The 68325-nt window shown below is 40.0% G+C and overlaps 4 protein-coding genes across 4 annotated transcripts; 2 read left to right on the forward strand and 2 right to left on the reverse strand.

Annotated features, from left to right (window-relative positions):
* Positions 1–5603: 5603 nt before the first annotated feature.
* On the reverse strand, positions 5604–11334 carry LOC140573659 (ADP-ribosylation factor-like protein 3). Its single transcript, XM_072693135.1, has 6 exons — positions 10927–11334; positions 9303–9446; positions 8608–8724; positions 8034–8084; positions 7759–7944; positions 5604–6014 (listed from the first exon to the last, which is right to left on the reverse strand). The coding sequence occupies exons 1-6, from the start codon at positions 10927–10929 to the stop codon at positions 5967–5969; spliced, it is 549 nt and encodes a 182-aa protein (XP_072549236.1). The 5' UTR covers positions 10930–11334; the 3' UTR covers positions 5604–5966.
* Positions 11335–12952: 1618 nt separating this feature from the next.
* On the forward strand, positions 12953–21149 carry wbp1 (WW domain binding protein 1). The gene is made up of 4 exons (XM_072673403.1): positions 12953–13219; positions 14606–14708; positions 15037–15204; positions 15769–21149. The coding sequence occupies exons 1-4, from the start codon at positions 13157–13159 to the stop codon at positions 16260–16262; spliced, it is 828 nt and encodes a 275-aa protein (XP_072529504.1). The 5' UTR covers positions 12953–13156; the 3' UTR covers positions 16263–21149.
* A 697-nt stretch (positions 21150–21846) lies between these two features.
* lman2la (lectin, mannose-binding 2-like a) lies at positions 21847–31904 on the reverse strand. The gene is made up of 9 exons (XM_072673392.1): positions 31568–31904; positions 30831–30949; positions 28784–28901; positions 28572–28654; positions 26676–26708; positions 25685–25846; positions 24606–24720; positions 24338–24457; positions 21847–23738 (listed from the first exon to the last, which is right to left on the reverse strand). The coding sequence occupies exons 1-9, from the start codon at positions 31692–31694 to the stop codon at positions 23596–23598; spliced, it is 1020 nt and encodes a 339-aa protein (XP_072529493.1). The 5' UTR covers positions 31695–31904; the 3' UTR covers positions 21847–23595.
* mtfp1 (mitochondrial fission process 1) lies at positions 30892–43529 on the forward strand. Its single transcript, XM_072673411.1, has 5 exons — positions 30892–31098; positions 33424–33661; positions 38736–38863; positions 40497–40729; positions 41511–43529. Exons 2-5 carry the CDS (start codon positions 33592–33594, stop codon positions 41575–41577), a joined length of 498 nt encoding a protein of 165 aa, XP_072529512.1. The 5' UTR covers positions 30892–31098; positions 33424–33591; the 3' UTR covers positions 41578–43529.
* The last annotated feature ends 24796 nt before the right edge of the window (positions 43530–68325 follow it).

The raw sequence follows: 68325 nt of genomic DNA on the forward strand, positions 1-68325 counted from the left end.
GGTAAATGAATCAGTTACACCTCTTGAACAAAATGACAGCAATATAAAAACACAGGTTTTTATTGCTATTACCTTTCATTGGTATGCCTTGATTAGGGGTGGAGATAATGACTGGTGGGTGGGTGTGGGAGGAATGGGGGAGGGACTGCTTGGGAGTTCTGGCACAATTACACACAAGTAATGACCTTTATTGTGTTTAAAGCAGCTTTATGATGGAGAGGCTTGTTTTCTTTACTTCTTTTTGAAAATGAAATAGTTAGCATGTAAATCCTGTTACACTACCCTGCCCTGCAGTCCATGCGGCTCACCTATAAAAACAGCCTGTTTTGTATTCAATATGTTTGTGATGTCACAAAAAAACAACACATTAAATGTATCCATATTCAGTCTAGCCCCCTACCATTCACACTAAAGCTATAAGGACACCATTCAGTGCCATAGTAACACTGCAAGGACAACACTATTAACACTCTCCGTCTGACGGTACACTCCTAAAAATAAAGGTGCAACAAAAAGTTCTGTGAGAGATGCCATTAAAGAACTGTGAAGAACATTTCAATTGCTCGTTTTCAAAAATGGTTCTTTATAGAACCAAAAGTGGTTCTTCAATGGAAAGAACCACGTTCGGTTCCAAAAAGAACATTTTTTGTAAAAGAGCTGTGAGTATGAAGAACCTTTAAATTAGTAAAGAATGTCTCTTGAAAGAATGTCTTCTTTATGGAGCCCACAGGGGTTCTTTTATGCCATTGCTTGCAAAAAGAACCATTTTTGTAAATGAGTTGTGAGTGTAAAGACTGACTGAATTTTAAAAGGTTCTTCACACATATATCTCTTTTGCAAAAATGGTTCCTTATGAAACCAAAAATGGTTATTCTATGGCATAGATCCGTTATTTTCAAGATGTCAAAATGAACACTCTAGGTGTTCTTGGAGTGACTTCACAGAAGAACCACTGTTGGCCTGCATGGGTTCTTTGACTCATCACTATAGTGAAATCCTTTTTGGTGCTATATGGAACTATTTTTAGATTCAATGGAAAACCGGCTACAAGAAGTTTTCCCACCATAGAGATAAACCATTTAACCAGGCAACGAAGCATATAATCGTTCGAATGGTTCTTTGAGTGATGCCATAAGAGAACCACCTTTGACTCCATACAGAACCACTTTTGTAAAAGAGCTGCGAGTAAGAAGACCCATTAAAAATTTACATCTTAGATTTCAAAGTGCTTTTAGATCATGTGAAGGTTCGGTTAACGTTAAAAATGGTCCTTCGCCCAAAAACACAACTTGCACATGGTGCAAAAAGGGATGCGTGTGAACAGGAGGCATGACACATCGATTATGGTGGGGGACAGAGGATATCTCTTTTTGGTTCCCTCCCAGGCCATCAGCCTCCACTTGCCCTGTGGAGGAGGGCTGGCAAGTGAGCCAGCAAGGGCCGCGAAACTCTGGTGATTTATGGAGCTCTGCAGGCCTCGCTGCCTCTCTCCTCGACAGTCGTTTGCACAAGTGGAGCCTCCTTGATTGCTTGGCCCCCCTCTTTTATTTGGTAATCATAGATTGTTCATTAGGATTGATCACGGCTGGAGTTATCCAACCTCTTCGCCCACCCCCACTTTGGGAAGCTGGAACATCCTCTACAGGGGGTTATGAGGCCGTAACCTGAACTGTATGGAAAATCTGAGGTGTTTTTTTTTTTTGTAACATTTGCAGTGGAAGTGGGGTGAAGACTGTACTTTCTGATAATACAAAGTAAATGTGCTTTACAGTCCAGTTCTCCACAAAGACATTCAACTGCTACTGTAAACAAAAGGAACAATGCACATCAAGGAAGCTCGGGAAACCATTTGTGATTCAAAAAGGGGCAGGGAGAATGATTTCGTCTTAACGAGTGGATCAAATTGCACAGGAGGCCTTATTGTTAGCAAGGAACATTTTCAGTCAAGTTGTGCTGTCTGGGATGTAGCCTGGGGGAGTCAGGTAGGACCTACTTCCTCAAAAAAAAAAAAAAAAAAACTTGAAAAGTTCCAAAATAATGTCAAAAATCACTTTGAATGAAAGAAAACTTTAATTTTAACATAAGCGCATAGTCACTGCCAAAAATAGCCTGTTGATATCTAAATAAAATATATAAACAATAGTGTTGTTGTTAAAGTAGTTACACTGTCTGCAACAATGTTATTACCAGGTTCTGAAATTAACATTTGCCAAATATCAGAAATCAGAAAATAGTTATAAATAAAAGAAGTTTTTTTTGTGTTTTTTTTTACACATTTGCATATCACTAATGTCCAATGAGAAACATGTATCTCCATTTTTGTCCGTTTTAGGTTTCTCAATCCTTTAAACCCTGTAGATGCTCTGTACCCTGTGTAAATTATTCTGGATAAATAGACCAATAGAAATGCTCCATATTTACTTAATAAATAAAAAAATAGATTTATTTATTCTAATAAAATATTTGTACATTGATTTCCAATAAAAGTTCCTTTTTTTGGAGATACATAATGATATCAGATTTTAAAACACAGATACAACAAGAGGGTTCTGCGGTTATTTAAATAAAAGTATGGACATTTCAGTGAAAGTATTCTATGGTTAGACTGTCTGTGTAAAAACTGCTGTTGTTAATAATGTAACAGTAGTTTTAGGTCAAAGGCTGACCTATGTAAGATACATTTAAGTCTAATTGGTGTAAAAAGACACTCTCCTTCTGGTAGGCTGGCTGCACCCCTGATTATAGCAGAAAAAAAAAAAGCTTCACTAAATTTGGGGAAATCAAATCAGTTTACTTACTTTTGGCAAAAGCTATGCTGTTAAAATACATTTGACTATGCAGCAGTTATGTGCCCATAATGACATGGTCCAAGTAAATATTTAAAAAAATTAATAAATTCACTAACTGTTAATCAACTTTTTTCAGCACACAGTGTTCAACTCTGTAGTGTCCACATGGCATTATGACTAAAGATGATGCTGTAGCAGGCATGTGCTAACCTTTTAAACCTTAAAGGTCTGAATGAGGGCCCACAGTTCCTCGACCTCAAATGGCTTTAGTTGCATATTAGTTTCATATCACTTATTGAATAATTTATGGTATTCAATGGATAATTAGTAAGTACTCAACAATAGGTCTTCAAATTAAAACTCAAACATAAGCCCAGGGATCAAGGGGTTAACTGCTTAAACCCTAAGGATCTCTAAATGCACAATGCACTGCATTGTCATGCAAAGAGGTGACTGCCTTTCAAAAGGCAACAAGAAAGTGAGCAGTCTGACAGAGAACAGCAGAATTTAATTCACTCAATTTTGAACAGTTCTCATGTGAATAAAACAAATATTACAGGACATTGTTGACGCAATAAAGCATATTTTATTCCTTGGAAATGATGGACACATTTAAATCAAGTGAATTCGATGCGTTCTTGAAGGGCTACTGTTCAGTTCCTCACTGTCCGTAAAATAACTTACATTTGTATTGGTTTCATTATAATTATTTAGTAGTTACTAAATAATAAGACTTACTATTAATGTTAATAAGCCTTTTTAATGGGATAACCTCTCAAGGCTGACATCATGAGAAGCATGTCAGTTGGGTCTGCACCCATACGGCCATTTTCTCCCATTGTACTAAGCAATGCTATTTTCTTGCCTATGCAAATAAACAATTTTCTCCTACTGACCATCTGTCTTTCTGGACGCTGAGTGCAGACTGCTGATTCACCTTGAGGGGGTCTCGCTGTGTTGCCCTCTCTCTCTCAATCAGACTGGGCCGTTATTAAATCGGAACCAGGGGGCCTGCTGCATATGGAGAGAAGGGCACGGCGGCGGCCTGGCCCTTGCGAGTCAAGGCCAGGCCCAGGTTTGTTTTCATCACGGCAAAGCACCCAAATCGTGTCGCTATGAAGTGGGCTATATAAATGCAAATGCTATTGGGCATCTATTAGGGGGGCTTGGGAGAAGGGGCTGTATGTAAATGTCCTATAAGAGGCTGGTGGGGCACTCATCCCAAGCCGATTACTATAGCCCTCGGTGAAAGGCGGCGCAGCATAGGGGGGTGCCCGCACCTCGTGGTAAATCATGGCGAACAAGGTGAGAACTCTGGTAATTGAATAGTTGTGGAGTCTGCGTTTGATTTATCGTATATGCAAGAGGGACGCACGGGCAAGAAATTGCTGTACACACACGTATGGGCGAAGGTTTGTTCAGATTGTGCGCTTTGCTCGATAAACTGTTTTGGACTGTGATGTATGTACGGCGTGCGAGAGGTGGCAACAAGCTCAATATGAAGTATTATAGCAAGTGACTTTTATTATAATTTGATTTGGAGAAAGAAAATCATTGCAGTGTTATGGTTCAGAGTCCAGAGACAATTGTATATGAAATGAATTTACTGAGTGCTAATACTGAGCTCGTGCATTACAGCAACACACGTCCACTGCACTGAATAACTTTTATTTGTCTATTTCTGAACTCTCTTGGTAATATTCCCTATACTGTAAGAAGTACAAGTTACCTGACTTTTCTCTGCCTTTGTCTAAGTCACTTCAGCAACACAGCAACAGCTGTGAGAGTACCTTCACGAGCAAACGCTGGAGAGATGCCGCTCTCTAGTGCTGAAACAGAAGAAGTACAGCTATCTATGAGAAGGTCTGAGGGCAGCACTGGTCAAATAACATGTTTTTTTTTTTTTTGAAGTTCTGAGTGAAAATAAGCACAAGTCCTGCACAGTTAACATGTAACTGCACATTTATAAGCACAAGTAGGGTTTATTTGCTTAATTTAAAGTATTAGTAAGAAACAATCACACTTTTATGTTATTTCCCAATATGTTAAATAAACAGACACTGTGCTCTAAAATCTGATGAAAATGACATATTTTTACTTAGATCACCAATTATGTCATTGCATATGGACAAATAACTTAGGGGTGACCCTAATTTTTAAATAAGTATCCTTTGACTTGTACCAACAGCTGAACTTTTTGTTGCCGTGTTGAAGCATTTAGAGGTGGCTAAACCTTTAAATAAGGGTTCTTTAATTTGTAACAACAGAGGAACCTTATTTTGTGCTATATAGAACCATTTGTTTTATGTTTAAACTTTTAAAAAAGGGTTCTTCAACTTGCACCAATATTGTAGCCTTTCTATGTGCTATATAGAACCATTTAGGGGTGTTTAAACGTATAAGTAAGTATTTTTAACAACCTTTTTTGCTGATACACTGAATCATGTAGGGGTTTCTAAACCTTTCTCATAAGAGTTTATTCACTTGTATCAACAGTAGAACCATTTAGGGGTGTCCAGACTTTTGGATCCACATATAGCACTATATCAGGAACAAAAAACCCTTTCTTTATTCTAATGATTCATTTTCAAAATACAAGAAGTTCTTAATCATAAAGGATAACCAACAACAAAGAACCAATTTGTTTTAGTTATCATGGTTTTCCACATGAGCATGTCTTTTACTGAAAACTCTTAAAGAAGCCATTTTTTTAGGATGTTAATCATTTGACAACCGGCCTCAAAATCTTGCACAGTCCCCCCAACCTTCAATCTGAAGACAAATATGCAGAATTAATTATTAATAGCCATTTATTTGTCAACAGCATGTAGAGCAGCTTACAATATTGCAGTGTTAACATAACTATAAAATGAAAGGACATACATGACAAATTAATATTACATTCAAGCACACCATGAATAAAAAGTCATGTCATGTCAGTTCCATGTCAACATTCTGTGATATTCTGGGTTTAGGTCATTTCCTTTCAAAACCCATGCCGGATTTTTAACAGTTAGTTTTTTAGGAACTGTAGATCTTGCAAAGAATCCCATGTCGTCTTTACGCTGATCAGACTGTGTCACGACTGAATCATCATTTGTTCAATTAAACTAAATGAATGTACTGTTTGTTCAACTGCAGAGTAGAAAGGATCAACAGCCTACTTGTGACGTTGAATCATTTGGTCCTGGTTGGAATATTTTTGCATAACCACGTCATGCCGTCCTACAGGGAGAGAAGAAACAGCACAGGAAAACCAAATGAGTGTTCAGTCACCATCCGCTTACACTCTAATCCGCTCCCTAATATTTTATAGGTCCGCTATACTGGCGTACAATTACACCGAGTTCTGTTGTCCTGCACTATTTGACAGCTGCTGTTATTGGTCACTTTATGAACACAGGGCCGCTGGTGATCAGACGTTCTCAGCAAAGCAGTGACACTGACATTATATTGTGTGTGTGAGTGGCGCTGGTACGAGTGCTGTTGCTGAGGTTTATTAGTGGGCCACTAACCACAAACATCCAGTCAAGAGAAGATTGCAGAAGAAACAACCATTAATGAAGGACTTTTAATAAAACTTTTAATACAATTAATAAACTCATCCATCCATTCATTAGTCTCTAAAGTTACAGCTACACTAAAACTAAAAGACCATGAAGCTTTTTTTTTTTTTGCTCATATTTGTTGGTGGTTGGTTAGGCAGGCAAGTAGCGTAGTGGGTAACAACCCTGTGTCCCTGTGGCAGACTAGGGTTTGATCCCTTTGCTGGAAAATCTATGCTACACCACGCTACAACAAAAAGAGCCATTGAGAAAGATACCTAACACTACATCCTTCTACCTGGATTACTATGGATATGAGCATCAGCCAGCTACCATGAATGTAAATGTAAATGTATGTTATTCCTAAAAATGATCACTGCTCACACTGCTCAGCGAAATATTAAGCTTGCTACACAGATCCTGAGTGATAGCCTAAGTGAGTGAGAGATGTCAACATTGTATAACTTGCTGAGGTCTTAATCTCCTGATGATGTTTGTAGTTTTAGGATGGAAATATGATTCATTTCTGATAACTTTAATGTTAACACTGAAGTACAGTATAAACAGCATTATGAAATGCCCAAACATTTAGCCTGTATAAACATAATCTGGCGCTCCCTACGTAGATGAACACATTTGGGCACTTAAACGTCATTGTTTTTGCCTAATAACTTTAAAAGCCCATTAATATGTTTTAAAAGGTGAAACCACTATAAGGTGCACTTTTTAAAAATAATGCCTTTCTATAAGAGAAATGTGTGAGTCTGAAGAACATTTTAAAGGTCTAAAGAGCCTTCACTTGATTCCTTATCAATTAAAAAATTCATAACATCTTTATTACAAATATAGTTCCTTATGGAACCAAAATTGGTTCTTCTATAGCATCTCTCAATGAACCATCTGAAGCACCTTTATTTTTAAGAGTGCATTTCTTTTTAGGAGATAATGAACAAGTGACTGACTGAAAGCCTTTCCTAAACACTTGAGCTTACCTTTGCCACCTCACTACAACCATCTACTGGCAACTACTAGCCGTTCGGAGTCCTCTCCATCACTCTTCTTTATCCCCTGAGATCTGACTGTTTTTATGTCTTAGGGATGCTGATGATAAAGCTTTATTAGTAATGCTAAAAGTACAATCAGAACTGTGCCACTCTTAGAACTCTTGGTCCGTTAGGACAGATCTATACTCCAGCAGTAAACTAGCATTGTACACTAGTCAGGGACCCAATCCTACCAGATTCTACCAACAGCTGATGAAAACGGTAAGCATGAAAAATCAAATATAGTAAGAAAACATAAGAAAAATGTCTGGTATTTATGTGTATATCAGAGGTATTGATCCCTAATATTTCAGTTGGCAAAAAGATACTTGGAAAAGGTACTCAGAAAGTGTGAGTGGGTGAGTGTATGTCTGTGGTTACCTGTACTCCTTCAGTACTGACAGCAGAGCAGGGCTGGATCTGCCATATCCGGTCTCTAATAGTGTGCAGGCTGAGCCCCTCCGCCAGCTCAGAAGCAGACGCTGCAGTCATCAAATCTTGTTTGTTGGCAAAAATTAACAATGGCACCATACTTAACTTCTCCTCTTCAAGTAGTTCGGCCAGCTCCTGTTCAAACGTGGGAGAGAGGAAGACTAGAAGAATCATTTCTGAACATCTTCATTAGCGTAGAAGTACTCCTGTTCCTCAGAACCTACCTGGCCTGTCTCCTCAAACCGCTTCCTGTCTGCGCTGTCGATCACATAAATCTGTGGGAAGTATATCATCATCAAGTTTAAAGTAGTATGGGAACATACCATTCACCATCTATTCTATTCAATCCGTATGTGGAATCTAAACTCAAAACATATTTACATATATAATTAGCCTACAGCTGATAGTCCCACCCATTCACGCTGAAGTTATAAAGTGCATTTCAGTCAGCCAGCCCAGGGTACTTTTTGAATAAAGAACAATACAGGGTGGCCAATCAGAACAGATATCGGTATCACTTTACTTAGATGGTCCATTATAGATGCCTCATCTGACATCAAACTTAACATTCAATGAATGTCTCTTAATTACAACTGAACTCCAAGCCGAATGTAACCCTACACCTAACCCTAACTCCAACCTTAACCTTACCCTTTAAGGATTAGGTTTAGGGTTAGATTTAAGGTTTAGGTTCAGGTTAGCATAAGGGCTGATTCAATTGGTTTTGGTCTGTAAACCCCACACAACTGTCATGAGTAAAACAAATAGGCTCTTTAAAACCCAGTGCTAATAAGGTACCAGGAGATCAGTATTCTCAAAGTAATTCCTCCAGTAAGGTCGGATCTTCCTCTGACCCCCGATGTCCCAGACATTCAGTTTAAATCCCTGAGACTGAACACTCTTTATGTTGAAGCCCTGGAAAAACACAGGAACACAGCAATATTGCAATAAGTTATAGATATGAATCAGAGAACATTCTGTACTAATATGCTGATTGGTATGCTGTGGGTACTCCATGTGCCACCAAAACAGGTCACTCTACAAGACTTCTGAAGATGGTATCTGTGGTATCCAGCATTAAATGGTAGATGCTTTAAGTCAGGAGTGGGGAACTGAAGGCCAGTTTGGGGCTTTCTCTGCTCTAATACACCCACTACATCTGACAAGCGTCTACAGGCAAGCACTGAATTTGGGATCATTTTGCATACTTATGAACTTAATATGAACACATGTTCATTATTGTGTCCCTAGCAGTGCTTCCACATAGAGCATATTAATGCGGCTACACACAATTCATCAGACAGAAATTAGGTTATGGTGCTACCAGCTTTTATCAGCTGTTTTTTATTTAGTCTTTCCCCAAATTATTAAAACTAAAATCGCTAAAAAGTGTTCAGTGTGACCCTTGCTTGACTATTTAAGAATCATCTTTGGTTTGTGTGTGTGTGTCTGTGTGTGTGTGTGTGTGTGTTTCTGCAAGCCCATATCCATACCTGTGTAGGCGTGATGTGACTGATGTCTTCTGCTGCCAGCTGTTTAAGCAGAGTGGTTTTGCCTGCATTGTCCAGTCCCAGCAGCAGGATGCGCACCTCCTGGTCTGGAGAGTTTTTCAGTTTCCTCAGAACGGACAGCAAGCCCTGAGACACAAAGCATATGTGTTAAGATGATGTCAACAGCTTTCCAACATCAGTTCTTGAATTCCACGACACAGCAGAGTTCCACGTTCTGCCTCAACACATGCAAATACAAAGAGGGATGGCAAACTGCAGACCTTGTTCTTTACTGGCACCAAGACCAATACTCTGCTCTATGCTCTGAAGCTTAATATGTCTACTAAACCTGGCAAGAATATAGAGTATATCTACAACAGCATACACATTATTCATGCACAACATTTAGTATTGTATTTAAGGGGCCAAGCACTGAATTTGGGATCACTGTGCATACATATGAACACATGTGAGCAGTGCTACACTAAAATTAATTTATTTAAGGTAGTTATGAAGTTGTGAAGCCTAAACGCCTGGTGTTGAGATCATCCTAACTGGTAGAGAGAGCGTTGATCCTCAACCATTTAAGAATCATCTTTTTGTTAAGATTGTTTGGGAAACCCAGATTTTTGGGGTAAAAAGTGGACCCTCTTGCTTCTCTCCTTAAATCAAGCCCCTCTTTTAAACACTCCAACATTCACAGACGTTCTTTACAGAAAACCTCCACTGAATGTGGAACTATTTGGATAACAGAGGGAAGCACAACACACGTAAACATAAGCAGGACATCTGCAGATACGAGGAGTTAATGTGTTAGAAGGCCCCCCTGGCCAATAGCAAAGCTTCTTGAGAGGCCTTCCACCAACCAGGCCCAGCTTTACTCTGATGAAGATTGACACAGATTTAGCCAGGCGTGCTGGGGACATACATGTGCAGCTAAGGATACAAGGATAACCTGGCGACACATGAACAGTCCTTAGCCTAGTTACCACAACCTATGGGCTGTTTTACTTTAAAGATACTGTGACATTGAATATCTTTACTGTCAGTGTAATTTAGTCAATAGTGTAATGTAGTACACGTAGACTATGTATGGCATGAACAGCAGCAGTTAGGTTAGTTATGAAATCCTGCCAAGTGATTTAACCCATTCATGGCCCAAAAACTTACATTTGTATGATATGATAAGTAAAATTTGTCTGAAAGTTTTACAGTTACAGTTGTACAGTTATAACAGGATGAACATTTAACCAGTGCCCATTTGAATTGTATATATATATATATATATATATATATATATATATATATATATATATATATATATGTTGAAATAACATTTTTAATACAATATTTAACCATAAGGTTTGTCTCTATGTAAAAAGTTCATTAAACCCTAAAGGTGATCTTACAGAAGAACTCCAACTGCTACTAACCGATGCGGTGCAACAGATGATCCTGGCACACGTTCAAAAGACAACAACGTGGCGGCTAGCTAACTAACCAACATGGCCGCATTTCTGCCTTCCTCTGCTGCTAACCTGCTAACAAAACTGCTAGTGTGTGACAAAGCATTGTTGGCCCTAATGTTAAGTTTGCCTCTTCGTTATCAGTCAGGCACGCTACTCACCATGTTGTGGTCCGCCTGTCGCTGTGTCCTGCAGATCCAGGATTTGACATCAGCCTGGCCTGGGCAAGCTGTCAGCCTCTATCTGTGCCACATGTGACGTCCCACTAAGCCTGAACAACGTTCATTTGTCTGCTACTTCACTACAGCCATACATGCAGTCCTCTTCAGCCAGAAAAGCTTGAATAATGTGTGACAATCTTGAAATCTTTTAAGGGTGATTAAAAGGAGGACTAATTCATTTAAACTGAGTTTAGGGGAATTCTCTGAAATCCTTAATAATGAACTGCTTCTTTAGGCATGGCCTTCTGGTGTAATCAGTTTTGTGAAGTGTTAGTAGCTAACATCCCCTCAGCATGGAGCAGAATGTAGCAATGCATTAACAGAGGTGACCATAGAATAGAATACAACAAAATAGGACAAGACAGAGCACAGCGAACAGAACAAAAGAGAATAAAATATAAAAAAAATAGAATAAGAATAGAAAACATAATGTAGATCAGAAGCAACAGAAGCAGAAATAACACAACAAAGTAGAATAGAACAGAGCTGAATAAAGTAAAATAGAACAAAATAGAATCGAACAGAACAGAATAGAACAAAATAGAATAGGACAGAATAGAATAGAAAATAAGAGTAGAATCGAATGTAACATAATATAATATATCAGAATAGAACATAACAGAAAAGAATGGAATTGAACAGGACAAAACATAATATAATAGAATTAAACAGAATTAATTACAACAGAATAGAACAGAACAGCTCTGAATACAGTCTATTACATACATACATCCTATCCAGATGTTCTCTCACTCTTCTTTCTCTGTACTACACTTTTATTTATCTGATAGTGTCTCAGAACAATCTGTACTACCGTCTCAACCAGTGACTCCTCTGTTCTCCATATTTATATCTATTGAATCCAGTCTGCACTGTTCTTTACTTTAAATATACAACTCTGCACATGTTAAGTTTACAGGTGTGTCTGTGCATGTATGTCACTGTGTGTGTGTCTGTGTGTGTAGGTTGGGTGTGTTTGTTACTTCTGTAATGTCAGTTATCGTGTACTGTGAGCTACTGTAACCAAAAACAAATTCCTTGTATGTGTAAGCATACTTGGCCAATAAAGTCCGATTCTGATTCTGATTCAAGTAGAAAAGAATAGGATAGAAGAGAATAGAAAGTAACAAACTGATAAATAGAACAGAATAGATCAGAGTAGAATAGTACAGAATATAATGGAATGGAACATAATATAGTAAAATAGAATAGAATAGAACAAAATACAATAGAATTGAACAAAATAGAACAATAAATTAGAAGAGAATAGGACAACACAGAACAATAGAACAGAACTGTACAAAGTAGAACAGATTATACTAGAATATGGCAGAATATAATAGAAAATAATAAAGTAGAATAGAATATAAAATATATGAAATATATAATAATATGAAATGAAAATGAAATTGAATAGGGCAGACCATAATATAATATAATTGAACAGAATAAATTCCAATAGAATAGAACAGCTCAAAGAGAATAGAGGATAGAATAGAAAAAAACAAACTGATAAATAGAACAGATCAGAATAGATCAGTAAAATAGTACAAAATAAAATACAACTGAACAGAATAGAATTGAACAATAAGTCAGAAGAGAAAAGGACAGCACAGAATAGAATTGAACAGAGCAGAACACAATAGAATCAAAGGCAATAAGAGAGTAGAAGAGATCAGAACCGAGTAGAGCTTCTCGATCCACTGGAGAAACCTGCTCTCAGGTGTGAAGGTGGATTGATTACTGAGATCGTGGTAGGACGTCTGCTGAACCCTCACTGCTGTTTATTTATAATGCAGGCCACGTGACCCCGCTGTGTACGGCTCACACACACCTCTGGCAGATCAACAGGACCGCTTGTTGGGATGAAAGAATTCCTGACTGGAAAGAGGATATGTTTGGATCTCTGCTCTGGAATGAAAATGTCGCCAGTCGTGCGGACTCCCATTATGTGAGGCGACGCCGCCCCCTACAGCCAAGAGAGCGAACTCGCTGGGCTGCCGCTGCCGTCCTCCCCGAGCCTGCCTTTTTCCTCGGTGCAGTGCGAATGTGAACAAAAAGAAAAACATGTCGCTCGACTCTTCGGTCGGTGATTCCGCCTTTACTGTCTCTCAGTTTTAACGCGGAGCTGTATGGTTTTCGTCGCTTTTGCGGCGAAGAACCCGGAAAGATGGTGCAGAAAACGCTGGGATCCATTGTAGGTCTGCTTTGCACGGGGACCTGTTTGGCCCAGGTAAGCGGATGTGAGTGCGTTTGATGCGGGGCCGCCTGTAAATCAAGCCCCAGGACCACAGCTGGAAGTAGGCCCTCTATTGTGCGGTTTTGTTTAGTTTTCTTCTTGTTTTCCTCACAAAGAAACTTGAACACCACGACTTAATTAAGACAGTTCAGCGGGGAATAAACCCGGGCGCTTACTGTTCATTCCCTCGTCGTATTTTCTTTCTGCGTTATAACGATTAAACGTTGTTTTTCTTTGTTAGAAATTCTCGCTTTATTGGCTTGAGCTCAACAGATTGCTAACGTAGGCTAGCCGGGCTAACAGACTCGACTGGCTGGCTGGCTAACGGTGATAGCATCAAGGTGAACAATAGTGGGGCTGTTGGGAATAGTTGACCCTGACAGCCGTCTACGTTTAGCTAGTTAAAATGTTTTAATAAAGATATGATTATTGAAGTTGTCGAGAGATGATCCTAATCTGTCAGTTGGCTGTTAGCTAGCTATTTAGTTTCGGTCTCTAGAACAATAACATGAACCGCTAGCCGGCTGTGATCAAGACGAGCTGCGTTACGATCGCCACTGACTTAGGAAATGCGAAGATCAGTTCATACAAGATCACGAACAGGTTTATTAACACCACAATGTCACAAAAAGTACACGGCTTTTTGTTTCCGCTCCTGTGTGTGCACCGTACAGGTTGTTGAGGAACCTGCTCTGCTGTCTGGTTTGTGTTCAGATGTAATCCATATCATTTCAAGTGAATTTGTCTCTCTTCCGGATGTTTAGGGGCAGTCCCAGGACTTGGGTCAACACAGCCTTACATCTTCTAGCCTAAATGTCCGTGCTGGATCATTAAAATCTACTGTTTTAGACGTTTTAAACGTTCCCTGGCTTTAATAAGGCATTCCCTAAGTTTAGGGTCCCGTTAGACCCTGCGATTAAGCCCACTCTTATAATATCATTGGTCCAAATGGATTTCACTTTCATAGGCCCCAGAATAGAGCCCTATTTTATATTTAAGTCACATACCAAATAATTCACAATTTTCAGTTTCTGTGTTGAGATGTTGAGGGTTCGAGGGATTTGTAGTTTTGTTCCTTTTAGTTTAACTAAAGCATCTCCTCTAAAGGAATGACTTATTAAATCGAGGGGACAGTTTATGTCTCTAAATTGTATTTTTCTACTTTGATACTGTATGAACTCAGACTACGCACTCGAATTTACATGGCACTTTATATTTCCAGATCTGTCTCTTTCATAACAGTATGATCCTGGTTGTTCATCAGATGGGCTAGATTGTTGTGTGTGTGTGTGAGAGGGGGAAATATTTTTTTTCTAGTAATGGAAAATGAAATTATTATTTTTGTGTGTCAAAATCCTCTTCCAACACCTTTTTTCGCAGGGGAAGGAGTTTTGTTTTGGTGTGAACAATGAGAAATATCGGTGCGAGATGGGCTACTGTTGTGGGGAGACAGAGTGCTGCACATACTACTATGAACTGTGGTGTAAGTATTTTTTCGCTGACCTATTTTACACATCACCCTTCGCTGTCTTCTTACAGTTGGCTTGCAGACATGTTTTCTTTATCTGAATTTAAAGTTCATTGTTCTAAACAGAGATCTTTGGATCCTTAAATCTGAAAGCTATTGTGTGGTCTTTCTGTGTTGTAGCCGTATCGCATCTGTTAGCTGTAAGCTGAGAGTTGTATTTCTTTCCCATTTTTGTTCTCATTTTCTGACATGTTCATTAAGCTTTTCCTCCTCTCTGTGTTATGTAGGCTGTAGGTAGATTACTATGAAACCTGTGTGAGTTTATATTTGTGTGTGTGTCTAGGGTTCTGGCTAGTGTGGACTCTCATCATCATGCTGAGCTGCTGCTGTGCATACCGACACCGGCGTGTGAAGATGCGCCTGCAGCAAGAGCAAAGGCAGAGAGAGATCAGCCTCATGGCCTACCAAGGAGCCTCCAGTTCCTTCATCTCCCCACCGCCCCTTAACCTGCGTGAGTGTGCCTATACGAGCAATAGAGTAATGCGTTATCGCCTTGCAAAACATCATTCCTGGAGCACCGTTTGTTTTTCTTTGGGGAAATGTTTGTTAGAAGGAAACTTGATCGTCTGCTTGGTTTCACGTCTTGCTTTGCAGACTCTGCTCTGAAATGAATAAACCAGCTGTGTATTTTGGTGGTCTATTTTGATAGGTGCTGATTGCGTCTGGGCATGTATCAGTTGTGGGAACATGGCCCATGCTGCAAAGGGTGTATATGTTGCCACCTCACTGCTCAGCTTGAGCCAAATCCCAGTGTAGTATTATGTTGTCTCTCACTTCCCTTCACCTCTCCTTGGTGCAGAGGAGTAGCCTTTTTTAGTTTGCCATTTGTAAAGGTTTGATGTGTGTATTAAGCTATGATTTAAGAAAAAAAAGGGGGGGGGGCAGGGTAAAAGTAGATTTGGTTTCTTATCAAAATAATTAATGCAGGCTCTTAATGAATGTAATTGTTACAAATCTTAAGTACTTTCCTATCATGTTGTGCTTGAACTTAACTTTTCCTTTTGTTTAATTTCAGGCTTCTGGACAGACTGCAAGCTACCTGATTATGAGGAAGTCGTAGGCCACCCCCCGACACCCCCTCCACCTTACTCTGAGATGCCTCCGGAAATCTCGCCCTCCATCCACCCCCCTGCCAATCACTCGGAGTCAGCTGTGGTTTTGGAGCCCCCAGTAGAAGCGGCACAAGCAGAAAACCAAGCTTCTGGTTCACTGGAACAGGACCTTGCAGAAGTTGCAGCTCAGTCCAGGCGCGAGGATGACGAGGGACCGGATGTCCACTTAGAGGAGGAGTTGAATACACGACGGAGACATGTGACTGGCGACTCAGGTATCGAAGTGTGTGTGTGCCAATTGGATGTGGACGAATGCTCTGGCCCGGAGGAGGATGAGGGAAGGCTGTGTCAGGTGGCTGGTGGAGGCTGCTGCTCCGAGCGCGATGGCCTGAGACCCAAAGAGCACTCTCACTCACCCGAACCCTCCTGCACACCCAGCGGAGACCGTCTGGTCTGACTCGCATACAAAAGCTTCCAGCAATAAGGCGTGGAAAAGGGGGACGGCAATGGCTTAGTCAACATTATGATGTCATCGATTAAGTTTTTTTTTTTGTTTGTTTGTTTGTCCACTCTTTTTCTTTTTTTGCCAATGGGTAGGGATGACCTTCAAGTGCACATGGTATGGCATTGAGTGATGTCTTTTGCCATTCAAGTAACGACTGAACGAGTGACTTTCTTCCTATGTCAACAATGATGACACATGCTCCCTTTCTTTTTTTTCCTTGGAGTGGATTTTTTTATTTAGTGTGGCTAAGGTTTTGTTTTCCATAATTCACCATTTGCTCATGTTTTGCAGTGGGTTTGAGTGAAGTGCTGCAATTTGGAGTGGGAAGAAAAAGAGCAGCACTTTGAAGTAGAGCTTTTTTACCCCAACGCAGTCAGCCACATTTCAGCACAAATGAGCATTCCCACCCACTCTGTACTTTATCTGTGTGGCCTGGATTTGGACTTCTCCGCTCATGACATTTTGGTTCAGCCATGGCGTCATAGACTGGCAGTCTCTGACTCCTCACAAGGGGGGGGCTGAAATGCAGGGAAAGGTCCGGGGAAATGCTCCAGGAAGAGCGTCACTCCAGCGCAGTGGTGTCAAGGCCTGACTGCGCGCTTTGTTCTTTTCTTTTCTTTTCTTTTTTTTTCTCAAGCTTCTGTTAACGAGAGCACAGCTGCGAGCCTGACCTCAGCCGAGCTCCATCCCCCAGGACCAAAGCGCCTCTCAGTCTAAGACAAAGAGGAGGGACTGGACAGCACAGCTAAACCACAAACCAGTTCCTTTAAGATGAGACGGTTGTGACGTGCCCCCTCGCACATCCACACCCGCGCGCACACCCCTTTCCCTTGGCTCAGAGACATGCTGTGGTCAACAGTGGGTCAGAAGCCAGCAGACAAGATGTGCTTTGACCGCTGCTCTGGTTTCAGGGGTGTCACTGCCATTCGCTAGCTTTCACTTCAGCTCTCCGTTGACACTCTGTCTGCAATGTTAACATCTATAAAAAGACGGCAGTTGGCAATCTTCTCTCCAGACTGATAGCGATATAATGTGTCTAGCAAAGTCATCCCTCCTTGGGGGTGTGGGAGGGGGGCTTAAGCTCTTCTAACAGTTTTGGTCTTTTAGCTGTGAGAGAAGAAACTGCACATGTTTGCAGTGTGAGGAATTGCAGTGTGACTGAATACTTCAGTGATGTGCGTAACCTCTGTCTGTTCCCGTCAGCTCTAGTTAACGAGAACTGTTTTGTACTTGACGTTTTCCAAAACAAAGCTATCTCTGTAAGGTTCTCTGATCCCTCAAGTTTTTAGACCACTGTTGTGACCACAAATTGCATTGAGACCATGCATGTGTGTTTATGCGTGCGACTGCGAGGGCATCTCTTCCCTTCTCACTATGATGTGATATATTGAAAAAAGTTTTTCCACAGAAAAGTGGCCAGACCCAGCCTTGACCGGTGCTGCTGCTGCTGCTACTGCTGTTGATGCTGCTGCTGCTATTTTGACCTTTGCTCTAGAGCTCTGTGTGTGGGTATGTTTTGGTTTGCCCTGACCGTAATCTCTCCGCCCCCAGCCCATTTAAATGTGGTGTTCTGAGCTAGTTTTCTGCGCTCTGAATGCATTGAGTGCACCTTTTTTTTTTTTTTAGCTGACCATCCACCACCACCAGCACACCGCATACACAGAGGTGCTGTGAACCATGTGTGACTTTTTCCGTTCACATGGGTCAGCCCAGCTGTGTCCTTGCATATATTCATGTGCGTGGAGTGTCTCTAGTATCACATGCTTGCTTTCTCTGTGGAAAGGCACCCAGATGAAAACAACTGTCCCATAGAAGGTGTGACACCTGCCAGCCCAAATAAAGGGAGCAGAACTTTTCTCTGCTCTTATGATGTCCTTGAAGTCCACTTTCAGCTCCACAACTCTGCACTGATTGCATTCGGTGGCTATTATTAACACTTGCACTCGTTGCAGATTTAATCCGATATGGATGAACTGACGAGATGCAGAAATCAAGTGGCTTGCTTCGGGTGATGTAACTTCATGCTATTCATTTGTGTGGATTGTGTGGAACCTGGGAAGAGGTTGGAGTCAGTTGCCAGGTGCTCTGGTGTGGAGTCACCTGCTTGGTTTGCAGCAGGTGTTTCGAGGCACTGCAAGCTGCCTTTCTAGGTTAGCGCAGCGCTGACGAGCAGGGAGGCACCCACATTTAAACCATTTAACGGACGGGGTAGTCCTGCTGTGCTGGTGGTATTGCCTTTTTGCGGTCATTGTGGTGGTGATGAGAGATGTACGAGCATCTTTAGTCCTGGAGTTTAAGTTAATCTGTATGTGGTCTGTTCGTTTTGAGCTTGTGCTCTGTAATCATTCTTAGAACCTTCAGCTTTAAGTTAAGAGTTGTGGAGGGTTGGTTGATAGTGTGTTTCTTCTGACGTTCTGGATGTGGTTCAGGCATTTTAAACAGCTGAAGGCATGATGTGTTCATTCAGTAGTAGAGTAGGTAGTGGTTATTCCTCCCTTGTGGCAAAGCCTGTTTAGAAAAAATGATGATTGAACCAAGATTTTTGGGGGGAGAAAAAAAATGAACGTCATTTCTGGAATGACCAGAGTGAGTGGTCTAGCTTTCTGAGAAGTTTGAGGTTGATACCCAGTTGATATGTAGATGTTGAGTTGCATGTCTTCTGCTATAGCAGTGTGATCTATAACATGAGAATTGGTAAACTTTAACCTTCCTGTTTTGTTTTGTGATTCGGTTGGAAATTAGGGAATTGGGCTGATGGCAGTCAGCCTCTGTATGAGCCCACCCTCATGTGGGAGAATATTGCCAAACCGATATGGCGCTATGTGTTTACCTGCGTAAAAAAGGGCTAGTCAATTACAAACTTTAGGTATAAGGTTCATGTGATTTTCTTGTTTGTATGTGGAGGAATAAACGATTGTTCTTTTACAGGGCCTGTTTCCTAAGAGCACTAAAGTAGACTGAAGGATTTTGCTAGATTGGCAGAGTCAGAATCCCTTTACACGATGCTGTTGGGAAAGTGGCCCTCAGGTCTTTCTGCCTTTTGTGTGATACTGTCCTTTTCGTGTGTACTTGGAGACATGCAGTGCGTCTCTTTTTCTCGCCGTCTTCTTCTACTTGTGGGACTGTCCCTCAAGAGAGTGAGTGCGAGTGTGTGTATGTGTAGAGCTGTGCGCAACAGCGATGAGAGCTAAATTCGTGCCTCTCGTGGTCTCATTTGGCCAAACGGCTTGAGCGTGGCAACAGAATCCGTGGCGACAGATCCGAAAAAACTACTTTTATTTCCCTCCCTCCTTTAAACCGAGGTCTTGTGAGGGGAGTCGAGCATTGTGCAGGCGCATCGCTTCGGGGAAAATGACGGTTCCGTTTCAGAAATTGCCACATCGCCCTCGGCGCTCTCCTTTTCTCTCTCACCAAGAATTTGGTCTGGATTTTGACCCTGTCCAGTTTCCACAACACATCCAACCGGGATGTTTACACTTTCTGTGCCTTGCTCTTCACGACGAAGCTTTCTCAACGGAAAATTCCCACCCCACCCTCCTCTTCCCTCCCTTCTTTTGTTTTCTGTGTGACTTCACACCTATGTACTGTACTGTATCTAACTAGGCTATGCAAAAAAGAAAAATTAAAAAAAAAAAGAGGAGGAGGAGGGTGGTTACAAGGCTCACCCACTCTCATAGGCTGTGCTAGTGCGCTATGGTTGTCAGTACAAGCAATACTATTTTCAATACACATTGCACTGTACCTTGGTAGGCATACATCCTAATCTATTTAAAGAGATTTGGGGAGGAAGGGGGATAAAAAAAAAAAATGGTTGCTACTATGACCGTTTTCCGTGTGTGGATGCTTTTGTGAGGCTTTGTCTTTTGCCATGTAAAAGGTAGAAGGGAAGGAAAATGAAAAAGTCATGACGGTTTGTGTTTGCATCCTCATGTCTTGTCTTATAATGTGATCTGATCTAAATGGCTCAGTTTGCAGTTGCTCCAATGCGTTGTCTGTAACGGTTTTCTCAATGCCTACCATGGGGGAGACTTTTTCCTCCCATGACACGGGTCTGTTTTTCTTGTTTTGGTCATTTTGTGCAGTTCAGGACATTTAAGGTGACACCACTCAGCTTTCACATGGTTGTACCGGTAATGGTAAATCTAGCTTATTCACAAGTGAGTGGTCTTCTGTTGTACTTTAGCTTACTAATAGGTTTTTCGCGACTTTTGAAATCTGAACTGTTTGTTTTTTGTTTTTTTTTTCTTCTCTTTTGGGAGGATCTGCCCAAGTGGACATTAAACGACGAAGCCTGTGTTAAGAGGGCTGTATGATTTGAACAGTGTGATTACAGTGTAGAGCTTTTAGCCCTTTCTGCATGCCATATGATGGCCTTCGTCACAAGGTTGGGGGCAGTTATTTCCATCACATACCAAGGCAACCTACTATTTTAACTCCATAACCTTTACTGATCATTAACGTTCAGTTAAAAACATGTATCTCATGTATGTTAATTACGTTTCTTTGACACTTATTCGACAGGTGGCACCTAGCAGGTCTTCTTGTTGTTGGTTTTGTGCACAGAATGATTTTTGCCAAAACGATGACAAAAAAAAGAGAGAAAGAGAAAAGAAAAATGTTGTTGCATGAAGTGGTCATTGGAGAGCACAGACCCCGTTTTCTTTGTTCTTATCACCTAGATCAAGCCAAAAAAAAAAAAAAAGGTTAAAATGTGGAAACTGAAATACAAGCACTGAAACGTGTGGTATATTGTAATGCTAGGGTTAGTAAGAGGTTGGCTGTGTACTCTTTAGTTATTTGTATTTTATTTTTGTAATAAAATAAATAATATGGCACTCATCTGTCTACCTGTGTTCCTTATTTGCTCTTTGCAAAGCAAAAATTTGAGGCAGATATCACTGACCTCCGTATGGCACTGCGGGCATCATGTAATTACTGACATTACGTGGCTGTTCTTAGGCAAGTCCAAAAACGTATGCGTTATGGAATCTTAAAAAAACAAAAACTGTTGAATGCTGAATGGAAGCGTTGCCTAAACATGTCACTGTAATTCCTTGTAGGTTCTCCCCCGAGAACAGTAACTCAGAAGCACTTCAAAGAAATAATGGCCACGAGCTGGAACTGTACTCAAGGACATTGATTCAAGTGACCTTTTTTTTTTCTTTCCTCTCTCGCAGCACTCCCACAACAACTCGCTTTGTTTGGTACATGCATGGAAACAAACACACACACACCCTGAGAACAAAACCAGTGCTTCTCGGATGTGTGCGCTTGATGTTTCCTAAGTATTTTCATTGTGTAGTGTATTCCAGGACAGCCGATTCCTGGATTGAGCTTGAAGAGAGACGTGACTGCAAGCTCGATCATTTGCGACCAAAGTTTAAGTTTAAGTGTGTTTCAAACTGAATCATCCAAGAAAGAAAGTTAGTTGGCGGACAGAAGAAAAACAGCAGTGACTTTTTAGAATTTCATAATATTCACCCTTTATACAGTAGCTGTGCAACACTGGTGGTTTTGGACGGGGGGGGGGGGGGGGGGGGGGGGGGGCTGAATTCCAAAGCTGCCATCATCCAAATTAGATTAAAGGAAGGCAATTCAGTACATTTCCTAGATGCATATCTAGGGCCGGATTCACAGAAGATTTCCAAAGGAAACAAACATACAAAGAAGCTTAAGCTAAAAATGCATAAGAAGGGTCTTTTCCACCAGCTGTTCTTTAGAAGAAATTCCTTCTTACAGCCCACTTATGCAATTTCCACAAAGATTCTGACATTCACCAGTGTTTTCCTGTTTGGGATTTGTTCAGTTCATGAGGACAATGGGATCAATCATTATAAAAGCAGAGCTATGAACAGTTTCTTTAGTTTAAAAACTTTGTTAAGAAAATGCTTTAGGAAGATATTGGTGAATGAGGCCCGCTGTTCAGAAATGCAGTTCTCAAATATTCTCTTACAAAAGTCTTGCATCTTTTCTTGTGACACTCTTTGTGGTTTTCCTATGTAGTTGTCTGTAACGTAACCATTTAAATTTTCGTTATTCTGACACATCCCTCCACAATGGAGGAAAAACAGAATCACGCAAAAACTTTCAAGATTTGTTGTAACTAAAATGTAGTTACTGTAGAGGGGGGAAAAAAACAGAAAACATAGACAGAAAAATATGATGACTGTGCCATGACTGTAGAAACCATTACTTTTCTTTTGTAGTAACTAACAGTTCTTTAAAAACAAACTCCACTTTTTAATCTGGTTAAATGTAATTAGAAATTAATAAATTAAGTAATTCAATCATTTAAACTGGATTTTAGAGGATAAGCCTCTAAACACTTAGTCTATGACCAGTGTGAGCCTACAGTAAGGTTAGGAACACATTAGGACAGAGGGGAAATGGCTGAAGTTTCTAAACTTTAGACTTTTGTGAATCTGGCCCCTTCATGTTTTCTTGTTGACAGTTTCTCAAGCAGGCAGAAAAACAAGCAGGTAAGGGCAGCTAAGAGTAATGAGGCCTTTTACCAGACAGTGATAACTAAGACAACAGCTCCACCTACTGTCAGTAAAGTTCCTTCAAAACATGCAAGTATGAAATGGGAACTAAAATGCTGAATACTCCAATTAGTGTTCAGCCAGCAGACCAAGACTTTAGTGCTTCATGCATGTGCGCCGTACGACAATAAAAGCTATGAATTGTTTTAAAAACACAACAGCAATACTAACTTCTTATGAGCAGTAAGGAGACGTTCAACCTCAATAGATATAATGTTATGGCTGCAGTTCTGTAGTGTTCCGCAGAGTTGGAGAACCCAGTGTTTGGTACCTATAGTAAACGCAGAGGTGTTGCATGGACATTTCATGGACAATCGGGAATGCTGTTGCTGGGACAGGTTTGGGTAGACTGGCAGGAGGAAAAGACACATTCGGCAGTCTTATCAAAGGCAGTGCACCGAACTGGCTCTTGATCATCACGGCTCAGAGTAGAAGTAGTTGAAATACTCTCAGACTGATAAGGCCCTGCTGGTTTGGGGTCGAGCACGCAGAATGTACTGTTGCATCATCTGTTGCTTTGATTTTAGTGTTTAAAGGTTCTTCATAGTTGTTTCTCTATGGCCTTTTTCTTGTAGTGTCTCTACATTATTCTTGTACCGTTACAACCCATCGGTTCAGTGAGCACTGAAAGGGCCTGCGGGGTCCGCCAGTACAAGCCACATAGGTCCAAGTCATTTATCTCAGAACATTGTCACAGGCCTTCAGTAGCTGCAGTAGTGGCGAGAGAGGGAGCTGCTATGTGCTTAGTAAAAGCGCTTGCGTCTGCTCTCGTTCCAGTGGCTGTAGACCACGAGTCCTACGACGATTAGGAGGAAAAGGCCAAGCATAGAGAAGAGCACGGTGAAGAAGATGGCGATGCCGCTCATCCCTTCCCCGTCATAGTAGTCTGAAGGAGAAAAGGAAAAGGTGTCATTTCACAAAGTAGCACATCAAGGGACCATTATACTAGATAACAGCAAATAGTTACTTACAAGGAAAATAACTGCATAGGTCAGATTTGACCAATATTTCAAACTGATATTTTGATGGATATTTTGTAGGGCAGGATGGTAAAGTGATGCATTTTATGAACCACGGGACTAAATATTACGTTTCTTTGTAAAACTGATTCAGGTGCATGTCAATTTTGTAATTTCAACATTTTAGAAATGTCTATGTATTGGTAATGGCATCAGCAGATACACTATATGTCCGAACATATCGTTTCTGGACACCGCTTCTAATGAATGCTTTCAGCTATTTTAAGTTGCTTACAAATGTGCAAATGCACACACAGCTTGTCTACATTTTGTAGAGAAGTACTACCAATAGAATAAGACACTCTGGAGCAGATGGCACCATGCCTAATGCCAGGTATAGGCTAGAGACCCCCCACTACTGAGCCACAGTAGAGACAGTTACCCCAACAAAAGCAGGGTATGCTATTTCATAATACCCTTGATTTCAGTAGACAGCTCTTCTCAGTAGGAATGAATAATCCCTTACTTATGAGTAGCTCCATATTGTCCACACTTGGAATTGTGACCTCTTCCTCCTCGTCTTCCTCTTGCTTACTCCGTAGTACAGTCAGCTGATACAGCTTCATAGAAATGAGGTCATGGTTGTCTGCCAAAACAAAAAAAAGTGCAGATGAAGTGCAGAGTTGTTTCTAAATGAAGTGAATGAAGTGTTGCACAGTACGCCACAGATGTGCAGTATCAATGTTTTCTAGCTAAAGAAAAAGCAAAACAGATGTTTCGGCTGCCGCAATTACCTGAAAGGTCTCCAGTAATAGCAGACGCACCAAAATAGTAGCCCTGAGGCAGCCGCACACCTGGAATGTCCAAGCAGTCCCTCCATTCATGCTGACCATCAATATCAATCATGACCTGCAGACGGGAAGTAATGTAGTCAACTATACACTCACACTGTAAACAAAGCCAATGCAGTAATGTGAAGTAGCTGTATTACATCCTGTGACCACTGATGAAGGACTAGAGGATGACCAACACAAACTGTGCAGCTACAGACGAGCTCCCGTCTCTGACTTTACAGCTACAAAGTGGACAAACTAAAGCAGTAATGTCTAACAGAGTGGTCAGTGAGTGGACTCTTTCAGACTCCAGCAGCACTGCTGTGTCTGATTTGCTCATACCAGCGCAACACACACTAACACACCACCACCAACATTCAGTATCACTGCAGTGCTGAGAATGACCCACCACCCAAATAATACCTGCTGTGTGGTGGTGGTCCTGTGCGGTCCTGAGCATTGAAGAACTGGTTGGAAAGAGGCTAACAAAGCAGCAGACAAACAGATGGACTACAGTCTGTAATTTATGGAAGTACAAAATGCTCCTATATGGTTATAGAGATGATACATATTTTTCACCACTCTGAAGAACCCTGTAAACAGGCAAAGAACCATTTACCAATCCAGCAGATATGTATTCCCTGTATTTTATGTACAACCTTTTTTTTCTCAGCATTAATCTCCAACATGAATCTGAAGAACCCTTAAACCTCCAAAAGCTGTTTAAATGATGTTATTGGACGGTGGACTATTCTACTATAACCCAGTAGTGACACTGATGTAAAAACTCCAGCAACACACAATGCAAAGCCACTGTAGTGTTGCTGTCACTCCTGCATGTTTGGGCCGACCACCCAAAAAATATCTGGCCAGCATTTGTTTTTTCACTAGTGGTACTGGAAGGCTGACAAAGGTAGAGCTGCAAAGTGCACCTATATGGCACTATAGAGGCACCTAATAAAATGACCAGGATGTTCATGGTAGGCCTTGTCTGTCGATGTATCATAATGTATTCTGCAAGTGTCTCCAGCGCTCCTCACCGTTAGTCTGCGGCGGACGTATCTGATGAAGAGGAAGGTGTCATGCTTCAGGTTTCGCACCATTGCGTTGCAGCCTCCCAGTTCTGTGGGTCTGCCGTCTCGCTCGTGGTTGTAGCCGACTGTGCCGTTCCCCACCATTGCCAGCACGTAAGGAAAGATCCTCTGAGACACAACAACGCAAAGCAAAAATGTGTTGCTTAGTGTGAATTGAATTCAGACTGCTCGTGTAACAAATACCTAAAGAAAGTGTTTTTATTGAATATAAACAATACAACCATGATCTTGAGTGCAACAGTTACTTTTAGTTAGGCCACTAAATGCATTCACAGATGCGCAGTTGCACACACACAGCTTCTCTAGGCCCTGTAGAAAAGTATTGCCAATATAGTAGGACTCTCTAAACATGAACCTATTGGCACCATGTCTAATGCCAGGCATGGGATAGAGGGGTGTAAAGTCCCCCCAGCATTGAGCTGTGGGGCAGTGGAACTGCGTTCTCTGGAATGATGGTGCTCCATCCATTTGGGAGTAGAAAGCTTCCCTTAGACTGTAGAGACAGTTACTCCAATATAAGCAGGATAAGCTACTTTTTAATACTCTTGATTTAGGAAAGAACCATAAATGAGCAAATATCCCTATATTGGATTATGTATTTAGGTATGACTCAAATTGTCACTGCCCAAAAACTAAAATCTATTACATACAACAGTGGAAGCATTCAACATTTAATGGTGAATAGACCAACAGCAACGGTTGTGTTTTTGCCCTCTCCTATAAAATGACCATTTCGGAGATCCGTGTTTTTTTTTTTGGAAAGCTACAACATGCAACACAACATATCACTGTGACGCCGTAGTGTAGTGTAGTCATCTATTTCTAACCCGTAAACAGCACATTCAAGAATTATAACTGACAATTACTGTAATTGTATACACTTTAACAACAAATGAAGGCAACATGCAATTCAGGACAGACATAGGTGGTTGGGTACCTGTGTGCGAGGGGTGTACCTTTTCTTCTGGGCCTGGTTCCATAAAGAAAACAATTAAAAAAGCACAAGACATCACCCATTAAACTTCATTTCCAGTGACAACTTTGCAATTTACTCAATATTTCAAACTGTGCTATAATTAATTAAGAAGAAAATCCACTCAGTTCAATGACTGTATGATACTGAATCTAGGGAAATTAGTATTCCTGTATGCTAATGAGAAGAACAGAAATAAACCCCAAGCTTAATGATTAAGCATATCTTGCAATTAAGAAAACATTTGGTGTGTATATGAAGGTCTGGCCCACACTGTAGAACAATCAGGTAAATAATGAGACAATCGTTTGGGACCAGCCTGTGGTGTAGAGGGTGTAAAGTCCAGTCTTCACTTCACCTCACAATCTCACAGTCCAAACAGTCAAGAATGAGCATGGTCCATCATCATTAAACATCCTCTACCACAAAGGACCGAGCTGAATGGATGGGGTAAACTTTATCTAATCATCCCTGTTATGATAATGCTCATTTTCCTTAGCCCCTCTATGGGACTTGCAGTATTACCTTAGCAGCAAGCAGTAGCTTGCCCTCAATGGGCTTTCTATTACAAATTCGAGACAACAAAGTAATCAGAGCCTTGTGTTTTTCTGCCATGTTCGTTTAGCTTTAAAGTCATATTAGTTTATGGCCAAGGTTTTGAGAGCCGGGACCACTTTGGGGGCACAGTCTAAAGGTGTGTGTTGTTTTGCTCTGTGAAATTTGTCATAATTTTTTTAGTTTTCTGTTCTGGTTAGGACAGTGGTCACCAACCCTTGTCCTGCTGATCTACCCTCCTGTGGAATCGTGTTCCAACCACAATCTGCCACACCTGTTCCAGCCTGGCTGGATCAAATGCATTAGGATTCTACTGCTGGGGGTGCGGGCAGTTGTGAAGAATGAAATGCATTGTTCGAGGGCTCATCGGAAGGTTGTGTATACCAGATGGTCACACTGCTCGGGTGCTTGTTGAACAACATGAACACCACACAGAAAAAGAAAGCATGAAAAGAACACATGCCCTGCTTTTACTTTGGTATATTACAAACGTAATAGATCACACAGCCAGTGACATCTGTCAAGGGGGGATATATTAGGCTGTAGGAAGTTCTTGAAGGTGATTTGTTGTTAAAAGCAGGAAAAATGGGCAAGCATAAGGATCTAGGCCAATGTTGACAATTGCCAGATTGTGATGGCTAGACAACTGGGTCAGAACTCCTCCAAAACATCTGGCAGGTGGAGTGCTGCCGGTATTCAGTGGTCAGTACCTACCAAAAATAAAATTCTTCAAGAAAGGACAACCGGTGAACTGGCAACAGGGTCAACAGCACCTAAGGCTCATTGATGTGATCTATAGAGGCCCCACCTCACAGCTTACAGGACTTCTAGAATCTGCTGCTAAGGTCTTAGTGCCAGATACCACAGGACACCGCCAAGAGGTCTTGTGGATTCTATGCCTTGAATGAACAGACATGTTGTGGCGGCATAAGGGGGATCTACTTAGCATTAGGCATTATCATTAGTGGTGTTAATGTTATGACTGAGTATTTTTCCAATTTACTGCCAAGTGTACTATTCACCCTTTTATGTTTACCAAAGTCACATTATACAAAGCATCTGGTAAACATCAGGTATCATCTGGAATCCAACATTTCCCCACTAAATATGATTTTAGAAACCATTCGATTGCCATTTACAATACTCGTAAAATTAGTACTCTCCAGATTCAGACACCACTGGAACACAAAAAAACAAAATATTGCAAGTAAGTCAATCTCCAGAAGGAGGTGTGGGTGACCACTGGGTTAGAATTGTATAAATCCTACAGTGAGGGCCAGACAAAAGACATTAAAAGAGTCATACCTCTATATGCTTTTCCTCATTAGGGTAGGTGTCTACAAACACGCCTAACCCAGTGAAGAAATCCTTATTCCCAAACACCGGACCTGTAACAATACCAGTGCAATAGGTCATTATGCTTCTATAATTTCATTTAGAATTTGTGTACAGCAGAATCCCACTATCCAAGCAAAATGGGTTCCATTTGGTAATGGGAACAACTTCTTGTATTTTACCTTTCTGCATGCGTTCTTTTGTGTACCACACTGCCAGGCCATCCCCATTCAGGTTTTTCTTTCCTCGACCATGGATCTTAAAGTGCACCTGCAGCTCCCAGTCTTTTAGGTGACATGGCTATAGAAACACACACACACTAACATTACCTTACTTTCAACAACTGCCAAACTGACACTGAGCTTTGTGATCCATCACAGCAAGGAACTCTACACCTGAACACCTTTCAGCAGTCTCCTGATTCAGACTGTTGTTCTAATGATCATGGTTTACATTTCAAATGCAGTGGTTCAGCTTACCACCACCTCTATCGCATCTGACTGAACTCCTCAGAAGTAGTACGCGGTCGGAAACTTCCAGACATAAAATTGGACTGCATTTACATTTTTGGCAGTTACATATTTGGCTCACAAGAGGCATGACGCTTTCTCCTAGGATTTAAATATGCTTTATAGAATCCCTTAGCTCTCCACACACTGCAGATTTAAAGTGCAAGAGGAAGCAAAGCAGTCCCACTGAGTGGTCAGCATCACAAAGCCACCACCACGCTTCAATGTAGGCAGGATGTTCTTTTCAGAATATGCTTTCTTTTTTCCTCCAGACATACTGCAGTTCCACTTCTGCTTCATCGCTCCATAGACGTTTTTGGGATTCAGTTTGAAACAAAACTGGACCTAGGGCTGCACTGCTTCCTGCTGCGTGTGGAGGGCAACATAGATTCAATGTATCAGGAAAATACAATGCCTTGGGTGTCATTGGACCATCCTACAGGACAGTTATCCCAAGCATACCTCAAAGCCCCCAAAGGCTGGAACCCCATAGAAAATTTTGGTGGAATTTGAAGAAAGTGGTTGATGCAAGAAAACCCAACAACATTAGTAAACTGGAGGCCATCTGCTCATGAGGAATGGGCTAAGGTAACAAACTTTCAGCTGTTTTTAATGAATGACTGCAGTCTCAAAATTATTCAACCCCTTCATGACAAGTTTCTCTGGTACTTCACCCTCCTGGTGTTGACCCTCTACAAATGTGATGCATTGACACTTCTGCCAGTGTTCCTGAAAAAAGTGTCAATGCATCACATTTGTAGAGGGTCAACACCAGGAGGGTGAAGTACCAGAGAAACTTGTCATGAAGGGGTTGAATAACTCTGAGACTGCAGTCATTCATTAAAAACAGCTGAAAGTTTGTACGTTTTGCAATGAAGGTTAAATAGAATAATTTTGATTGTAACTGTGTTTTAGAATCAACCATAAACAAAAAAAATCATCATCAGTGCACCCTATTCATCAGTTCATTTTCACTGGGCATGAGTGATATTGATACTGATAAATGATTATGATCAAATTTATCATAATCATTTTTTTTTAAATGTTGTTGTTGTTTTTGTCCTCAGGAAACCACCCCTAACAGAACCGTACATAATATTGTGAATACTTCTAGAATGGAAACCTACTTAGATACTAATACCCACTGTACTGTACTAGTACTGATGAGATACACAATCCTGCTTAAACTCTTATTTTACATGTCATTAAAATGTTAATGTTACACTACCTTTTCAAACCAAACACACAGTAAATAACAAATGCTACAGTAAACAGTCAGGTCCTGGATACTGTGAGAATTAAAAAAGCAAAAATTGGCAACAGGAACACTGATATTTTATGTGCATACTGGTATAGATAGGCAGGTCATTATTTGTCAAATATATCCTAAAAAAGTGCTTTCATATTTTTATTTCAAAACAGGATCATAATATATCAATATTACCAAATACAGATTTAGACTACATATCTCCCAACACTTACTCTCATGCATCACCAACATAATAAACAGGCATGACAGAAGAGATTGTGCCACAGCCAGCCAGCTAAACACAGCTTAAGGACCTCGCAGCGGAATCAGCTTAAGGACTGAAGAGCTCCTGGCATGGCAAACAATGAGTTACTCTAATGGTAGTTTTCCAGCTTCGGCTTTTACTGAAATAATGAACAGTAAGTAGGTTTTAGGGTCAGACTGAGTCATTCCAGGATGTCCAGTACTCACCATGCGGCTCCACACTGCCCCCTGCTTGCTCTGCACATCAGGAGTCAGGCGCACCTGATCAGTGGTTACCATGGCATCGCCCATCAGCTCCCAGTGAGAAGAGCCCGAGACACCGATAGCTGACAGGAGAGATGGACATTAGACGGATAACACTGATTTATGAACTGCACAGAGCTGTCAGCAGCATATCTGCACATCTCTCCTACACAAGCAGCATTTCGAGCGTGTGGAGGGTCTACAATCAGAGAGACACCATTTTCGTAGCACGGTATTTTGCTTATATATTATATACAGTGCAAAAATAGTACCTATAGTAATACTAGCTAGCACTATAAACATTATAGTAGATATTTACTGTTGTATAAAACGCCTTTCTTTAATCTGTTCGCCCATGTTAAGCTATGGTAGCTATCTAGCTAATTGCTGTAAACTATAGTGCTAATAGCTACGTATTGGCTGAATCTAGCTACTAGCTATATCTATCGTTAACAGTCCTGTAGAAATCCCTGCGACATTACTATAGCTAACTTTAATAATTCGCCATATAGGGCAGTTTCATATCTGTTCAACCTACATATAGCTAGCTAGCATATTACTACCGTTATAAAACACACTATAACGCTAAATAATCAGCTTATTTTATATTTTATGATCTAAGCTATTTTTCTTCACTGACATGCACATTAAGACACAGGCTGGTTAGCGGTTACAGGACACCGGTTAGTTAGCTAACCTACCTTGGTACGGTTTCGACAATGAATATTCCCTCTTTAGAAACTCCTCCATTTCATGGTCGTCGTCTGATAAACAGGAATACAAGGACGCAATAAAGATGAGATACTTTGCCAGCACCATTCGGGCCATTTTGCGCAGATTCGCTCCCAAACCCGTCCACTGCCCCCACTATTTTCAATGATCAGGCAAGGCGGCGGCCATCGTATTGCATCGTACACGCCTCCCGGAGCAAGCGATTGGCTGGTGCCACTACATGGCGCGTTCCGATTGGCTGTCTTACCGCTCCATCAATTCCCAGGGGTATCATATGTCCATCTGCTCGATTGGCCGCTGGACTCTAATACTGACCAGTAGTGACCATGCAAGCACTCCCACAGACACCTTTGCTTTGTAAAATAAATATTTATTCGCTTAATGTTTTTTTTCCATATGAAAATAAGAAAAATAAGCTGTTTTTACCGGAATGGGCAGTTTTGCACTGTATAAGGTTCTTGTAGCCTGTAATGTGAGTTCCTTCGTAAATATTAGTATTGTTCAGTGTGACTGTACGTCGCTAGGGGCAAGGACGATTTCAAAATCTAAAATGTCACAAATAAAAACGAGCAATTAATGTCTTTCTAAGTTATTCACGTTCTCCTTGAATAAGCTCAATAGACCGCTAACTTCCGGGACGAATTATGTAAGCAAGACTAAGGGACGGTCTACAAATGTACAGGGTGTGCTCCTAGTTTGTACTACTATAGTAGTATGCTATACTGACTCACTCTTTTATTGTTGTCTTTAAACTTAATATCCAGCCACAGACAGATAGCTACACTCACACTTGTCTAAATTCAGATAGGCCCTCTGAACCTTCATTGTCTGTATGTGAAGAAAAGGACATTTAAAGTATTAGTATCATATAATATTATTAGGGAAGGGTGTGTGCAAATATGCCCTCACTTAAAAAAGGCTTGCAACGCCTCTTATGGGAACCACTGCTTATTACACTAATGTACTGTGTAGGCTAAGGGTCTCTGCTTCAGGTCCTGTCAAGCAGGGTGGTGCTGGATTGGTAACTTTTTGGTAACGATTTTTTCAGTGTCATTCAGAGGGCCTATCTGAATTTAGACAAGTGTGAGTGTAGTTAACTATCTGTGGCTGGATATTAAGTTTAAAGACAACAATAAAAGAGTGAGTCAGTATAGCATACTACTATAGAAGTAGGAGGACACCCCGTACACAGTGAGACAACTCACACTGAGGCATGTCTGAGCTATGGTGCAATGGTGCAATGGAGGAGAAACTGCAGGACAGTGGTATTCCATAATGATGTTAAAGTATCTGAATAATAAATGTCCATAAAAAATACACACAACTCCCCAGGACATAGCCATAGCATTATGGCATAGAACAGATGAGCTAGTCTTCGGAACTCATGGGCATCAATGTACCTTGAGCACCCATGACCTTGTCACTGGTTCACCAGTAGTCCAGCTTTGGACCACTTTTGGTAGAAACCAGATCTTCATGATTGCCAATTTTTCCTACATCCAACACATTGACAGATGCAATTGTACCAAGATAATGCTACTCACTTTTTTGCTGATTGGTGAACACATGTGGTTTTAGGCTTACCCTGATTTTGCTTTCTAAAGGAAATTGGCTTAAATGCAACCATTAGAGACCACTAGCTCTCTCTTATGACATATTCAAATGCATGACATATGCCAAGGACCAGCGACATTTCACATGTTAAGCCATTTGGATCCTTTTCATTTTGATAGTAACCCATCAGAAAATACAAAGTATCATTACTGACCACTGAATAATCAGTAGGAACCAAGCGAAATCTCAAGTCTTCTCTTTTTCTCTCCAGGGTAGCAGTTAGGGTCACACGCCGGCGCCTCTTTAAACCACATCAGGTAATTTGTGGACGGTCCCTTACTGTACAATGTGGCGCATAGGACGAAGCTGCTGCTACTCCACAGCCTGTAAACCAACTGTAAACCAGCCGTCCTTCAGGTAATGTGCTAAAGAGGGAACAATGGAGAACACTCCCGAGAACGAGAGCAAGAAGCTCGACATTTATCGTGACACATGGGTTCGGTTCCTGGGTGAGTAGCTGTCCTAAATCTAGAGTCTCAGCTCACGTGTGTTCATGTGCAATGCCTAGCTAACCATCTGTGTTTCCCCTCTCACGAGACACGTTTCCAGCACGTCCCTGGCCTTCCTGAAGGTAACTTGTGTTTTGAGGGTGTAATTCCACACAAAAAAAGCCTGTCAGAATTTAGACTGGAGCACAAGTGTGTGTGTGTGTGTGTGTTAGTGTGAATGTGGCTGTCTGACTGTCTGGCTTATGGTTGGATATTACACGTATTGACAACAATGCAGAAGTGTGAGTCAGTAAAGTGAACAAACTAGCTAGCTGACTTGACACCCAGAGAGTCACACCCTGAAGTATGAAAGCCACACTGATCCAGGCCTTAGCATTCTAGTCATATCTGTTCTGTGCAGGATTGCACTGTAACTCAGTATGACTGCACCGCATGTATGAAAATGTGTTCATGTGAACTAAACATTGAGCACTCAGGTTCAGTGTCCTGCAGGGTGGATGTAGCCTCTGGGTTTCTGATGGTTTAGCCAGAGAAGAAAGGAAGGCGCTCACTGTGTTCCTCCTTAACCTCCATACGTGTCCTCTCACCTTGAAACCTCTACTGGTGGCATAGCAGTTTTAGCTCAGTTCAGGATTCTGTAGTTCAGTATATGAGGAGGAATTATAATTCGACACATCATGAATTCATCAGTTCATTTGAATGGGAAGAGCAGCTTATACTAGGGATGCAGATTGATCCTGGTATCACAACAGCGTCAGTAGATAAACAGCATCAGATAAGTATATGGAGTTGACAAACCCAATATTTGATACATCTTAGTATATCATAGTGTACTTATTAAATAATAATAGTCCAGAAATCATGTTTTTCTCCATAATGCAAACCACATTTATAGTGCACATAATGCAAACCACATTATAGTCCACATATATACATTTTATGAATGTTTATGTATTGGTGTTAATGTCAGTATCTGCAGATAATCAATTCAATGAAACTTAATTGTCATTATACCAATGCGGGTACATTACAGTATAATAATTCAGTCACTATTTATCATCACTATTTAGTATGAATGAAATTTTTGATAATTAAATTTGGGCCTGTTCATTCTTTTGTAACTTGAATCTTGATTTGTTTATTTGGGTTTATTTTCGTAGAATCATTTAATTTAATCCATACATACCAAATGATTAGGAAAAGGCCAGGCATTTATATTAGGGAGAACTGACATTTTAAATATAAAAATAATAATTCCAAATAGGATGTTTAATGATTGGATAATTGTAATAACAATTAAACTAGGTAACATTTATGTTTCTATTATTCCCGTTTTTTTCTATCAGTAAACGTCAGATTTAAAGCTAAAACAAATGCCATATTTTGCTCTATTATGTCTCTGGTTAAGTAGCATTTACAGCAGAGTGTGGAACTGACTGACTGACCCTTGGCAACTTTCCCTGACTGCTCCACATATTCTACACTCTCTGTCACATTGCAGAATGAACTTAATGAACAGTGTTGATGTCCAGTGTTTGTTTTGATCCTGCAGGTTCTTACAGCGCTCTAACTGCGCTAGCTAACACTCTCTCCATAAAGTCAAGACCTATCCTAGCGAGGGAGCACTGGAAAGTGTATAAATGCCCAAAATTTTGATTCTGATTGGTTTTGCCTGAGTATGACTATCTATAGTCCCGCCTCCAGCTACAGTGTAAGATTGTTTTACCTGTAGATTTTGAATCTCTTACTTTAGAGGACATTCTAAGTTTATTGGTGATCCAGATTAGAATCTGTATTGAGCCGGTTCCGGCCCGTAGGCTGCATGTTTGCCTCTTCTGACTTACAGCATTCAGGCATATTCCCTATCGCTTTCAGTAACACTGACCTTTAGCTCTTCAGTTGTCAGTAAGGCCAGGGTGACTTTGAAATCTGCTGTGTTAGTAAATTAGATGCCATAGCCAGCTGGCTGAACACCACCCCTCCCCACTCCCCACGACACACTACTAAGCAAAACACTGCTCTGGCCTTATGTACTTGGATGTTGAACCTCTTAAAACTGTGTTTTTGAAGTGCTATCTCAAAGTGCTGCAGTTGAAGCGCTCTCATACCCAAGTGCACGTTTGGTTAAACAGCATGTTGGCAATGTGACACTGTGTGGAAAGCATTGGCGTAGCCCCTCATGATAGTTGTAGGAATCAATAGTATCAGTATTTGGAAAGATGCCCATTGGAAAGTGAATGCTATTTTAAAGCAACAGCTATTAAAGCAATCCAGAGGTACTGATTGCCTTGTAAAAGCTGGCCCGTATGCTTGTTTTTGGGGTGAGCCTCTTAATGTTCTTTTGGGCAGGAAAGCTAAAACTTTGGCTGTAGTGGTTTCACGTTATTACATTTTATTAACAAGTAAAAAGATGGGAAAACCCCAAATTATTATCTGGTCTTGTTGTTTTGAAGGTACAGACTGACCCAACATGCTAACATTGCTAAAAACAAATGGAAGCTTGTAGCCACCAATTAGCATGATGGTATTTGCATAATGCTGATTGATAACTGTTCACCACATTCATTAAGTGGCTTTTCTGACAGAATTCATTTGAATAAAATTTAATAATAATAATAGTACTACTGGTAATAAAACTATTTTTAATGTCGTCATTACTTTGATCGGTTTTAAAAATGCCAATGAAATCTTGCATTGGCATGGCAACCGATGTCAAGTTATTTGACTTCTAATTTTGTGTTTAGACAGAATTATGATGTATATAATTTTTTGTCTGTATCTGATTCAACTTGTGGTCATGCTGACATCAGAAATATCAGAGTTAGGCTAAAATATTTGAGAAGAAAGATAAAAATGATTAAAGTTTGTGTTCCTAGACATCATTTATAGTGATGTCGTCATTCAAGTCATTAAGGGATAAGCTCTTAGAGCTGTCTGGCTCTGTTTATAGTGAAATCATTCAGATAATCCCACAGGAAACACAGACTTTCTTTAAAAAACAACATTCCCAAATTGTAATCTTGATATGAGTGTGTGATCGTATGAACTTTCTGATTCCTTCCCTTATAGGATTACTAATTAGTAGTTGGATGCAAAGCAGTGCAACTGAGTTGTTCCAAAGTTATACCAATGGGGGGAAAGCCAGGAATCACCAGTGGTTTTGAGGTGTTTAAGATGTTAATTAACGTTATACTCCGCTTTATCTTCATAAGGACGGACATGTACAAGTTCGGGATTCAAACTAGTATAAAGTCGTCTGTGTTGCAGATACCTGTGTGAGATGTTCTAAAATTATGCTAATACTAATACAAAGGTTTTCAATGCAAATCACTTGTAGGAAACTGATATGAATTGTCAAAGTTTTAAAACCTCAAGAATGTCGTTACAATAACATTAACATCCAAAATGCTCTGCATTTAAAAAATGGACATCAGATCTTGACAAGGAAATGGATTATTACTGAATATCTTTCACGTTTTTTGTGGTACTGCAATCAATGCTGTTAAATTTATTATTTAATGAAATAATAACATTCATTAGTATAATATAATGAAAAGCAGACGCGCTGTATATGGTGGCAGGGGGACGTTAGGGCAATTCTAAGGGCCTGTGACTGACAGGGGCCCTAGAAATGTATTAATTGAGTGTTTTGGCAGTATTGTGAGTTGTGTGGCCCAGTGTAATATCTTTTTATTTCGCCCAGGGTCCCTGGCAGTGCCCCTGATGAAGAGTAGCATAGCTGAAGTAATAGTAAGAAATGTCCATTAGATTTGACTACAGATGCGTATTGATGAGTTCTGGACAATATCGGCAGAAAATTCTGGCTTACATATTGCATGGGGAAAAGAAAATGATCCGATCCAGTCCTGTGAAAAATCTAGCCTGACATAGCACACACCCGCACTGTGTGGTGGCATGTGTTTGAGTGTGAGTCTGAGAATGGCAGCCTACTGTTAGATGATTATCTTAGAGTTCCCATATCATAGAAAGCTGTATTTGCCTATTGTTATTAAAATGAAATGAATGAGTACTGTTCGCTTGCCAGTTTGTAAGTCAGGCACTAATATTAAGCTAAATGCTTAAATGCATCTTTAAAATGGCAACTTTACAGGATAAGAAAAAAACTTTCTTAACTTTGAATGGAAGTCGATGTGAAAAGATTTTACTCCAGATTCCAAATTTTGTAGCATTTCTATTGGTCAGTTCATCTTACACTTTTGGCACAGATTAAAGAACAACTGCCAGATTCAATTTATTACACAAAGCAAAAAGAAATGTTTGAAAATGAATAATGAATTTACAAGGTTTTTGCATGACCTCAGGCTCTGTGCTTCTCCTGTCTCTCTCTATACACACGCACTTACACTTGCAGAGTGCCAAGCACTTTCTGAACACGCTACAGTAATGCTGAGAAACAAAAGGCCTTCTGAGGTAAAAACACATTCAACAACAACAGTGTATTAGTAATAAAGTAATCCACTGGTAACCTAGAAATACAGGCCTACTGTTTCTAATGGGACTCTATTTTTAAAAAATAGCAATGTTCAGTGAGTTTCACAAAATTACATAAATAACTTAAAATACTGTGATACACATTTTTGGTCCTAGCGCCCAGCCTTAATGGAAAGCAGTAATTTGAGATAAGCAGCCTACCTCATTCCAATGCATCTGTCCTCGTTCTCTCTGAATTTCTCTTACCATCAGTGGCAGCATGATGGCAGCAGAGTTTTAAAGCCTTGGCTTTGCTGACATGAGGCCAGAATCTCATTAAAGCCTCCGGCCCTTTTTCAGAAGCAAACCTAGATGTCACTAGAGCATTGTTTTCATTAACATGTCAGACCTGTAATGAAGCCCGAATATTGATGGAGCCAAGCAGTCAGCGTCCTTGCATGGCAAAGGGCCAGCGTGGAAATTATAATAATGGTTCTAATACATTAGCTGCAAGCGCGAGGCGCTGGGGGACCGCCGTGTTGGGGGCCGCAGCGAATTGTTCTGGGGCTTGCCACAATAGCGAGGCAGTTTGGAAGTTTAATTGCTGTCGTATCTTACCCTGGCACTGCCTGTGCCCCTGCAGGCTATGCCAACGAGGTGGGGGAAGCATTCCGCGCCCTGGTGCCTGTCAGCATGGTGTGGGCCAGCTACGCGGTTGCCACGGCCTACGTGTCTGCAGATGCGGTGGACAAAGGGAAGAAAGCAGCTGTGGTGAGTTGTTGTGTTTTGTTTTTTTTTTGTTTGTTTTTTTTTTTTGCAGGTCGGTAAGAAAACCGTAGGAACTTTTCAATTAATTATTTATATACATTCAGGTCCATTAGTATTTGGACAATAACAATGTTTTGCTACAGTGGATTTGAAATGAAGCAATCAGGATGTGATTGATGTCCAAGGTATTAACCGTTATGGAATTGGAGGCATTTTTTGTAAATGAACTCTTATTGGACACTTGACTGATGAGCCTTTCACCATGCAAAGGAGGCCATCATTAGGGCTGAAAAAAAATGTTCAGGAGTGGCAAATCAACAGTTACAGGTACATTCTTAAAAGTAATGAAGGCACTGGTGAGCTCAGCAACATCAGGAAACCTAAAAGAGCACAGAAGACATCTAAAGTATATGATTGCAGAATTCCTTCCTTGGTGAAGAGAAAAGACCTCCCTTGAGGAGCTAGGCATATTATAGTCTACAATCAAGATGCCCTCATTAGAATAAATACAGAGGGTTTGAAAACAGCTGGTAACACTCAATAAAAGAGGCCAGATTCAACAGCTAGAAAACATTTTAAAAGGCTTGATTAAGCCAGATGAATTGATGAAGCCAGATTAGCTTGAGTATGGAGAAGAAATGAAGGGGTTCTTGATCTCAAGAACTTCACATCATCTGTCAAACATGGTGAAGGCACTGTTGGCATGGGCATGTATGGCTTCCAGAGGAACTGGGTCACTGGCGTTTATAGATGATGATGTGTCTGGTTGAACTAGAATGCTGTAGTGTTTAGAGCTACTTTCCGCTCAGATTCAGACAAATGATGCCAAAGTGATAGGATGGTGCTTCACTGTACAGATGGATAATGACCCAAAACAAGCAGTGAAAGTAGCCCAGAAGGCTCTTATGTCAAGGAAATTAAATGTTGCAGTCACTTGACCTCAACTCAATTGAGCATGTTTTCACTTACCTGAGACAAAACTGAAGACGGACCCACTCGCAAGCAACAACTGAAGACCACTGCAGTAAAGGCCTGACAAAGCATCTCACAGGAATTCAGTCTTTGGTGACATCAAAGTAATTGTTATATTTATAATGTAATTTAGTTTGTTAGTTTGTCCAATGGAAGGACTAAAAAAAACAAAACAGATGTATTTCTTTAACAGTTAATGTTGTATTTTTTTGTTTAACCCCTTGAATTGAAGCTGAAATTCATCACATGTTGACTAAACTTCATCACATCTTGACTGCTTTGTTTAAAAATCCATTATATAGTGTACAGTATGTTGAAAAGCCATCTAGAAAAACTTACTATATAGAATAAAAATCTAAAAATGTGAATGGATGTTACAGAAATTGGTGATGTTCATCATTACAAATTTGTATTTTACATCATATTGTTCAGTGTACAAATCAGGCTACACATTTGGCCAATAGAATTTATTATCTGATACTTATCAGATAAAGATATTCCCAATACTAGTTATTAAAATGTGTGTATTATGACCTCCTTTTCTAGTTGAGTGTTCCTGTGGTGGTTTATGCCCCCTCTTCCCCTCCCAAAAAAATCTAATGCATCAAGGGTGAGAAGGTGATGTTCTGATTTTCTGATTTCTGATTATTGAACCTGTGTGAAGGCCCATGGTGACAACCCAGGGAAGACCACGCGGATAGCCGTAGCAGTTGTGGACACGTTTGTGTGGCAGGCCTTGGCATCTGTGGCCATTCCTGGATTCACCATCAACCGTGTGTGTGCTGCTTCTCTGTATCTGCTGGGCAAGACCACACGGTGGCCTTTATCGGTGCGAAAGTGGACCACCACTGCCATTGGCCTTTCTACTATTCCTTTCATTATTACTCCCATCGACAGGTGAGAGAACCAAATATTTCGTTTTTATACTATACAGATTACTTTGAAATAATAATAATAATCATTATTATTATTATTATTATTATTATTATAAATGATTATCATTATTTAGGTTTGTTTTTGCCAAAGTTGGCCTTCAAGGACTTCTGGCCCACAAGAAAGATATTGTAACCCCACCCCAATACCCAGCTTTTTAAATTCTTGTATTCCTTTTTAAATTAAGCAACAAAATGCATTGTGATATTAAAAACAATTAAAAACCTGCCTAGCATCTTTATTTTCACATTGTTTTATCCCTATTACCTTCAGCCCATCACAAACATTACTTTTTGGCCTCACAAGACAAAAAGTCTGGACACACAGGCAGTTTTGTCACTGCTTCTCATGTATAAAATTGTCTCTCTTTTGATTGTCTGTATTCAAAAAACAGCCAGAACAAAAACACCTAGGTGGGTGGAGCTAAACTACTGTAGGCTGAATAGATGAATATAGCTAAATGCCTTGTTTTTTGTGACTTTGCAAAATATTACATTCACAGCATGCTCTTTTGAATCTTTAGCAGTGGTAATAAAAAAATAACCATGGGCACTTTACATAGAGTAACTGGTAGCATACCTTTACTATGCATCATTGGTTACTTGTTGGTGTTTTCACTTTTGTTTCTCTTGGTTTTTAGTGTGTTTCTGACATCATTGTGTGTGTGTGTGTGTGTGTGTGTGTGTGTGTGTGTGTGTGTGTGTGTGTGTGTGTGTGTGTGTGTGTGTGTGTGTGGGGTCTGTAGGTCTGTAGATTTCCTGCTGGATTCCAGCCTTCGTAAAGTGTATGGTGGTGGAGAAAAGCATGAATGAGCTCTGTGGAGCCAAGCGTGCATCTAGGTAAACCTCATCAGATGCCAGCAGCAACTTATTTCTCCCACTGATCACCGTTACCAGACAGACTCCTTTAGTTTCATATACAGTCAGCATCTGACCTGGTTAAGAGATGTCATCATGCTGAAAAGAGCCCAACAGTGAGATTTATTTTTTTATGAGCTGTTATATTGCCTGTTCTCAGGTTTTATGCACCTTAAGCGTTCCTCACAAACTGTTCATTTTCATTTTTTTGCAGAGTTGTGCTACTTTGCACATTCAGATTGTGTAACAATTGTTGACATGCTTGTTTAGTTGTGTGTATTTCTTTTCCTCTTGCATGGGATGAACCCCTTGGTCTCAAGTTTCATTAGATATTGATGGTTTATCATCAGTCTCTGCTTTACTTCAGTCTGGTACCATTGCAAGCGGGTCCATATAAGAAAACATCAGTACAATACAAATATAAAAAGACTGTGGAAAAAAATAAGAAAGACTAAAAAATCATTCAAATGCCTTCTCTGATAATGTTCCAGAGCCATAATTGGTGCATATTATTTTTAGTCGTTAATTAGTACCTCACTAACATTTATGCAGTATATTAAAAAGTTTAATAAATTATGGAGAAAACTGTAAAGGGAAAATGTAGGCTTCAAAGTACACTCACTATGCAAGTGATACCAAAGCCATCAGTTGCATATAATATGTAAAATGTAGAAAACGACCTCATTTTAAGCCATATCTCTATGAGAATAGCACAGCCTTGCCTAACAAAGCAGCAACTGTAACGTCAAAACAAAGTTTGTTTTTTTTCTTTTTAATTTTATTTACACTGTTAAAAATAAAGGCGCTACACAGGGTTCTTTGATTGATGCCATAGAATAATTACTTTTGCTTCCATAAAAGTCTTTAAAATAGATGTGTGAGTGTGAAGTGTGAAGAAACGTACTTACTTTTTGAAAGATGTAAAGAATCTTCACTTGATTTAAATGTTATTTACCAATTTAAATGCAAATTCTTGACGGAACTGAAAGTGGTTCTTTTTTGGCATCCCTCAAAAAACTCTTTGTAGCACATTTGTTCTTAAGATCTGAAAAGGGTGGTAAACTTGTATGGCTTTAATTCAGTTATTTTTCTTAGCATTTACATATTTTATGTTTAAATATGTCTGTATCTGTGAAGACTAGCTGTAAAACCTTTGTTTACACAAATCTATGTTATGGTTTTTAAAAAGATAATGACTTCTTTTCTCTGTTTTCATATTTCAGGCATTAAATATTACCATGCAGTTTAGGATGAGATATGACCAGGCATTGGTAGCTAGAATGGATTCTGTTCTAGCTCCTATTAGCATATTTCCTTTTAGTACTGTGTAGTATATGGTCAAAACAAAACCTTGAGTCTCCATTTTTGTCAGTTTGTCCGGATAAATTGAAACCGACATGTATGTTTCACTTTGTGCCAAGAACGTGTGAGAAATAGGAAAAAAGAAATCCTTTTCTTTCTTTTTTTTTTTTCTTTTTAAACTGATTTCTAGTACAAGTTGAGTTTTTTGACTGTAAAGTTACCACTTTGGAACTACAAGGTTTTGTTCTGACAGTGACTATCTACTATATACTGTACACACTGTTAAATATCTAAGATCCTTGAGTAACTTTTAGAGGTTCTTCAGTTTAGAACTGTGGAGGAACCTTCAAGAAGTCATTTTATCCTAAATAATAGGATCTTCTAAGTACCTTAGAAGCTTCTGCCACTGTTTCAGATTGAAGAACCTCCAAATGTTTCTCAAGGATCTTCTGCTTTTAACAGGGCATGTAGTTTTTGTACAAATGGTTGTACAAATACTGTAGGAAAATATGTAAAATCTTTAATATGTGAAGCAACAAAAACTGTTAAACTGTCACTGTTAAAAAAAGGCGAAGTACTGTAATAAAATCCATAGTAAGACTAAATCCATGTGTCCAGCATTTATTGAGTGATGCTCAAATAAACACCACAATGAGTTGTTTTACATTCTGTGCTGATCTGATTGATGGTTAATTGTCTCCACACACAGGCATTTGTTTATTAATTATTTCATAATGAGTAATTGTGGTGCATTTGTGTTCTTCCAGCTGTGTTTTTACTATGCATGTATGTTGCAGTAAATTGAATAATGGGTCAAATTTAAAATTGTTTAAAAAAAAACAAAGTAAAGATGGCATGTTAGCTGTGTACTTTCTCCTGTGAGGTAGTAAAGTGTGTTTGATTAGTTTGAACATGGTGGTGTCCTGTTAAATGTCTTTGTGGTGGCACGGTGGCACTGCAGGAAGGGGCCTACGGTTGTGGGTTCAATCTCTGTTTGGGTCTTTTAGACATTTTGTGTGTTCTCCCTGGATTTAGGGGGGTTCCACCAGGTACACTAGTTTTATCCTGACTCTCAAAAATGTACATGGTAGGTTATTAGTATTTCTGCCTTGGGCCCAATGATACCCTGTAGGCTCCCAACCCACTGCAATCCTGTCTAGAAGCAGGTGATGGATGGATGGATGGATAATATTGTATTGTTATTAGTAAATAGGAAGTGTTGTCATGCCATCTGCACTAAGAATACTGGTGAATTATTTCTAAAGTTCCCCCTTTATGATACATACTTGTTTTTATTATTCTGAAATTGGTCCTTTTTGATTTAGGTCTTCTAGACCTTTTAAAGGAAATAGACCTTTTATGTTTACAGGCTGCATATCTGCTTGTATTCTGTTGGACAGGCAAGATTGGGATGACATTTATATAAAAAAAAAAATTTGATACAAATTTACAGATCCAACTACACATTTATATATTCAATATTTATATAGTGCCTAATTTCAGTTTCAGCCGAGTGTTTCCCTCAGATCAGTCCAGGGGTCTTTAAATATTTTCAGCCAATTTGTGTTTGATCGGTAGCTCTCAAATCCTGCACTACCTAGTTTTCTCTGTTCCAGGGAAGGGCGAACTCCGGTCCTGAAGGGCCGAAATTCAAAAGAATTCAGTGATTTTTCCTGCTCAAACACACCTGACTCAACTGAGCAGCTGATTACAAGGTCAAAGAGGTGTGTCTGAGCAGAGAACAGTGAAGACTGTTGAAATCAAGCCTTCTGTTTCCCACCCCTGCTTTATCTTCTGCCTCAGCACACCTGAACAAGACCATTGACTGTTTACCAAGACCTTAATGAGCTGGATCAGGTGTGAGGGGCAGGTAGTACTTTTCCCCCAATTATATTCAGAACATCCTTCACACATTCTCTGACAAGCATGTTTTGCCTACGTCCACAATGTGAAAAACGTGGTTCCAATTGTTGTTCAGAGAAGAAAGATTAGAGAATGATTGAGAGTCCCTCCAGAGAATCATTGATTGGATATGTAAAATAAATGAGCTCCGCCTCTGTGCCTGTCTTAAATGGCACGAGCAATTACAAAAGGCTTAGTAGTACTAACACCACTATTTTGCCTGAAGATGAGTTTAATGCAGGGTGCTCTGCTCTTGCTTTTTGTGGCTTCTACATTGGGACAAAAAGGTATGATATTCTAAGCTGTAAACCACTTTCTCCTTCAATTTAAGAATCCCATGGTTTATAAGTGAACTGACCATGTGTGGAACTATATGTGGGTGATGCGTCAGGTGTACAGCAATATCCTGTTTTATTGCGAGCCTTCTTTAGAGTATTTCACCCCAAGATGATTAGACTAGCTTAAATGAATGTTGACTTGTGAAGGACTGTAACTGGCTTTGGTTGTAAAAGCTCCATCTATGTGTCACAGATGTCATGATTGACTGTAAAGCTGATACGGTCACTGTTAAATGGAGGCCTGTGTTGAACTGGGCCCAGAAGGTAGACCATTCCAAAGCTCATTTGGGTAGCTGTCCTCCCTCAAGTTTGGCTGAGGATGTGCTGCTGTTCTCGGTTTGGCTCCATGACTGTGGCTTCAGACGACAGGTATGTGAATAGGTCTAATACAGGGGTGCCCAATCCTGGCCTTAGGATTATATCGACCACCTTTCAGAGTTTACCCATTAACTAACACACCTGCTTAAAATGATTAAAGGCTCCAGGAGAATCTAACACCAGCCAAGCTCTGGCATCTCTGCTTAAGCAATGACTTTCACCTTGGGCCTTTGGTATCTTCTTGCCCATGCTAACTTGTGGGTTTGGAAGGGCCTTGAAAGCACAATGAGTGAGTACTTTTGGGCAAGCTCATGCTATCAGAGTTCTGGCAGTTCTGTGGCAGGTTCAGAGAGTTTTGAGTTGACCACGCTCATTGGAATATGTCACCAGAAAGTAGCAGATTAGCTGGATCAGTTGTGTTGGTACTAGGACGACACCATATGTGCAGAGCAAAGCTTATTCCTGGACCAGGTTTGGGAACCACTGACTTGATGGATCACCTTATGTATAGCTACAAATTATGGCCACTTGTGGTTGGTTTCTTTAAGGTGATCGAGGACAAGGTGACCTACACTAATTTGCTGACATATGGACTAGACTCTGAACTTCCTCCCATTGTGGAACAAGTGGAGTGCATTTATGACACGTGGGTGGTCTCTTTCCTTTTTTTCTTTTTTTCTTTTTTTTTTTTTTTTTTTTTGGGTAAAGGGGCAGTTTTGATTACATCTTTTCCTTTCTGCTGAAACAGGTCTGGAAAAACAACTTACTCAGAAAAGACCACAAATGACCTTGTCTTCAGCATGGAGTTCATGAACAGTGAGTAGAGAATGTCCCAAAGTCTACATGATTTAACCCTTTTTTTTAATTCCTCTTCCTTTATAACTAAATATTTTAAATTGGCATTTGCCAGAGTAGAGTCAGAAACTGTACACATAGGAAAAGACCAGCCCTGTATTTTAGGTGTTCTACCTATCCAACTTATCCGCTACAAGACCTTTTGGAGTTGAAGCAGGGCTAGAGTCCTCTAGGACTGTGGTTGGAAACCATCTATTAATCATCCCTCTGTCCGCCAGGTGATTTCAGTGGGCCTGCCCGATCATCCATGTTTACCCTGGGTTCCAGAATTCCCATTAAGGCTGAGGTGGAGCAGCTGGGCATTGAGCCTCTGCAGGTTTACCTGCAGAGCTGTGTGCTAGCAACATCTCCAGACCTTCCTCATGCCAGCCTGCTGCGTATGGTCATTTCCAATGCTGGGTGAGTAGCTCATCGAAACACCGGTTTTCTTTTTTTTCTCTTTAAATACACAGGGTGGTCTTAAAAACCTGTTCTTGTGGCTCCTGATACAACAGTCTTCATTGGGTTTGGCTATGTAAAGTGTTTATGACTGGATTTCTGTTAAAGGTGCCTCATCGAAAGCAAAGAAGGAAACTCTGCGTTCTTGCCAAGACAGAAGCCATCCGAAATCCTCTTTTATTTTCAAGCCATTACCTTGGGAGAAAATGTAAGGACTGTGCTGTCTAAATGTTTACAGTAATGTGGTTTTGGATTGGTTGCACATTTTTATTTGAATGATTTCTTTCATTTCTTCAGATTTACTTGCATTGTGACATGACTGCAAGGGATCCCCAGAGCTTTAGTGTAGACATAAAGGCTTGCCACTACTTAAAAGAGAAGAAAAGGTAATCATTTCTGGCTGCATTGAAAACTTCTTGAGTTACTAGGTACTTTTTTAAAATATAAAATTCTTGTAGGAAAGAATCTTGACTAGTCAGATCAAGCTAACCGCACATGAATGAATGTTCTAGTTGGATGCTTCTGGATCACCCATCTCAAAGCTACATCTGTAGCTGCTGTGACACTGGTTGTATTCCAAGAACCGACTTTGAGCCTGGTACTGTACCGTCTTAAAATCTGTTACCACACTTTGGTTTGTTGTCAGTTTTGCAGCCTTTTTTTGTGCTGGAACTTTGCCATTCTTCTTTCACATTTGGTTCTCACACTGATCTCTGCAGTGGTTACAACATTTGTCTTTTTCTTCTCAAGGGTCAACTAAACAGAAAGTTCTTGGGCCTTTTACGATAGTTGATGCTCAGAACGATACTTCCGGCACCTTCTGGACGGCTGAAGAAGGTCAGTATGTTAATGATATTTGGGCGAATGATGGTGCCATTGAACACTAATGTCTCATTTGAACTTTAGAACTAACCGGGGTCCCAGTGTGGGCAGTGGTGGTCACCGTCCCACTAGTGCTGCTGCTATTGGCAGGAGCCATTGCAACGGGCTACTACTTGTGCTTTTGGAGAGGGGGAAGGATAGGATACAGACCTAGACGAGATCTTCTGACCAAGTATTAAAGCTTCGTAATAAAGATAAGCATTCTTAAAGGCCAAACGTTTTCCCTGATGTTTCTTACAATAACTTGAGGCGATTCATTGCCTACTTCATGTTGACATTTCCTGCAGAAGCAGGAGATTTGGGCCGTGTGTTTTGAAGGCCACAAGTGGATGTAAGGGGGGGGTTCCTTACTCACTTGAATTGACTTGTGTTAAATACGGAATTAATCAAACTGTCTTTCTTGATGCAACTAACATGGTAAAGGTGCAGGGCTTGTATCTCTTCTACTTAAAGTCTGTGAATTCATGGCCAATCCGTGAAGGCTGGAGGCAGGGGGGCCAAATCACCTCTGCACATCTGAGCTTGCCTTGCCGGATAAAAAGCCTCATCAATTATTCACACCAGTGTAATGTCTCTGCAGCCCAGGTTGTTTACAGTATCTGGATGAGAGGCGCTGAATACCCTTGACCTTGTCAGTGCCGTGTAGAATCCACAAGGGGGCCCCACCGACACTGTAGATATCAATTGTACTCCTGTCAGGCCTGGAACCTGCAGGAACAGTTCAGGCAGCCAGCAAAAACAGAAGCTGGCAGGCATCCATCCTCTGGGGACAATCACGACTGAAAATTTCTCAGCAGAAGGGCGTGCAAGGGGAAAGACAAAAGCACATTTTAGGTTTTGGGAGTGAAGGCAAATTTGCTTTGTGACTGACTGACTGGTTTGTAATTTTATGGAGCTGTGCATCAGGTTTCTGCTCCTTCTCACACCAGAAAGCCACTGGGTTCTTGTGTGTTGAGTTTAGAACTTGTGGAGCAGCTTGTTATAAACTGCTGGTATTAAAGGTGAGGGTTGTAAACAAATTCTAGAAAGTGAATAATAAACCAGTACAATAAAGGCTGGTCTTGGTCCTTCCATGTTATCTCACCACCCACAGTTCCTTTTTCAAATCTATGCCCTGTTCTCCTTCGTCCCTACATCTCTGCTGCTCTTCGTCGCCCTAGGGCTGCCTCCTAGCCCTCATTAGAATAATTGGAATTCTGCTGCGATTGGCAGGTCGGCGAGCCTCGGCAGGGAGTGGGAGAGTAATGTTTTAATTCGGTCGCGCGAGTGCTGGGCTCCGACCGCATCCAAACATTTATTATGAGGCTCCCTTGAGCAATATCAGGTCGCATTAGGAGGCCCAAGGAGACAAAGAGCTGATGAATTGAATTAATCTGTGGAGCCCAGTGATAGATGGGCCTGTTCAGAGAGGCCAGGAGAATAGCCACATTGTTCATCTGTCACTTCGATGGCCACAGACCCTCTTTGATTTGGGCCTTGTATTGAAGGCCACAAGTGGGCAGGAGGGGTCTCCTCTCACCCCTGCTTTATACATGGGGAAAAATGGCTTTAAGCCTGTGTTGCAACCTTAAACATCTCTTGGATGGACAGCTCACAGAAGCTTTCCAGAAATTTGTTAAAGCATTTTTAATGACCACCTTACTGTCTGACCGTGAGTAATCGCACTGGTGTTTATAATTAGGGGCTTCTGGTTTGGGATTATTTTTAAATGTTCCAGAGAAGATTTGATTTGTGTAAAAATAGAACACTTCCCAGTGCTATCTATAATCATTTTAAAAGGTTAAGTGTGTATGTAATATATATATATATATATATGTGTGTGTGTGTGTGTGAATCACTGTATAAAATCTATACAAATAAACCAGACAAACTCAAAGAACCATTTAAATGCTTAAGTGGTTGCCTGCAGCTCATAAATGGCCAACGTTCATGTCATTCATATTATGTATAGTTGCCACCTGGCAATGCCCGCTATTGCTTTGTAATTTCCACATATATCAGGCCTATTATGTACAGTATACTCAACAGAATAAATATATAGATAGATAGATATATCACTGTCCAAAGAAAAACATGTATCTCCAAAATGTTCTTAGCTTTGAATGGAAGTCAATGTAAAAGTTTATTCCAAGTATTTCAGAGCATTTTTAGAACATTTCTATTGACCATCTAAAGGTATTTACACAATGTACAGAGCAGTTACAGGCTTCAATCGATGGAGAAAACTATCTAACGGGCAAAAATGGAAATACATGGGGTTGTTTTTCATTAGGCAGCAGTGAAATGTAAAACTATATTTGGATTGTAAAAATTGTGTAAACAGATACTCATTACAGAACCAATAAAGGGGAATATTTCAAGTCATTCAGATTGGTTTGATGAGAAATGCTTCATTCTAGAGAAACTTCCTAAGTCAGAGTAGTTTAGAAGTAGACATCCAAAGCTTTTCATTTCTAAACATCACCTCAAAATAAGTTCATACATGAAACCTTTAGGAATATGCTGCCTGAGATGTTGCAAGCCATTTAGAATCCATTCAGGGTGGAGGAGTATATCTTTGATGTCAAACAAAAACTTTGTATCTCCAAAATGTCACCTTTACAGGGGAAGGAAAAAAACACTTTACTTGCAATGGAAGGGCAATGTAAAAAGATTTTATTACAAATGACTTTGGAACATATCTATTGGTCCATTCATTGTAGCATTATGGCCCAATGTAAAGGACCACTGCCATATTAAAATTGTCAAAATGAAAAGACAGCAAAACTTAAGCTGCAGTGAGTGTTTTTACCACCATTATCAACAGTACATACTGTACAAAGACCCAGATGACGTTTGGAGGTTCACTGCTTGTTTTGGGTAGCAGGTTGGCCATATTTCCTTTGTAGACAAGGAATTTGAATGAAGCCCAGTTTCTCTGCAATAACCCTACACAAAACACACTGTGTGCAATGACTTTTATTTTGTTTATATACCTGAATTGTGCAGAAAATCTGACAAATCAGTCAAATCAATTTGCCCATTATCAAGCTATGGATGACTGAGACACATCAGCATAATGAGGTGGTCTCCAACCCAAATTCAACACACCCCATTCAGCCAATAAAGGACTTCTGAAGGCAGTGATTAGCTGGATCAAGTTGGGTGGATTAGGGTTGGATCCAAAGTCTGTGAGAAGGTAGCTCTGGAGACCACTGGCATAGTATATGTAGGCTGCCGACTGTCACAATTTGACACCCCAGCTAGCACAAATATTTGGATTTCTTGATACGTATGAACAGTGTTAGGCTTGTCTGCCTGCTCAGAGGTCTTACTCCTGCAGTAATCAATAATTGATAGATGAACAGGGCTGCAACCTTAATGGTTATCCAGTGACTGAAGCACATAGCTTGACTGTGGCATTTACCCCTCTTATATTGCGTTCTCTTGCAGGATGTGTGTTCACACTGGTGTGAGGAGGCCAAGGGAAATGGTCCCTTGGTCAGCAGGGAAAGGGAAGGGGTTGTGCTAAAGGCCAGAGCTGAAAGAGGTTAATTTATTGGGGTCAGTCTCAGGCTAAAACCAGCCAGCCTTCCTAATGGACAAACCTGCGCTGTCTTTACAATAGCACTACAAGTATAGATAGATTTTTGTGTCCGATAATGATCGAAGCCATGATTTATAGGAATATGGGGGGTGCTCTGGGTGCAATGCTTTGAGTTAAGATTCATTCATTCTCGAGCATGGTTAATTTCACATGGTTCATTTCTGGGGCTACCTGATAGAGCTGATGGACCGAGACGTAAATTAAGATAAGATGCAATTTGCTGCAGAATTAGCTATTCCAACATTTGATGGCCTGTGGTACTTTGTTCCAGAATGGGATTATTAATCATAGTTAGCTAGAAATGTAGTCAAAAGGCTTACTTCTAAAGACGTCTTGCTTTGTAGCCTAGCGTGATATAGGAACAGGAAAAACGCCTACTGTCACTTCACTGATAGCTGTACTTGGAAAATAGCAACTTTACTTCCTTTACAACATAATTAAAAGGCCAGTTATTATTATTTTTCTCTAAAGGTAGAAAGGGTATTTTCTATGTACTTATCTATTGAAAACGTGCGTTCCTGGACTGCTTAGCAAATGAAGATTTGCTATTTAAAAGGGAAATTCACCAATGCTTTTTATTAATTCTGCATAAACAGTATAAATAAAAAAGTATATAAAAAGTTTAAATATACAGTTTACATCCACTATATAAAAAGACACATATGCATTTTAGGTCAATTAGGTTTACCAAAATTATTTATATTTGCTAAATGCCATAATAATGAGAGAGGGAATTTTGAAAGGCAAGTTTTATTACTTTCTTCAAAGTCAAAAGTTTAAATACACTAAGATTACTATGCCTTTAGACAATTTGGGACAGCACATATGATGATATCATGTCTTTGGAAGCTTCTGATAGGTTTATTGGCAACATCTGAGTGAATTAGAGACACACCTGAAACACACTGCTTCTTTGTGTAACATCATGGGAAAGTCAAAAGAAATCAGCCAAGAGATCAGGAAGAAAATTGTGGACTAATCTGGCTTATCCTTGGGTGCAATTTCCAGATGCCTGAAGGTGCCTCATTCATCAGTACAAACAATTATACACAAGTACAAACAAGATGGGAATGTCCATCTTGTCCATATATATGTACACTATTCATGTGTTATCATTATAGACTCGACACAGATTAACATGTTCCTAGTTTCAACCTTAAGAAGCTCTTGGGTTGCTTTTGTGATCTGTCTGGGTCATTATCCATCTGTACTGTGAAGCCCCATTCAATCAGATTTGCAGCATTTGACTGATTCCTAGCAGAAGGTACAATTCAATATACTCTATAATTCATCCTGCTACTTCTATCAGCAGTCACATTATCCATAAAAACTAATCATCATCCATAAACACAACTAGGGCAGTGGTGGCTCAGCGGTTAGAGTGCCAGAATATTGATAACAGGGTTGTGGGTTCGATTCCCGGGCTCGGCAAGCTGCCACTGTTGGGCCCTTGAGCAAGGCCCTTTACCCTCTCTGCTCCCCGGGCGCTGGAGTTGGCTGCCCACCGCTCTGGGTGTGTGTGTGTACTCACTGCCCCTAACACGTGTGTGTGTGTGAGTGTGTGTTCACTACCAGATGGGTTAAATGCGGAGGACACATTTCGCTGTACAGTCCACACTGTACAGTGACGAATACGTGCACCTTTATCCTTTATCCTTTAACACGTGTGTGTGTGAGTGTGTGTTCACCACCAGATGGGTTAAATGCGGAGGACACATTTACATTGACAAATACGTGCACCTTTACCTTTAATGGCCCAGTTTCATTGCCATACATGCCTATGCCATAACTGTGCCTCCACCGTGTTTGACAGATACCAGGGTATTGCTTCATATCAAGAAGCCTCAATTTTCTTTTCCATACTCCAGTTAATCTTAGTTTCATCTCTCAAAATCTTTTATTTGCAATTGCAATCATCCATTTAAACTCTCCTTATGGTCTTACCTGCTGTTTGGCATAGCAATGCAATAATGAAAGAACAAGCCACAAAATGTATGTCATTTCTTAACTCTTAATGTAGTTTCAAGTCTACACTTCAATCACATCCTGATTGCTTCCTTTCAGTTTCACAGTAGTGGTGTATACAGAGGCAAAATAACAAACATTTGTTTCTCTGTCCAAATACTTATGGACCTGAGTGTATCCAGTCATTGGTTGGAACATCCAGCCACTCTTGCTTTCACTGGATGTCAGAGTGGACACTGGACACTGGGTTCATGTGAACTCTCATCAGTGAATTTCTTGATGTAATTAATTTATTATAAAAGTAATAGATGCATCTTGTTGCATTGCTTGTTGCACCCACTTGTATAGCTACACAAAATGACACATTATGATTATTATTTTTGCATTATTCCTAATTAATCCTAATTAAATATTTGAATCGTTTGGTACTTACTAAGCCCGGGACTTACTGTATAGAAGCAATGCCACCCATGCTCACCTGCCTAAAGGGTAAAATGGTGTGATCCTCAGGCTGATCAATGAACAAGGAGCCAGTGGATCTTAGAGGACAAACTATTCCTGTCAAGTCTGCAACAATAAAACCCATCAGACAAATATCAGTTTCTCTATTCCTTAACAAAACAGCACATCCGTGTGGGTTTTGGCAGACTGTCACTGACACCAAACTATGAATGACTTTGTTGATGAGCTTTTATTTTCGCTTTGCGAGAAAACCCGTTTTCAGGAAGACTCACAAAGTGTTTGACGTGTTATTGTTGCAATTCATGCTCCACAATGCAAGGCGTGCATCAAGGCGGCATGGATTTGGAGCAGAACGCCAGCGGGAGCGACTGAGGCTTGAATGAAAAGACGCTTGCCTTGTGAGATATGCTTGTTGGCACGGGCCGAATAGATGAGCTCTACACTGTAATCCGCAAAGTGCGAACAATGCCAACAACAAATTCATCTAAAGCATTAAACAACTTTTCTTTTTCTTTTTTATGTGTAATTAAAATGCACTGCCTGATCCGGAGAGACAAAGATTTAGGGATATTGATGGGGAATGTTGGAAAGTACTTTGAATTAAATGGCCACCATATGCTGGAACTAACAACAGATCAGGGTAACTCTATTGGGCATGGCAGGTCTCATGCAGCATGCAAGGACCTTGGCTAGGCTTGTGCATTCTCAGAAAAACAGAAAGCATGGAATTAATTAGGCTCTCACTCATAAACACAGAATGATGAGAAACTTGTTGTATATTAAAAGAAATACTCAAAATTGATAGCGTCTTGTTGGAAGTGGTTCAGATCTAGCCTTGTCCAAAACAGAGATGAGGTCTGCCAAGAGTGAAGAGAACAACGCTGAACTGAACTGGAAGCATTTTAAACGGCTTTGAAAGAAGAAAGTCCTTCTAGAGATTGAGCGTTTATGAGGAAAGGCTGTGTTTGGACTAACTTCACCTTGGAATTTTTGTATGTGTGAGAAGAAGGGATGAAGTGATGTGGAATTTCTAGGACGTAATGAGAACATATAAATGGCCTCTTTCCACGGGCCTCCTACTGGACATTTCACATGGAAAATGAATATTGACTTAATTGACTTAATTTTTACAAATGGTTTAAAGCTGCTTCACTAATTTGTACCATTTGCAGGAGCTTCCTTCCGATATTTCATATATATTTTACCTACTACACCAGTGCAGTTCCCATCCACTGGTAGCACTGTTTGCCAGATACACAGCCTGCCATATACTCGAACAAGAAGTGAGAAAACAGCGACGCCTCAGCATTCTGCTTTTCTCTGTTATCTGAGTTAGATTTAGGTTGAGGTTAGACTTAGGTTTAGGTGTAGTAGGCTAAGTTTAGGTTTAGGTTAGAATTAGGTTTAGATATTATAGGTTAAGTTTAGGTTGAGGTTAGAATTAAGATTTGGTGCAGTAGGTTAGGTTAGAATTAGGTTTTGGTGCAGTAGGTTAGGTTAAGATTGAGGTATGAGTTAGATTTAGGTTGAGGTTAGACTTAGGTTTAGATATTATAGGTTAAGTTTAGGCTGAGGTTAGAATTATGTTTTGGTGCAGTAGGTTAGGTTTAGGTTGAGGTTAGGTTTAAGTTGAGGTTAGAATTAGGTTTTGGTGCAGTAGGTTAGGTTAGAATTAGGTTATGGTGCAGTAGGTTAAGTTTAGGTTAAGGTTAGAGTTAGGTTTTGGTGCAGTAGGTTAAGTTTAGGTTGAGGTTAGAATTCAGTTTTGGTGCAGTAGGTTAAGTTTAGGTTGAGGTTAGAATTCAGTTTTGGTGCAGTAGGTTAAGTTTAGGTTGAGGTTAGAATTCAGTTTTGGTGCAGTAGGTTAGGTTTAGATTGAGGTTAGAATTAGGTTTTAGTGCAGTAGGTTAGGTTTTGATTGAGGGTAGAATTAGGTTTTAGTGCAGTAGGTTAGGTTTAGATTGAGGCTAGAATTAGGTTTTAGTGCAGTAGGTTAGGTTTCGATTGAGGGTAGAATTAGGTTTTAGTGCAGTAGGTTAGGTTTCGATTGAGGGTAGAATTAGGTTTTAGTGCAGTAGGTTAGGTTTAGGTTGAGGTTAGAATGAGGTTTTTAGCTCTTGAGACCAGGCTGGTCTGTAGAGTTAAAGCGTGTGTATGTTCACGCTGCATCTGGTAAAATAGATCAGCCTTCTACAGTGAGCTGATCTGCCATTATCCCAGATAAATATGTCCAAATATGGACCAGTTAAGCCACTAAGAGGTTGCATTATGTCAGTGACAAGTGTAACTGTAACAGCCTCATGATGTCTATGATGGCATTTGAACTCTGGCCCACATGTAGCCCACAAATTAATATGTTTGTACAGCATTTCTGCTTTGGCTCAAAACTGGCCCAATCCAACTGTGGCTGTGTTCCAGCATTCAGTGAAAGTGTTTGAGCTGTTTGTTATCTGGGATTTGTTTTTTATTGCTCTACAAAAGATGCATGATGCTCATACACCGTTTACACTATTTTTAACACTGTGTTTCTTTCAGTCTGAGAAACATTAAATGCAAATGACAAATGCAGTGTTATGATTCTGACACTAAAAACATTAATAAGAATATTATATGTATATGTATATGAATTTTCAGCTCATATGTTGAGGCATCACATTATTGATAGAGTGAAGTAGATCAAACGAAATGGCAACCACTCAGCGTGCTCTGGAAAAAGGTATCATTACTAAATCTTATTGTGGATGATCTTTTTTTTTTGTTTTGAATATAAGTTTATTTTATCATCAGTAAATATATATTCCCATCCCATCAGAATGACTTTAATTAAATGCTTTATGCAATTATATAATTCCCTGCTAAAAAAACAAAACTGTTATTTTGGTTTAACAGCAGTTTAAACTATTAAACTTAAACCAGAGCCACTCGCAGCAGCAGGAGAATGTAACATCTGGGTTTCCCTTCTGTTCACCCTTCTTTGTATAATGCTTGGAGAATCTGACCCAGTCTTCTACAGGGCTGTTATCCACTACACCAGAGGTCAATAATAGGTGGTCTGGGTCCAGACCGACCTAGACACTGTCTCATCGGAACCTTGACCCATAACCAATAAACCAAGAATTATCTCAAAGTTATCTAAAGTGCCATTTTAACTGGCGTAACTTTCCTAGGTAATAAAATGTTACTGTACAGATTTAGTGGCCCAGGAAACTCACAGACCAATTACATTTGTTGCAATTATCACATGCGATGCCACTCAGCCAATAAGATATGTGCATTATGATGAGCACCGGGTCTCGAGTGAGTGAGACAGTAGTCGGAGAAGAAAGCATGTGAGAGGAACGTTCATTCACATGCTGGCTGTGACAAAACACAATAAGAGGAGCACAAAAACCCAGCTTTTTAAAAAAAAAAGAAAGGACAGACCCTACATCCTCCTATGGGCAAGAGTATATTAGTACAACTCATATGTTCCTTGGTGATTACTAAAACCAGTAATGTCAAGTGGCTGAATGAGAGAGCTATTAAGCTCTACATCTTTTCTCAAAAGCATCCTGTTTTTACATTTTAGTTGAAGTGAAAACTTATTTAGAATATTTGTTATTTATAGTACACCCAGTTCAGTGTAGAAATTGACCATACATATTGCAGAAATGTATGGAATTATAATTACACTTGTAATTTGGTTTTAAATTAACATTCAGTTGTTGACTATATTAAATATTGATTAATTTATTTTCTGGAAATTCCCTTAATAAATTTGAATTAAATACACCTGCACTACACTGTCAATTTCTTTGCTTCACGACAATCAACTTTAGTGACTACTGGTGTATCACTGCATGTGCAAGCTAGAACCTCAGTTATAGTTCAGTTATTGCTGAACTATCCCTTTAAATTTGTTCAGCCTGGGGTTTGCACAGTGTCCCCTGCAACAGCTACTGCAACAGAATTACTAATAGTTAAAGGTACAATCAGAATTCAGATATACAAACTTGGTGTGTGTGGAAAGAATATTCTGTTCTAGAATCCCTTGTTTATATGGTTCTAGAGTGTTTTCCCCATTCATACTGTTTTAGAATGTTTGTCTTCTGTTAATTCTGCTCCAGAATGTTCTCTCCATACATACTATTCTAGAATGTCTTCTGGTATACTATTTTAGAATGTTCTAGAATGCTCTCCCAATTTTTTACTGTTCTAGACTGGTTGTCTTCTGTTACACTGTTCTAGAATGCTCTTCATAAATCATACTGTTCTAGAATGTTCTCTTTGTTCATACTGTTCTTAGAAAGCTCTTCCTAATCATACAGTTCTATAATGTTTTTAATACATACTGTCCTAAATCATACTGTTCTAGAATATTTACTTCATTCATTTTGTTCTAGAATGGTCTCCTTTATCATACGGTTCTAGAATGTTTTCTTTGTTCATACTGTTCTAGAATGTCCTATCCATTCATACTGTTCTAGAATGTTCTTTACATTCATACTGTTCTAGAATGTTAGTCTTCTATTATACTGTTCTAGAATATTTTCTTCATTCATACTGTTCTAGAAAGCTCTCCCTAATCATACAGTTCTAGAATGTTTTTTCGTTCATACTGTTGTAGAATGTTTGTCTTCAATTTACTGTTCTAGAATATTTTTTTCATACATACTGTCCTAAATCAAGCTGTTCTAGAATATTTGCTTTATTCATTTTGTTCTAGAATGCTCTCCCTTATCATACTGTTCTAGAATGTTTTCTTCATTCATACTGTTCTAGAATGTTTGTCTTCTGTTATACTGTTCTAGAATGCTCTTCTTGAATCATACGGTTCTAGAATGTTCTTTCCATTCATACTGTTCTACAATGTTCTCCTGATTCATAGTGTTTTAAAGATTTTTCTTCTACAATAACAATGTCCATTTACATCTATGGGTCTGAGCTGACAGGAGAATGTAGTGTTTGGAGTCTTGTCCAGTTGTCCTCTTGATTATGTGTAGCATTGTATTCTTGCTTGACTCTGAGTCTGCCATGAGGAAGGGGGTGATTAACCACTATGTCACAAACATGAATGTTACCATTCACACTGTTCCTTACACTGCTGTCTCCTATTCAGACTGTAATTACTGAGGAACAGTATAAAGACAACTGATGTTGATTATTCTTCGTTTTTGTCTTTATTTGTTTAATAATAATCATTTCAGGACCATTGTTCTTCATCATTCTAGTAACAGCTAGCAATGACAGTGCTGGACCTACTAAATGTGGATAACTGGTATCTTACCATCACCTCACACCTTTAATTCTCAGTGCCTTTATCTCAGAAAAGACGGCAAGAGGTAGTGTTTTTTTTCTCCAGCGCTGTGCCATTGGGAAGTGGCTGTGAGTGGCTCTCGTGCTGGCCGGAGTGCTATAATTTTCCCAGGCTGGATGATGGATGAGCTGGTGTCAGCCTCAGTTCATTATAATGCATGCCATCTATTCTTCTCCCAGACAGCCTCTTCTCCAGGAAATGCCACTGAGAAAGAGAGAGAGAGAGAAGGAAGGGAAAAAAAAGTGAGAGAGCGAGAGAGAGGGAAAGCGAGAGCAGAATGTGATTATTTTGTGATTGTTTTGATGGACTGTGGTTATGAAAAGTATACACATTTTTCTTTCAAGATAACAAGTTATGCATTATGCCCCCCTGAAGCCGCTTTGCTGGCTGCTGCTGGTCATTCTGTGCTGGAAACCAAGTGATTTGTAATAGTCTGAAACATCAGTGCACCAGTGCAGTAGCGAAAAACACTCTTTGAAGAGGCACCTGCCATTACAGGAGCAGGTCTAATTATTCTGAGCTAATATAAAAGGTGCCGTGCATTTGGGAGTAGTGACTGATGCCTTCACTACTACTGCCTCTTTAATTGTAAGGCTTTAAGAGGTGTTAGATGTTCTACAATGTTATTTCCCCAGTCTAGAATGTGCTGCATCCATTAATCTTTCCATTATTAATGGTGTTCTAGAATATTCCTATTTGTTCATACCATCCTAGAACGTTCTCCTCATTAATGGTGTTCTTGAATATCGGTCCTTGGTTCATACTGTTCTAGAACATTATCCCTATTCATTGTGTTTGGAAGTAGCGTCTGATGCCTTCACCGTTCCAGCCTCTTTGATGGTAGGTTGTAGTTGTCTCTATTTATGTTGTTCTACAATGCTCTTCGCATGTTCTTCCCATTCTAAAATGTTCTTCTCATTAATGGTGTTCTAGAATATCGATCCTTGGTTCATACTCTTCTAGAACATTATCCCTATTCATCGTGTTTGGGAGTAGCGCCTGATGCATTCACCATTCCGGCCTCTTTGATGGTAGGTTGTAGATGTCCCTTTATATTTTTTGTGTTGTTCTACAATGCTCTTCGCATGTTCTTTCCATTCTAGAATGTTCTCTACATTAATGGTGTTCTAGAATATTTGTTCTAGTATGTTCTCTGCATTCATGGTGCTTGGAAGTAGTGGAGGTAGCAATGCTTTCACGACCTCTAGAATGTTCTAGAATGTTATTTCCCGATTCTAGAATGTTCTATATTCACACTGTTCTAGAATGTTCTCACCATTTATACTGTTCTGCATGGTCATACCTTTTTTGAGTGTTCTCCTCATTAATGGTGTTCAAGAAGATCTGTCCTTTGTTCATACTCTAGAATGTTATCCCTATCCATGGTGTTTGGATATAATGTCAGATGCTGGCACTACTCCTGCCTCTTTGATTGTCAAACTTTAGGAGGTGTTTTAGAAAGTTCATTCTCTTATTTACAGATTCTAGAAAGTTCTGTATACACACTGTTCTAGATGTTCTCCCCATTTATGATCTGTCCTTTGTTCATACTGTAGAACGTTATTCCTATTCATTGTGTTAGGAAGTAGCGTCCGATGCCTTCACTACTCATGTCTCTACTTGCTGGATGCTGGATGTTCCACAACATTATTTCCCCAATCTAGAACGTTCTACTCTAGAATGACCCCTATATCTATACTGGTCTACAATATTCTTCACATGTTTATCCCATTCTAGAATTCTCCTCATTAAAGGTGTTCTAGAATGTTCTCCTCATTAATGGTGCATTAGAATATCTGTCCTTCATACTGTTCTGATGGGTCTGAGATATGATCCACGGTCTGTTTCCTTCTTTCCTTGACTCATACCATCCTATAAACCAAGAGAGCTTTTGGGCTTGGGCTTTTGTAATTTCTTATTTTTCCACTCATAAAACATTCTTATGGATTCATGATACCTAAGCTTTTATTTTTTCTTTATTTCACTGATTAATTGATGAGAAATCTAATGAATAAGAATGACTGAAATAAGCCTGGATCACTTTAAGGGTATTTAATGGAGACGTGCATAGGAAAGCCAGCCTAGTTCAATCATTCATCATCATATCCACTTCTTTCTTCTCAGAGACACAGTAGTCCAAGGCTTGTAGTGTAGGCGTAGTAGTTTTATGAAAGCTATATATTTCTATTATGTAAAAATCTAAGTGGAGGCTCCTGCACAAGCTTAATCATCTATATAGGAACTATTACATTGTATCAAACAAAATGTAAATAGATAACAGGGGTGAACACTGATTAGAGGAAGCCCCATGTGGATTTTTGCCTAGGGCCCCAACAGACTCTAGAATTACCACTGATTGTGATGCTTCACTGACTTGTAATTGGGAGAATAGAGTATCGTTGCTATTCCAGGTCTGAACAAGCTGCGAGAACTGCGTAACGATTCGTAACGGGTCTGTATCTCTCAGCTTGTCCAGAAATGCATGATGTCCTTTAGGAATGGATCAAGCATGAATTCCACTTCCCAACTGTAAATGGAAGCCCAGGAGTAAGAATAGCCCATTTTCGCTCAATGCTGCTTTAAGAGGTGTTAAATGTGATTATTGGCTGCATGTGGAAACAATTTAATGGGTATGAGATGTGATCATTACACCTCTGTCCGTTCCCTTCTTTCCATGACTCATACCAGCACATAAAATAGAGGGCTGTTGGAGGCGGCTCACATAATTTATTGAAGAGGATTAGACTACGGCAGAGTATTCGGACACTGAAGGCACCTCACAACAAAGGTGGAACGCTGCTTAGCAGAGTCCTTTTCAGGCCTTGAGGACATATTGAACAAGGTGAAGAAACTACAAATGAATTCTGCCGTGTTGCTAGAGCGTCTGGATCAATAAGTGCTGGGCTCAGCTCTTGCAGGGTCTGATACATATCTCTCTCTTCTCTGAGCTATAAGAAATGGCACCGTGCCAACATCCACTTCTCTCCTACAGGAGAGGTTATCAGATACAGCTGGGTTTTACAATGCGTGCGGAAATAACCATAATTTGGCAAATGGGATAGTGCTCCCTTACTTATCACAGCATTGATTCCACGGCTAATGTTTAGTGTTTTCCTTTTGATCTGGCTGGCTCTGTAGGATATCGCCTTGTTTTACTTGCGCGAGTTAAGTCAAACAGTCTGGAGGATATTCATAAAATTTGATTATTTATGGATTTATGACAACTGAGCATTCACTTGTGCTTGTTTTCTGTTACTGAAATTGAGTAATTGATGATAATTACAATGTGTAACAAATTATGTGATTGAAATGAACCTGATTCCTTTAAGAGAATTTAATGGAGACATGATTAGAACAGCCAGCCTAGGTCTTTCATTCATAAATCTTCATACCCGCATCTTCCTGGTCAGTCTTGAGGGAGGTCCGGAGCCTTCTCTGAATCTTGGGACATACCCTCTGGAGAGGGAGCCAGACTATCACTGGGGTACCACACACACCTATTCGCTTACAGCTATGGGTAATTGAGCATGATCAATTCCCTTATTATGTGTGTTTTTGGGAGGTGGGAGAAAACCCACACAGGCATGGGGGAACACAACAAACTTCACACAGACAGTGACCGATGTAAGGCCTAGGACCTTGGAACTATGCAACAATAATTTAATCAGGAAAATAATCAAATGACTTTAATTATGTACAGCTTATGTAACATATGCTGAGTGATTTTCCATTTACTTGCCCTGGTAAAGGCTAGAACTAAAACAGCTGATTATTCATTTAAACTGCCTTTTGCTAACATTTTCTTAGTGCTACTATAATTTCATTTTTAAAAGACCTGCATGTGTGTACTTCTCTGCTGTATCAATACAGCATCTACACTCTACATAACATATCCATGTATAGGTTATTAGTGTCTTCTCACATTTCAAGTATTTGCCTTTGCAGCACCATTAGGCTACATGCATTATTACCACAGCAATCCCCTAGGCTTCTAGGCCTTTAATGATGGCCTTATAGTTTTTCAGACGCATTTGTAATTTTGGCTCATTTGTATGTAATAGAGTAGTTGTGATTGTTGTAGTCAAGTATATTAGTATAGAACTATTACTATTTCATTGTTGTGTTTTGATCGGATATCAAAGTGATACAATTTTTAAAAGCCCAAAAGAAAATTGTCTAGATGTTTTTTCTCTGGGAGCCAAGCCAGCCCTTCCATTAGTTGGGACTTCAGGAGCTGCACTGAAGGCCTTACACACTAGATTAACCTCTAACATAATGAAATCAACAAATCATATTTTGATTGGTAGGAGTAGTTTTGTGAAGAACAATATCACTCTAGGCTCCATGTGTCAAACACAAGGTCCACGGGCCACATCAGGCCCAATCCAATCCGACCATCGAAATTATTTTGATTTCTATGTATATTAGCCTGTTTAACAATCAGCTGTACTACACTTCCCAGAATGCGCTGCAAAGTAATGTGTGTTCCACCCCTACCCTTTAACCTACGGGACAGCAAAGCACTGTAAGCATGTTAAAGCACTGTAAGCTTGGTACAGCACCGTAAGCTTGGTACAGCACTGTAAGCATGTTAAAGCACTGTAAGCATGGTACAGCACTGTAAGCTTGGTACAGCACTGTAAGCATGGTAAAGTGCTGTAAGCATGGTAAAGCGCAGTATGTTTGGTAAAGTGCTGTAAGCATGGTAAAGCGCAGTAAGTTGGGTAAAGTGCTGTAAGCATGGTAAAGTGCTGTAAGCATGATACTGCACTGTAAGCATGGTACAGCACTGTAAGCATGGTATAGTGCTGTAAGCATGGTAAAGCGCAGTACATTTGGTAAAGTGCTGTAAGCATGGTAAAGTGCTGTAAGCATGGTACAGCACTGTAAGCATGGTAAAGCGCAGTAAGTTTGGTAAAGTGCTGCAAGCATGGTACTGCACTGTAAGCATGGTACAGCACTGTAAGCGTTGTACAGCACTGCAAGCATGGTAAAGTGCTGTAAGCTTGGTACAGCGCTGTAAGCATGGTAAAGCACTGTAAGCATGGTAAAGTGCTGTAAGCATGGTACAGCACTGTAAGCATGGTAAAGCGCAGTAAGTTTGGCAAAGTGCTGTAAGCATGGTACTGCACTGTAAGCATGGTACAGCACTGTAAGCGTTGTACAGTACTGTAAGCATGGCAAAGCGCAGTACGTTTGGTAAAGTGCTGTAAGCATGATACTGCACTGTAAGCATGGTACAGCACTGTAAGCATGGTAAAGTGCTGTAAGCATGGTACTGCACTGTAGGCATGGTAAAGTGCTGTAAGCATGGCAAAGCGCAGCACGTTTGGTAAAGTGCTGTAAGCATGATACTGCACTGTAAGCATGGTACAGCACTGTAAGCATGGTAAAGTGCTGTAAGCATGGTAAAGTGCTGTAAGCATGATACTGCACTGTAAGCATGGTGCAGCACTGTAAGCATGGTAAAGTGCTGTAAGCATGGTACTGCACTGTAGGCATGGTATAGTGCTGTAAGCATGGCAAAGCGCAGTACGTTTGGTAAAGTGCTGTAAGCATGATACTGCACTGTAAGCATGGTACAGCACTGTAAGCATGGTAAAGTGCTGTAAGCATGGTAAAGTGCTGTAAGCATGGTACAGCGATGTAAGAGCCAAAGGTTTAAATCACGGTCAGTTTCAGCTATTGTTTGATTGGGTCAGAGCAGCCCAGTTTTGTGGGAGCAGTTGTTTTCTGTGATGAAGATAAACATATCTTCTAACTGGACTTGTCTCACTGACAGATACCTTAATTCCTGAGGGCCTCAGCAGCTCAGACGTTTATCCCAAGAATGAATGGACTCACAGCAAAGAAAAGAAGCCAGATGTCTAGTTCAAGCAAATAGGTAGGTTTAAAAGACCCTCTGAGGATATCTTATTAGCTTAAACAGTTATCTGTGGTTTATATAGCCTGTTGTTATATAACTATATATTAGAAGGCTTTTTGATGTGTTGAGTACTAATGTAATGTGATCAGTATGAATACATGTTTAAGATGGATTTTACATACATCACTGTGTGTTTTGAGACATCAGAGAGGCCTACTTCCAAACAGTAGGCCACAGTATGTGATGACATTAGAAATCCTATTGTAAGGTGTTATGGGCGTAATTTTTTATAAGAATGATGTAATTCCTCATTCTTTGGTCTTTAAACAGAAGAGATATTGAGAGTAAACATGTGTGCTCCTTTATCAGCTGATGATAAATGTGGAAGCTGTGTCATTCCACCAGTCAGTCATAAGACATGGTTAGGTTCATATCCTCTTCAACCCTTTCACATCCAAATTCACGGGAACAAATATACACATGTTTATTCTAAATGCAGCCATAAATGCAACACTTTATACATCAAATGTTTGTGGACACCCCTTCTAATGAAAGCATTCAGCTAATTTAAGTTGCACTAGCTGCTGACACAGATGCACAAATGTGCGCACACACACACAGCTTGTCTAGTCCCTATAGAAAGGTACTGCCAATAGAATCGGACTCTCTGGAGCAGATAAACATGAACCTATTGGCACCATGTCTAATGCCCTAATGCCAGGCATAGGCTAGAGGGGTATAAAGTCCCCCAGCATTGAGCTGTGGAGCGGTGGAAATGATGGATGGTGCTCTATTCAATATTTTTGGGATGAGCTGAGGATGCTGATCATCCAACATACTGACCTTACTAACATTTTTGTTGCTGAATGCAATCAAATCTTTAGAAATCTAGTAGACCGCCTTCCCTGGACAGTAGAGACAGTTACTCCCAACAAAAGCAGGATCAACAGTTTTTAAAATACTCTTGATTTAGGGAATGAGCAGGTGTCCCAATACTTTTGTCCATATAATGTACATACTGTTTTTTTGTCATTTATAGTACTGAACCGATTCTATATGTAGTTTAGATGTACAGTATACTATACATTAACTGTATAGTACTTACTGCTTCTATAAACCTTTTGCGTCTATGTTTGTGTGGTTGGTATGTGTTAGCAGAGCTGGCGAGAAGGCAAACTAACATTCAGTATACATTTACACTACACTTTGATCGGGCACATGTGAAGAGCCCTGCTGTTGTGCTTTTCACTTATTCACACTGTTCCTTCTTGTTGCTGGGGGGCTTTTTCTGTATATCTCATCGTATTTGGACTACTGTAACTCAGCCAGTCCTCACTAGCATGACTACAGTTGGTCTGAAGCGCAGCAGCTCGTCTTCTCACCGGTATGAAAAAGTATGAGAACATTACACCAATATTAGCATTCCTACCTTGGCCTCCAATTCAGTTCAGAATTCATTCGATTTACTTCAAAGTTTTCTTGTAGGTTTTTAGCACCTAATGGTCTGACTCCGTCAAGAGCCTTGATATCTGCTGACCAGCTTCTTCTAAGGGTTTCCAGGGCTAAGAAAAAAAAGCTCTCTCAGTGGCGGCCCCAAGGCTCTGGAACAGTCCTCCTATAGAATAATGCTCTGTCATAAAATCTATACGTTAGCCTTTGTAACTAGCTAAAACAGTTCATTCTAAAAGTGGATTAATTAAGTATTTTATTTATTTATTCCTTATATTATTATTTTATTCCTGGGCTGTAAAACACTTTGGTGCAATTTCAAAAATGGGCTACAGATAGTATAGTTTTTTTTCGTCATTCTTTTACTGAATTCACTTTAAAAGGTGGAGCTGAACTACTCCAAGCTGATTAGGCTGATTTACACCAGTGAGCCAAAACATTAAGGCCACTCATACAGGAAGCGATTCATGTAATTATCCTGTAACAATGGCTGAACGGCTGAATCTATTACATGAAATTAGTAATGGAAACATCAAACACAACTTTGTTTTATTGTTAAAACGAATGTGTACATGATAACGTTTGTTTGCCATAAAAACAAACGTTTTTATTGAAAATGTTTTAAGTAAAAACTTTTCACATCTCTTGTAACTTTGGCAGATTGTTGATGGAAATGTAGCTATGGTTCATTTGTATTTTTTTAACTGACTTCTTGAAAGAGCATTTACAATGCATGAACCTTCTAAATGGAAATGCATTCATAATAATGCTAATCCTGCCTATCTTCTAAAACTCTGGCATCTGGATGGCCATAAAATCACCACAGGACGCGTGAGCTCAGTATCTGAATGTTTGCATCACGCCGTAACGAGATCACAATTCAACAGTTCTTTTCAAATGGATAAAGAGATGCTGGCTCTTACTTCAGTTCAGGCAGAGCAAGGTTTCAACAACAGTTTTTGTTTCTGAAAGTTTTCTTTTCGGGATTCGGAAAGAAATATGCATTCTGAGACTAAGTACGGTGCATAACAGCTCAAAATTCAATTCCCAATTTATTTAGGAATTTAGCTCCTATATAGGAACCATACATACTGGAGAATTAATAGTTACCCAGGCTTGGCAAGCTGCCACTGTTGGGCCCTTGAGCAAGACCCTTCACCCTCTCTGCTCCCCGGGCGCTGCAGCAATGGCTGCCCACCGCACCGGTCACGTGTGCTCACTGTCCACTGTGCGTGTGTTTGATCACTAGTGTGTATGTGTGTGTTCACTGCACTGATGGGCCGAATTCCATCTGTGTCCAACACAAATGGTAAATATGGTTGTCTTGAGTCATTTTTCCAGAGCTGGAGCTGATTTTGCATCATTTGATGTTTTTTTTTTGTTTTGTTTGTTTTAAAACATGTAAGTTGCAAAGAACATCTGTGGAAATGTAGCTACTAACATTACTGAAATGTTTGAAATGAAACTCATGCCAAATCCATAACTACTAATAACTACAGCCTATATAATATCAGAATAATATCCAAACTCTAATCAGTTAGTTTTATGCAGCTACGTTCCCACATACACTATTTCATGTCAAATTAGTGAGGAAAATGCAGTTTCAGCCACTTTTCCAGAGCTGAAGCAGATTTTGTTTCATTTTTTACTTTTTGACCCATAAGCTGCACAGAAATTCAGCTACTGAATCATTTGCACCACAAATTATAACTAATTATAACTAAGATACAGCATCTACAACTCTAATCTGTTAGTTTTATGGCGCTACGTTCCCACATACACACTCTTTCATGTCAAATTAGTGAGGAAAATGCAGATTTCCATGATTTGGCCCCTTTCAGCAAGTCTTCCAGAGCTGCAGGGAACTCGTGTCCAGTCTGCAGGAAGGCTGAAGTCTCCTTGTGGAAAATCAGCCACACGGGCCACCTGAGTCACAGAAAGTCTGACAAACCTCATCTTGATGAAACACAGTGGAGTATTTGAGCACGCCCTGCCTCTTCTTTTCTCTCTTTTCTTTTTTCCTCTGTGTGATTTTTTTCTGCTC

This window comes from Salminus brasiliensis, chromosome 1 (assembly GCF_030463535.1).
Source record: "Salminus brasiliensis chromosome 1, fSalBra1.hap2, whole genome shotgun sequence".
In the NCBI taxonomy this organism is placed as follows: domain Eukaryota; kingdom Metazoa; phylum Chordata; class Actinopteri; order Characiformes; family Bryconidae; genus Salminus; species Salminus brasiliensis.

Excerpts from the sequence above, each read along its gene's own strand:
- LOC140573659 (XM_072693135.1), bottom strand. Across the intron at positions 8,085-8,607 it reads TTGAGAATACTGATCTCCTG|ATTTATGTGATCGACAGCGC; the intron begins GTACCTTATTAG and ends TACTTCCCACAG. Across the intron at positions 6,015-7,758 it reads TCAGTACTGAAGGAGTACAG|GACGGCATGACGTGGTTATG; the intron begins GTAACCACAGAC and ends CTCTCCCTGTAG.
- wbp1 (XM_072673403.1), top strand. The coding sequence starts at position 13,157 with ATGGTGCAGAAAACGCTGGGATCCATTGTAGGTCTGCTTTGCACGGGG. Across the intron at positions 13,220-14,605 it reads CGGGGACCTGTTTGGCCCAG|GGGAAGGAGTTTTGTTTTGG; the intron begins GTAAGCGGATGT and ends CTTTTTTCGCAG. Across the intron at positions 14,709-15,036 it reads ATACTACTATGAACTGTGGT|GGTTCTGGCTAGTGTGGACT; the intron begins GTAAGTATTTTT and ends GTGTGTGTCTAG.
- lman2la (XM_072673392.1), bottom strand. The coding sequence starts at position 31,694 with ATGGCCCGAATGGTGCTGGCAAAGTATCTCATCTTTATTGCGTCCTTG. Across the intron at positions 26,709-28,571 it reads ATGAGGAAAAGCATATAGAG|GCCCAGAAGAAAAGGTACAC; the intron begins GTATGACTCTTT and ends TTATGGAACCAG. Across the intron at positions 24,721-25,684 it reads ACGTCCGCCGCAGACTAACG|GTCATGATTGATATTGATGG; the intron begins GTGAGGAGCGCT and ends TCCCGTCTGCAG.
- mtfp1 (XM_072673411.1), top strand. The coding sequence starts at position 33,592 with ATGGAGAACACTCCCGAGAACGAGAGCAAGAAGCTCGACATTTATCGT. Across the intron at positions 33,662-38,735 it reads CACATGGGTTCGGTTCCTGG|GCTATGCCAACGAGGTGGGG; the intron begins GTGAGTAGCTGT and ends GTGCCCCTGCAG. Across the intron at positions 38,864-40,496 it reads AAGGGAAGAAAGCAGCTGTG|GCCCATGGTGACAACCCAGG; the intron begins GTGAGTTGTTGT and ends ACCTGTGTGAAG.